General features: G+C 53.4%; 2 protein-coding genes across 2 annotated transcripts; both read left to right on the forward strand.

The window, feature by feature from the left end:
- The first annotated feature begins 10,741 nt into the window (after positions 1–10,741).
- PROK1 (prokineticin 1) lies at positions 10,742–15,450 on the forward strand. Its single transcript, XM_030327312.1, has 3 exons — positions 10,742–11,087; positions 13,611–13,736; positions 15,331–15,450. The coding sequence occupies exons 1-3, from the start codon at positions 11,016–11,018 to the stop codon at positions 15,448–15,450; spliced, it is 318 nt and encodes a 105-aa protein (XP_030183172.1). The 5' UTR covers positions 10,742–11,015.
- A 21,245-nt stretch (positions 15,451–36,695) lies between these two features.
- LOC115521841 (chymosin-like) lies at positions 36,696–47,403 on the forward strand. Its single transcript, XM_030327311.1, has 9 exons — positions 36,696–36,797; positions 39,955–40,105; positions 40,948–41,065; positions 41,887–42,005; positions 43,171–43,370; positions 44,771–44,884; positions 45,639–45,783; positions 46,290–46,388; positions 47,139–47,403. Exons 1-9 carry the CDS (start codon positions 36,736–36,738, stop codon positions 47,274–47,276), a joined length of 1,146 nt encoding a protein of 381 aa, XP_030183171.1. The 5' UTR covers positions 36,696–36,735; the 3' UTR covers positions 47,277–47,403.
- The last annotated feature ends 21,686 nt before the right edge of the window (positions 47,404–69,089 follow it).

Consider the following 69,089-nt stretch of genomic DNA (forward strand, 5'->3'; position numbering starts at 1 on the left):
GCCCACCATAAGCTTCCCGGTTTCTGGGTCTCTGCCTTTTAGCAATTGCCCTCTTTGCTCTCCAACTCTGAGGCATCTTGTGAGATTACTTCTACACTGAGAGTAATTAGTGTGTGAGGAGGCTGATGTCCAACTGTCCCCAAGCCCTCCCAGTCCTGCCATCGATGAGGCAGCACCAGGCCTGGTTATAGCCGTGGCCACTTCAAAGACATCACTGTGCTCCCAGAGACGAGGCGGCTCTGACATTTATAGGGGGAACCAATGAGCTAATGAGCCAGAGAAGTTTCTGGTGCCTGAGGGATCTTCTTACAGAAAGAAGAAATCCATCCCAGATAGGAAAGTCCAGAAACTTATTGGAAATATCCAGCCAAGGGCATATACTAACGCTGTGCTTCGTTTTGATGTGACTTTGTGAAGACACAGGCAGAGGCTCTGTGTGTGTCCTTGGAGAGGATGTCTGAGTAATGTCACCTCAGACTAGAGGTGCTACCTTAGCAGGCGTGGCTGAAGGATGGGACTTTCTTTCCTGGGACTACCTCCAGGGCTGGGAGGGAATGTTCAAGGCTAGTGGTCTTCTAACATGTCAAAGGACGAGTTCTCTGAAAGAGTGAGTTCACAGGGAACCCCAGTAGACAAGCCAGCAGAAAATGAAGGTGCTCTGTTAGACAGGGTTGGGGGAGGGGAGCTCTTTGCTGGGCCTTACTGGCTGGGGGAGGTCCAGCACAGGGAGTTAATCCCCACCCCACCTTGCCACCAAAGGCAAGGATCACCTCGATGGCCTTACCGCCAGACGGCCAGCCACGAGGCGTCTAGCAACGAGAGACTCTCTGGCAGCCCTTTCCCTTCTCTGCTGGGATAGACTTCCTTGGGCTGGGCTGAAATCTCATTTCCTGTAACTTCCACACTTTAATCTTGCCTTTGTCTCTGAAGCAACCCAGAGCAAGCTTGCCCCATCTTCCTTCCCGCAGCCTTTCTCATGTGTTAGAGGCAGTGTGGCGTGATGGTTAGGAGCAGGTGCTTAAAGTCAGATCTGGGGTCGGATTCTAGCCCTGTGCCTACCATCTGTCTGACCTTGGGTATTTATGGGGCCCCACTTCCTTATCTGTAAGATGGGGTGATGATATCTCCCCGTGACTGTTGTAAGAATGAAGTTGAGTGACGCATAAGGGCCGCTCAGTAATGGATCCTCACGAGTGAAGATTGCATTCACGCCTGCTTCTTCAGGCTGAGCCCCTTCAGCTCTCCCTCACATGCTTGTTTGCCATTTCAACACCTGCCCTAAGGCAGCCCTCCCACTCTCAGGCTGAAATGGGCGTGTGGTGAGGTAGGGGGACGGTGAGGGCTCTGGGATTCTGCCACTGGGGGCTGGAGGGTCTGGAATTTGGTGGGTGATGGTGTGATGGGAGAGAGGACAATTGGGGACTGTCTAGGGAAGAAGGTAATCAGGAGACTAGCAGGCTGGCCTTTGGGGTGGGACCTGAGGGCTGGTGAGTCAAGTGGGCAGGAAATTGTCCTGTCAATCTTCCCAACTAACCCCCAAACTCAACCTCGACTCCACGGGTTGGGAACACAGTCCAAGAGCGAGGCGATTCCGGGCTTTCTCCTCAGTTGGGCCATATTCAAAAATCTCCATGTCTCTGGGCTCGAGGCCCCCGACTGTCCTTTCCCTCCTGTGCCCCAGATTCTCTCTGTGGGGATCCTCACCCAGGGGCAGGGACAGGGGCTGGGCTGGGGAGCAATAACCAGCCTGGCTCTGGGGTGGGGAGGGTGTGGGAGATACCCCAGAGTGGAAGCGGGGAGGGGGTTGGTAGGGGGAAGGATGAGGGGAGGAGACCGTGGATTTTATTAACATCCTCTTGGGCTCCTTCTTCAATCCTTATTGCCTGCTCGGCCAGCCTGGCAGTTCCTGAGTGAGCCCCATCCTGTGCCTGGCCAGACACTGAGGAAGTTCTTGCTTATGATGAGGTCTTGCCTGACTGTGTCTCCCTTCAGCGCTCTGCTTAGACGGCCACGGATTATCTTTAACAAGAGTCCCACCCCCAGGACCTCAGAAGATGATTCTGTTACTTTCCTTTTCACCGTTAGAACAAACGATGAGGGCTCCCACGGGGCTGAGGACCGTGTTCCGCTTCTGTGAAAGACATCCCAGCTCACAAGGTGTGGCAGCACCCCCCCTCCCCTTGGGTCCTCCCAAAAACACGGGAGGGGAGGAGTAAGGGACTCCGGCTGAGTTAGGATTTAAAAATCAGCCTTCTTCATTCTGTGCCCCTCCTCCTCCTCTATTACAGCTGGGTGGAGTTTGGGCCCCGCCACCGTCTAGCTGTGTGACCTCGGACAATTCCATAACGTTTCTGGGCTTAGCAACTTCTCTGAGAAGTGAGCCGGTAGGGAGGGACCAAGCTCTCTGGGGACTAAAACTTGAGGGTGAAGATACCAAGAGGTCTCCCCGCAGTGGGTACCAGAGAGCTGGGGAAAGAAAGCCCCGTCCTGCCTATGGCTGGCTTTCTGCAGAATCCCCTCGGCCAGCCCTGGCCTATCATAACCCTGGACAGTGACACCAATGTCCTTACAATGTCCGGGACTTTAAGTTCCTTATGTAGACCCTTAGGAAACATGATAGAAAAGCTCAGTCAAAATAACCAGTTGCTATAGGGCCCACAGACGTCCACAGTGGGGAAGAGTGTTCAAGCATCACTTTGAAGAAGTTAAGAAACCAACAAAGAGGGCGCCTGGCTGGCTCAGTAGGAAGAACATGCGACTCTTGATCTCGGGGTCATGAGTTCAAGTCCCACGTTGGGTGTAGAGATTACTAAAAATCATAGTAATAATAACCACAAACGTAACAAGCAAGCAAGCAGGCAAACAAGCAAATGCTGTACTTTTCTGGGGAGTTTTCAAGAAGCTAAGATTAATGGGAACTAATCACCTTGCCCTGCCCTTGAGTGGTGAAGCCGGTCCCGTACGTTTACTAGCTTTGCAACTTTGGGCTGTTCCCTTCCTGGCGTGAGGGGTGGTGCAAATGTCTGTGTTCAGATTTTGCTTTTCAGAGAGGCCTTCTCTGCAGTGATTGTAAAGGAGACGGGGTTTCGATGTGCCGCTGGCTGGTTGGGGCCTGGCCTCCCTGGTCCCCAGCCCCGTAGCCTCCCTGGTGGGGCCCCTGCTGGCAGGGGTGAGGACGGAGGGGGAGGAGGAGAGATGGTTTCTGCGTGTCTGTGCTAGTTGCCGTGGCTGTCCGGCAAGCTGTCACAAACTCAGTGACAGAAATGGATCCTTCACAGAAATGGATTCTTTCGCCGTTCTGGAGGCTGGAAGTTGGAAATCAAGGTGACGTCAGGGCCCTGCTCCCTCAAAGGCTCTGGGGAGAATCTACCCTTGCTTCTTTCAGCTTCAGGCAGCTCCTGGCATTCCTGGGCTGGTGGTGGCATCGCCCCACGTCTGTCTCCATCTTCCCCTGGGCTCTTCCTTATCAGGACATTTGCCAATCCCACTGGTAACCTGGGATGATATCGTGTCAAGATCCTTCCCTTAGTTACATCTGCAAAGGTAACATCCACAGGTTGGAATGAAGGGGATAAGGGTGCATCTTTGTGGGGGGGGGGCACCTTTGAACTCACTGCAATGTCTAAACACTGTGCAGAGTTTCCTTGTGTACTTTTTACATGCACCTGCGAGGAGGATATCATTTTCATTTTTCAGAAGAGAAAACCAAGGCCGCAGAGGTGTGGTAACTTGTCCAAATTCGCACCATCAGGAAGTGGCTGGACTTGGATGGAAAGGTAGGGCTTCATCACCCAGGCCGGAGGGAAGGGGATGGCATGTGGAAGGTGTGGGGGACGACGCAGACTGGCCCGGGGAGGGGCTGTGAGCAGTTCTGCATCGCTGGAGAGGTGAGTGTGTGCAGTCGGATGCTGGGAGGGGAAGGAGAGCAGGGCGGGTCATTCCACCGTTGGACCTTGGACAACAGCCTGAGGGTTTGAGTTTGATCTGGAGGTCAGAGGCCGGTGAGGAGTCCTCGAGGAACTTTTGATCTCCAAGCGGATGATCACAAGCACAGCAGATGTCTGGGTTGTGTGGAAGCTGGTTGGAGAGGGGTAAGCCCGGAGGGGGCAGGTCGGGAAGATGGTAATGGACAGTGGTGGTGAAGACGGAAGGTGCGGGGTGGGGGAAAGGTGCGCGTGAGTTGGGGGCGGGCACAGGTGACAGGATACCAGGACTCATGAAAACAGAGAATTTCAGGGAACCAGGAAACTCCCTGGATGGGCTGCTGAGTGTCTTGTGGTGCCATTAACTGAGTGGGGGACACAGGAGGAAGAACGGGGCAGCAGGACACTGTGGAGAGCTCTGAACACTGTGTCTTCAGTTATGAGTCAGGCCCTTCCCCATACGTGTCCTTGCGGGGGGTGCAGGGTGCAGGGAAGACCGGGCTCTGCAGTCAGAAGGCCCATGTGCGCCTTCCTCGGGAACCAGGCGGTGTGAAGAAGGATGTTCCAGGTGCGGCCTGGAGGGCCCCACACATCTGGCTTTGGCAGGCACCCTCCCCCATTAGGCAGTTCTGCGGTGTGGCTCTGGGACTTGTTCTTGGGAGCTCAGCCCCAACCTGTTTCTCAACACACCCAGCAATTAATAAATTCCCTTTCTGCTGAAGCTGGCCATGCGGGATTCTGTTCCTTGTAAGTGAGAACCTTGGGCAGTACCAGTGGGCTTAGGGGCGAGGGTGAACAAGAGGAGCTGGGGGCCTGTGGACAGGGGCCTGTGACATGGGGTTCCAGTGGGTCTCACGGTATCAAAGGCTTTGGGGCCATTGGCCGTAGGGATGAGACTGGGGCCCCGGGGGTGGGGACACAGGTCGGGATCATAAGCACATCGGTGGTCGGCAGGTGCATTCCGGGTGGGTGTGGAGGCCTAGGAGGTTATTAAATGTGACCCCAGGGAACAGTTTAAGGGATGGAAGGAGCAGAGGAACCTCTGAAGGAAGAGGGTAGGGAAGATAGAGAAAAAAATGTCGGGAAAATAAGAAAGAAGAATCTAAAGAGGGAGTAGTTACTGCATCAAAGGCTGCAAAAATTCACTTGAGACAGGGTTGAAAATGACATCTTGGGGGCTCAGTCGGTTAAGCCTCCGACTCTTGATTTCGGCTCAACGCATAATCTCACGGTTCATGAGTTGGAGCCCCAAGTTGGGCTCTGTGCTGACAGTGTGGAGCCTGCTTGGGATTCTCTCTCTTTGCCCCTCCCCCACTCATGCTTGCTCTCTCTCCCCCCCCCCGTCTCTGCTCCTCCCTCTCCCCCACCTCAAAATAAAGAAATAAAAACCTTTAAAAAAAGTAAATGATGTCTTGTGCTTGGCATTTAGAAGGACAGGGTCACTGGTCGGTGAGACCAGAAGCAAGGCTGGAGAGGGTTGCGGAGGTGGTAGGGGAAAAGGAAGGTAGCCTATCCTTCTAGAGACTGACAGTGGAGGGAAGAGAAGGAATAGGTACAGCTGAAGGAGAGAGCGGGGCCGCGTTCCAGGCTGGGTGCAAGCAGCTGCAGTGAGTGGAGACTGCATGTGGACGGTGTCAGGATGACCTCGGGTTAACGCACCCAGGTCGTTAGGGCGCATATTCTTAGGTACTTAAGGGTCTCTGGCACTATCGCAATGGTGTCTTCCCTTTAAATCACATCTTCAGCTTGTAGAACAAAGAGGCCTTGCCAGCATTGGAAACCCAGTTGGACAGTTGGGATTAAAGTAACTTGAGTGTGGACTGAGGTTTTAAAGCCTGATGGGAACCTGGGTCCTTGTTTTCGTTTTTTCTGTTTTTGTTTTTTTGAAAAAATTTTTTTTTGTTTTTTGAGAGAGAGAGAGAGAGAGAGAGAGAGAGAGCGTGAGCAGGGGAGGCGCAGAGAAAGAGGGAGGCACAGAATCCGAAGCAGGCTCCAGGCTCCGAGCTGTCAGCACAGAGCCCGATGCGGGGCTGGAACCCACAAATCGTGAGATCATGACCCGAGCCGAAGTCGGATGCTCAACCGACTGAGCCACCCGGGTGCCCCTGTTTCTGTTTTTCAATCCAAAGTGTTCTGAAGATGAGGTAGACAGGGGCCTAAGTTGTATATGGGTTGGGGAGGCACAGGGAGCAGGGATTGAGTTCACCTGGATCCAGATTAGAAGCCATTCTCCCTGTGATCCCTCAGTGTGGACATAGCCCTACTGTCTTAGACCTGTTGCTCTGTCTGACCCCAGTGACGGCACCGTGGGGCCTATTCTAGCTGCTGCTTCCGGTCCTTCCCCTCCCCGCACTCCTCCTCCTCCTTCTTGACATTCTTTTCCTCAAATGTGTCCAGTTTACGGTTCTCTCTTTGGACTATGACCTTACACCTCACTCACCTGGGTCTTCTCTTTTTTCTCTGTGTCTTCACTCTGCCTCAGGGATTCTTAGCTATTTTTCTACCATGGGTTCCACTGGGGTCCGTGATCCCTGCTCAGGAGAATGTTTTCATTATTTAAGTTTATTCATTTTGAGAGAGACAGAGACAGTGCGAGTGGGGGAGGGGTAGAGAGAGAGAGAATCCCAAGCAGGCTCCGCACTGTCAGGACAGAGCCCGACTCGGGGCTCGAACTCACGAAACCGTGAGATCGCAACCAAAGCTGAAATCGAGAGTTGGACGCTTAAGCGACTGAGCCACCCGGGCACCCTGTGTTTTTAAATCTATAAAATAAAGTATGTAAGATTATAAAGGAAATCAATTGCATTAAAATATAGCTATCGAGCCTTATGTTAAAAACAAAGCTGTGACATGTGACGTGTGTTTCTTTCTTAAGGCCTCAAGTGACACAGCCTCGCAGTGGGCCCAATAACTCCCATGACTTCAACACGGTGATGCGTAGAAATCTTTCGAGCTGTTCGCCACGAAGCTGATAGGATATGAAAACATCTGCAACTTCTTTTGGTGACGAGGACCCAGGTTTTACTGATACCTGTGTGCTTATGGCTTGCAGTGAGCACCGAAGAAAACGAAGAAAATGAAGAAAACGCTAATGTTCAGTTAGAGGTCCTCTGAATTCTGTTCAGGAACTCCTTGGGAGGCTGTGACCCAAGGTTCAGAAGCCCTGGCCCTAGGGCTCGGGTTTCCATTGTTTGTTGATTTCTTCCTTCCTATTGTTCTTAAATGACCCAGAGCCATTTCTCATTTAGTCCGTAGGCAATGAAACTGATAATAGTGATCACTTTCCAGGCGGGGGCAGCGAGGCCCTGGGACACGCACAGCTTTGTAGTTTGTGGGACAAGGACCTCACGGTGGAGCTGGAAGGGAACACTGGCGCCCTTGGAGTCAGATCAATCTAAAGATGGAGTCAGATCGATCTAAAGATAGAGCACCTCAGGGGAGGGTGCCAGCTCAGCACTGACCTCGGTCCAGAGAGCGGCCCGTATTCACCACGTGCACACACACCCACACACGCACAGCTGTACACACGGTATGGAAAATGGTGACACTGGCATCCGCTGGAGCGAGAAGCAGGGCCAGGCCCCAGTCACGAGGCACCTGGCATGGGACCCTCTCCTACGCGGGCTGCCCCCGTCCACCTGCCTCACCCTCTCTGGCCCCGCTGCACAGCTTGCCAGCTTTCTTCTCCCTGGGGGAGGCAAGTTCATTGTTAGCACTTGTCACCCCGTTTTTCTCGCGTCGCCTTTGTCTCCTGGGGTGCCTGCCTGCCTAGTTCAGGGCCTCCCCGCTTCCTGCTCTTTCTTCTGTGCTCCCTCTGTCAGCCAAAGTAACCCTTATCTGGCTAAAACGTGTCATGAACACCGCTGAAATCCACCTGTACACAGGAATAGGAGGAGCTCTAAGGCCCAGAGAAATCAGAGCCAGCAACCAGGAATTCCTGGGCCTGACATGTGGGAGGCGCTCAGCGAGTGTTTGCTTAATCGAGTTACCGGGTAAAGAGCCCCGAAAGCTCCCCAAAGCCTCTTCCGGCATTTCCAGCAAGGTCACCATGTATCCCTCACCTTCTCTAATTAAGCTGGCTTTTCCTCAAGTGCCGGCTGTCCAAGGTGAACAAAATGTTTTCAACCAGTGTTGCTGGTTTTGTTTGCAACAGTATTTCTCAGTATCATGCTTCACCCGCTGTGTGGGGTAATTAGTTTTGTGCCGAAGGAAGGGAGTGAGCATGGGAGGCGGGGGCGGGACGGGGGTGGTCAGCCCCCATCCACCGTCGTCTCGTGGAAGGCGGCCCGTGTGAGGGGGCATCTGTGCGGGGCACCCGGAGCCCACAGGACTCTTTCAGGAACCCCTCCAGCACCCGGCACGATCCTGCTTTCTTCCTCCGGGTGAGTGTCTTGACGGGCTGGGTGGTCTTTCTGTTCTCTGGTTGTGCACCTGACTCAGTGCCACAGTGTACTGGCGGGCTGTACGGGTTCATCAATTTTTTAAAGTTTATTTATTTATTTTGAGAGAGAGAGAGAGAGAGAGAGAGCTTGCACGCTCGTGGGAGGAGGGCATAGAGAGAAGGAGAGAGAGAAACCCAAGCAGGCCCTGTGCTGTCAGCACACAGCCCAACACGAGGTTCGATCTCACGAACCAAGGGATCATGACCTGAGCCAAAATCAGGAGTCGGACGCTTAACTGACTGAGCCACCCAGGTCCCCCCAGGTTTTTTTTTTTTTTTTTTTTCTTCTTCAGAGAGACAGAGAGAGAGAGAGACAGTGCACATGTGAGCATGGTGGGGGTAGGGGCAGAGGGAGAGAGAATCCCAAGCAGGCTCCACGCTCGGTGTGGGGACTGACTCGGGGTTCGATCCTACGACCCTGATCGTGAACTAGGACGGATCATGAACTGAGCCAAAATCAAGAGTCCTCCCAACTGACTGAGCCACCCGGATGCCCTCCAGGTTCATTGTTTTGATTCTTTTCTCACAGGGGAACTTTGTATTAAGGCAGATAGGCCCATTTTTTTAATGATAGAAATTGCTAATAGTTAGCAAACGCTACTCTGTATCAGGCATAGTGATAAGCCTGTCACACCCGCCATCTCATTTAATCTCCCATATGCAGCCAGAGAGATCCTTTCACAGTGGAAATCGCATCCTGTCCCTCCCCAAGGACCCAGGCACACTTGCCGTCAGGCCCACACCACGTCCTGCAAGGCTCCTGTTCCAGCTGCACCCCTCTCCCCGCTTCCCCTGATCACCACCCTCCTTGCTGCTCCTGAACTGGACAAGAAGGCCCTGCCGCAGGGCCTTTGCACTGGTTCTTCCTCCCGGGCCCTGCCCAGAGCACCTCTTCACTTTATTAGGCCTTCTCTAGCGTCTCTTCAGAGACACACTCGCCCCATCCCAAATATCACTCGTTAAGCTCGGCTGACTTCTGTTCCTTTCTAATAGAACTCAGCACCCCTAGCCATTTTATTATAAATCTATTTGTGTGGTTGTTTATTACCGATCTCCACACTAAAAGCAAAGCTCCATGAGAGCAGGGACCCTGCTTTGTTCACTGAAGAGCCGTACCTTCAATGTGAATAAATATAGAGCCAATGAATAAATAAATGGATGAATATTCACAAAACCCCATAATGTGAGTGGTACTATCACCCCCATGCTAGAGATGAGAAAACTGAGGTTTAGAGAGACTGACCATATTCCCAGGGTCCTAAAACTAATGAGCTGTCTGGGACCAGAGGTCAAAATGTCTTGCTTCTGGGGTCTAACTCTTAGCTTCTGTGCTAGCTCACCTCTCTCTGCACTTATAAGGCCTGCCAGTGTTTTTATGTGAGAACCCTATTTTCCTGAGACATTCCGAGAAAAAAGCCATTCGATGGGTGACTCCGTTTGGAAAATCCTGCAAATTACATTTCCTGCTTGGTGGCCTAAGAAAGGCTCTGAAAAGTCCCGCAGTAAAAATCCTGGTTGAACTTCTGTAATCAGTGTTTCCCAAAGCATTGACTGTAGACATCTTGTATTTATTTAGTGGTGTGTGTAACATCTATTAACATATTGCAAAGCATATCTCGGAAGCAATAGCTTTTGTCCTTGCGGAGAGAAGCAGATTGTCTGGTACAGGATTCCGGGAGGTCTCTCTGGGTTGGCTGGGGTGGGAAGTCTGGGACCAGGGGCTTCCTCTCCTAGCAGGAGGGCCCGTGCCTGAAGTCAGCGTCCCACAAAGCTGGCACCTGAACCCAACATGTTTGCTCACCCACTGTCATGTTCACCCCCAAACCAGGAAGGCAGCAGTGAGGCTCCTGGCCCCTGTTAGCTGCACCCCGGCCCAAGCATGCTTCTCTACAGAGATCTGGGCACCGGCTCATCTTCTGCCCTTTGATTCCTGTACAGGTGACACTTGGTGTTTCTCCTGAGCTTCTTAGAGAACAATTCCTTAGGTGTGCCTCTCAGAGACATCAACCCCACAAACCTGGCCTTGCTCTCTTACTGTCTCATTTCTCCCTATTGGAATTTTCACCTAGAGGAACAGGGACACTCCCTTACCCACTCGTGTCCTCTCGGCCACCAACTCGGTGTTGAACACATGGTCGATGGTAAATGCCTAGATCATTCTTGTTGGCTTGACTGTGATGATCCCGCATGTTGCACGGTTTGGAGCAGAAAAGGATAGATGGTGATGTTGTAAACCCCTTAATTCATTGCCAGAGCCGCCTCACCCCCGCCCTGAGCAAAGGAGAAAGATGCCCCAGAGGCAGAGAAGACTATGGAGGGAAATGTATGTAACTGACTGCATCTCTGTGTTCCTGGCAGGGCTGGAGCCAGTCAGCGTCCCGATGTGTTCATTTTTTATTGGTTTTGATGGTGATTTGATGTCATCAGGAATTCAGGTCTCACGTTCGTCCCTGCGATCATCTGAATAGCACTGGTGACGGGGAAGGGAAGAGCAGAGACAGGCACCCATAGGCAGCCTGGATCGGACCGTATAAATCTGGGAGGAGGGAGGGGGCCGGACAGCCTGGCCTTCCCAGCTGGCACACGAGGCTGAGTGGAAGCCAGCGACAGGCAGTGGAGCGGGAGGCGTTGTGCCTTCACCCCAAGTGACCATGAAAGGGGCCATGCGAGTCTCAATCATGTTCCTTCTGGTGACTGTGTCGGACTGTGCCGTGATCACAGGGGTAAGTCGTCCAACTTCCTCTACGCCCTGGGTTTGGGGGGGGATGTCAGGGTCTGCACGGGATGGGAGCCAGCGACCATGCAGGGGGCAAGCCAAAAAAAACTGGGGCGTCAGCCGGCATTTTAGAGAGGTGTTCCACATGATTTTCGGATTAGTTAGACCTCACTCCACTAGACGGGATCCACTTTTGAGCAGCTGTGTGTAAACCAAATCTAATTTCCAACTGCATTGGGAGAACATCAAACATTTTGACGTTTCGACCTCTGGTAACATGAAGATTCCTATTGTGTAATAAGAAATTCCTCTATAAAGTGGGTTAGCACCCCCTGATTTATCTTTTGTGAAAATTTTGGTTTTCATATACAATGTGGTCCACATGTCAGGTTTAGTTTACACAGCATGATGACTTGATTAAACGCAGTGACCTTATGAGCTTTAATTGGGGGCATTTAACCTCTGCCTTTTCCACTCTTAAGAAAGGTTGCCTTGAAATTCTTTCTTCCCTTTATTTTTTATGTATTTTAGCCGTGCCCAGTTCTGATAAGAACATTTGGCTGGGTGCACCCAAAAACAAGCATCGGTACCAAGCAGAAATCTAGTCTCCCAAGGGACGTTTGCCACACACAGGCGCTGCCTGTCTTAGAATTCAAAACACTCGGATTATGGTTCTCTTGTAGCATTTTGGCTTTAACCGGAACCACCCTTAAATGTGTTACAGTGGTGGGACCATTCTTACTAAAACATAGAGTAATACTTTACTAGAGAGCTTTCCAGATAAAAGCCGCTAGAGGAAAAAAAAAAAAAAAAAGAGGGAAATTTATTATTTTTTTTCTGAAGTCCCTCAACTTTTTACATAGAGAATGAAAACGTAGAAAAATGCCAAACAATTCCTGGAATCGTATTAGTTTTAATGTTCACAGAAAGGAAAACTTCTTTCTTCTCCTTTTTAAAGGAAAAAGACTGAGTTTCAAAGACGAACAAATATTAAAGGCAAGTCAATGCTTTTGAGACCCGGAGCATGAATAATACTGTTAGGGCAAAATTATACCTAATGAATGTCAGCCTCTGAATCTTCCTACTGTGTAGCTTGACCATCGGGGAGGCTGAGAAAGAAGGACAGAAGCCACCGAGAGGGATGGGGGCTGAGGGTTCACGCTGATGCCAGGTTACCTCACTGTGTGAGCTCCAACATCTGGCCGAGTGGTGGTGGGAAAATGTCTTTCTAGCAAACCCTTCAGCTGGACCTTTTGAAAAGCACAGTGAGGGAGAAATCTAGGGTGGAAGGAAATGCATGTCAGACATGTGCAGGAGAGTGTGGGACCCAGTGCTGAGGGGGTCAGGACCTCCCTCCATTCTCCATGCCCAGGGGCTGCCCCGGGGCGACTCCCAAGAAGAGGCTGGTAGGACATCGTCATATGGCCCTGCTCCCTGCATAGTGACCATCCCAAATTCAGGCTTGGATGGTCCTTCCTGCCAGAGTGGGGACAATGATGTCCCAACTCTGTGGGAGAAGAGTCAGGTAGGGCCTGCTTGGCCCCAACCCTGGGCTTTCAGGGGCTGGTCGGTGTGCGAGATGTACCCTCGCCGGGCTGGAGACCTGCATGGCCAGGTGACTGCCCCCTGCACCTCTTCTGGGTGACAAGCAGACCCTGTGCCCCCACTTTCCTTCCTGGGGCTGAGCCAGTGGGCAGCCTCCCGCTCCTGCCAGGTCTCAGGCAGGCAGCCAGAGCCTGCCCCATGGCCTTCTGTTGGAAAAGAGTGAACCAAAACCCAGTTGTGAATCTCAGCTCAGATAAGCCACAAAGCTTTCCTGCAAGCGGAAAGATTGGGTGCTTCTCCATCGTGGCCCCACTTGAGTCTGGAGCAGCTCAGAGGTCGATTTTGTTTCAAGCAGGCTTGTGTGGCCTTCTTCTCAAATGGCAACTTCCAGAAACCAGGCAAGGCCGCCCAGCTCCTGTTTGGAGCCCAACCCAGAGGGGTCCATCCCAATCTGGGGTTCAAAGAGGCCTGCTGAGAAGCACTGGGGGAGACACCGCTTCTCAGGGGGTGCCGGCCCCCGGCTGAGGCGGGGATTCCGGTGAGGGCCGAGGCGCGGGCCAGCACCAACCCCGGGTGTGGGGTCAAGGTTGGAGAGTCTGGTCCCAGGAGACTCAGCACTGACCACCTAGGGGCTTGGGCCATCAATGCCCCTCCCGCCTTTGGGACTTCAAATTAATTTGATGTCACCGGTGTCCCTTGAGCATTTCCCAGTGCTGGAAGGGCCATATCTCCTAACTTCTAAGGTTGTCAGGAGAGTTGCCCCCCTATTGGGCAGCCTCAGTGGAGCTTGGTTCGGGGGGGGCGGTGGTCCTCAGATGCAGTTCTGCTGCCCCGCGGAGGCCTGAGCATCCTGTCGTGAGCGGAGCAGGAGCAAGAATGAGCTGCCCAAGGTGTCAGGCCATCAGGGTTTTCGAATGTACCTCTTCCTTCCGATTTCTCTTGAGTGGCGCTAATGGGCACTAACGACTCCTGTCTCCCCTCTCAGGCCTGTGAGCGGGATGTGCAGTGTGGGACGGGCACCTGCTGCGCCATCAGCCTGTGGCTGCGTGGGCTTCGGATGTGCACCCCGCTGGGGCGGGAAGGAGAGGAGTGTCACCCGGGCAGCCATAAGGTACTGCACAGACTTGCTCAGGGCAGAGAGCCGGCGACACAGCTGGGACTGGACCCCGATTTTCAGACTGACTCTAGGATCATCTTAGGGGTGTTGGGCACTGCCTCCTTGCTTTTTGGAGAAAGCTTGGGGTGGAGTAGGGGGGCACTAAGCACACACCTTGTTAGATCTATGGGCTGGAACCCCAGCTGCTCCTCTGCTGTGTGGTCTTGGGCAGTTAGCAGGACTTGTCTGGGCCTCGGGCGCTGTATACAACCAGGCGAGTAGAATGATTACCCCTGAAGTCTCTTTCAGATCTGAATATGAACTCAGATTCTCAAAGGGTCCCGAATGGCCTCTGCCCCTGGACCCCTCCCTCAAGAACATGCAGTAATACTCATGGAAGGGCCTTCCATCCAAGGCCTTGTTAGGGTGAGGCAAGGCCCGTGCCCAGCGTATACACTTTAAGGAGGCGCTCACTCTTTGGGGTCCCAAGCACCTGACTCCCGCCCTGCTCCCAGCCCAGGGGGCATCGAAGGGCCACGATCTTTGCTTCTGAACGGCCAGGTATGGGAGCCGCCACAGGTGTGTACGGGGACCCGTGTGTCTGTCACCTTCCCCGGCTTCCTGTGGTTCAGGAGTCCTTCGTGCTCTCCTGGGGGATATGCCTACACCGGGAGCCCTGGTTTCTTCTGGGGTCAGAGCATCATCCTGTAGTCACCCCCCCCCCCCGCCATTGCAGCTGCTTGGGGAATGGGGGGGAGATGCAGCTGAGCCGAGAGCCTCGGGACAGCACAGCAGTCCTTGCTGCCTCGGGGTGTGTCAGGTGGTTCGGCTGCAGACCTCCGTTCCCAAAAGGGACACCGGTGGCGATATAACCGCGTGCCACTTTTCAGACCACCTGCTTTTGCAAACATATAGTTTAAACCTCTTCACAACCATTTGTGGTAGGTGCTATTATGAACCCATTTTGAGGATAATAACACCCATTTTTGAGACACCGAGCTTAAAGGACTCGCCGGTTTTCACACCGCTGGGAAGTTGGCAGACCTGGGATTGGAACCGGGGACAGTCTGACGCTGTCTGTGGTCACAACCGTTCCTATTCACCCTCCTTTGAGGAAGCCTCAGTGGTCTAGCCTCTGGGTGAGAGTCACGGGGCAGAGGCAGTGTCTGTCCTGTCCATGGCTGCGTCCCCAGTACCCAACATCAAGCGCACGCCAAGTGAACTGTAAGTGAGATTCAGTCAACGACCGTGTGTGCACGTATTCACGTGGGTGTGCATGCATTCACGTGGGTGTCAGGTCAGCGAGGGGACTTGGCTAGGCAGCTCTGGGACTTTAAGGTTGGAGCGGACAGCGCAGTATTGTGGCCGATTACATCGTCTCGAGGGCCAGATTGCCCGGGTTCAAATCCTGACTCCTCCCCAAATCAGCTGTGTGATCTTGGCATGTCGCTCAGCCACTCTTGCCTCAGTTTCCTCCTCTGCAATAACTGTGATTGTTGTGCTGGGTGGAGGGGTGAGACACTGGGCAGGGCTGGGCTGGCCGGGGCCCCTGCGGGAAGCCCACCTCCCTTATGCTGAAGGTGTCATCCTGTTTCTCCTCTTTCTCCAGGTCCCCTTCTTCAGAAAACGCCAGCACCACACCTGCCCCTGCCTGCCCAACCTGCTGTGCTCCAGGTGCCCGGACGGCAGGTACCGCTGCTCCACGGACTTGAAAAACATCAACTTTTAGGAGCCTGGCTGTTGTCGGCACACACGCTGGGCCTCTGCATGAGAACAGCCTGGGGCGGGGGGGGGGGGGCTCTTATGGATTTTGATTTCTGCCACTTGGCCCAGCTCCCCCACCGCCCCGTCCCCAGGCCCCAAGCTGCTTCCCCCCATCCCTGCTTCCTAGCCCACATCTGTGCATTCATGCAGACACCCGCACATGGTCCGCCAGGCTGGCCTGAGGTTGTCCCAGCCGAGGGCCGTGGTCCTGGCAGCAGCTGTTCAGGCTGGCTGAGGGGTTGTACATGATCAGAAGGACACTGTTTTCCCTTAGCTCCTGCCTCACTCACCTGTCTGCTCCTTAGAGGTGACTTGTCCTCCTCCCCAGGCCCATCTGTCCCTCCTCCCGCATGCCCTCTCTGCCTGAACCTGCACAGCCCCTTGGGTGCGCTGCTCTGTGTCTCTGGCCTGAGCCTCAGGCCCTTTCTGTGAGGCCTGTGACTGTCAACCCGGGAGTCAGTCATCTTCCTTTGACTGACTAACCCCTCGGTTGTAGGCCACGGGCCCAAGGTCAGCCTTTCCCGGGGCGCAGTAGGCGGTGACCTCATGGCAGGCGCGGGGAGCCACCAGGCCAGTGCTGCATGGCCTCCGAACCCCTCCCAGCACGCCTTACCAGTTAAGCAGGGAAGCCCCCAATTCCTACTACCTCGCTCTAAAATGCAAGCAGCGGCCCTTTGATCTAATCAGCTATTGACGTTTTAGGAGGCAATTAGGGAGTAACCTCAAACAGCTCCTTCCCAAGGATCGGTCCCTGGGAGCATGTCTGTGACCTTGAGGACCAAGGGCTTCTGCCCAGCTGGTGGGGGGTGGGGGTGTCAGGTGGGAGGGGAGGCAGCAGGCAGGGGCACTGACTTTGGATACAGGCGTGCAACCACCACCGCGGGCCCAGGCTGCACAGGCACCACACCCAGAGACAGCGTCTTCTCCAGACAGTGAGGGCTTCCTGAAGTTCAAAGCTGTCTGGGACTTGTGTCACTGGCCTCCATTGTCATCTGAAACACAGTTGCTCTAAGCCCCTCGCATCTGGACCCTGCCCCAGGCCCACCCAGGACAGCGTGGTGATGCCCGAGGCTGCAGAATAAAAGTATGAACAAGGGGCGAGCGGCTGTGGTGTTCCTGCTGTGTCAGGATGGGGACCCAGGGGCAGGGAGGGGGGCGGGACTGGGCCTTTCCCAGGTGGGGAAAGATGCCATTGCTGTCCTCCCATCTAGGGCAATCTTTTTGAGAAAGTAGATTCGGTATTTTTGAATGAAGGGTGACAAGCAGTGTGCACAGCGAAGGTGCCGCTCAGGTCTGTGACTCAGGCGTGTGGCTGGGTTGGAGACAGGCAGGGAGCCGTGAGCCGGTGTCTGGGTAGGGACTCCACTGTGACAGGACAACTCTCGTTTCCGCAATTGAGTCCCCTTTGCTTGGTGTCAGGTTATTGATGCCACCAGACCCCCACGTGTGGGGTGAAAAGTCCATATCAGGATGGCCCTGAGGCTGTGTCTGAACCCAGGGCCCAGGAGCATCCCCTAAGTGCCAGGTTGCTGTCCCCATGGCCCCGCCTCACCTCCAGTCCTTGCCTAGAAAAAAGGCAAAATGTAAGATGAAAGTATGTTGTATCCTGTGTTTCCCAGAAGCCTCCAAACGCATCGTGGTTCCTGAGGTCCTGGGGGCTCCCGCCCTCCCTCGTTTACGCTTGATCTGCGAGAGCCTTGCTCAGGGGTGCTCAGCGCAGCCTTTACTGCAGGGCTCACTCAGGCCAGGCCTGGGCCCCACTTAGGGGTCGTAGGTTTTGTTTTCAGCTCCTTTGACGGACCTTGTTGCCTGCTCTTGCTGACTTTTGCCCCTTCCTGCAGCTGTGAATCTCTTGCCCAGGCTCTGGACAAGGCTCGGCTGCTGGACATAGAGCTCCTGTCCACGTCCGGGGTTCCAATCTGCCCATCCTTTTTCTGTGGGTCTCCAGATACCGCCCATGGCTGCAGGTGTCCCGGGCCTTTCCCAACCCTGCTGTGCCCCCTGCAGGCAGGGCCAGCCTGGGGGAGGTGCCGGCCACCGTGTCTCAGCACAGTGGAGAAGGGGACGCCAACCTGTAGCCCCATCCCTCCCCCACCAGGGAGCTGGCCGGTCTGCAGACCCTGGTGAATCAAACAGGAACAATTCTCATTTTTTATACCGGAAGGCTGAGGAATGTATAATTGGCCTCTGCTCCAATTCCCTGCTGCATTTTCCCCCTAAAGACTGAAGAGCAGAAAGGGGAAGGTGGGAGGGGGTAAGAAAAGTGGATTTGTGAGAATTCTTTACCTTCGGGAATAGGTTCTTCATAATTATAAAAAGAATCTACTTATGAGAATAATATATCCATAACGAGGATGTGTTCCAGAAGAATCAAATTAGGCCAGGTTTAGGTGAAATGGAGACCCCTTCAGGATTCTGGCCCCTTCAGTGACAGCCTTACCTCCCCTTAATCTCGGGACCCTTCCTTCCCGACAGATGGAGTCTGGTGCCATCTAGTGACCAATCTGGGGATGGCATGGAAGGGTCAAGATGCACCCTTCTCAAAACAGATTCCCCAGATGTCCCCAAGTGTTAGATTCAACCAGAGGCTTAGAGGGACAATTCTTCCACCTGTGGAAAGAAATCTGTCACCCTAAGGAGCACAGGAGAAATACTTAGTTGTTTCTATGGGTCCCGTTCCACCTAGATACCTCTTTCCTAGAAGCTGCTGTCGTCTTCCGATGAGACATCTCTCCCAGCTTCTCCAGGAGTGGGACCACGGAGGTGGGCGGGGCCAGAGGATGATGGGATGCTCCTGCCCCCCACCTGTGCTCCCGGACACAGCCCTGGAGGCGCTGCCTCACCCCCCCCCCCAATGAATCTCCACGTTCTCAGCTTCCACCACCCCCAGGATCAAATTCAGAAGCTCAAGAGCAATGTAGACTTTTTGTCTCTTCTCCTGTCCTTTCTCCCTGCAGCCATGGCCAAGTCTAAGCAATCAGCCTGCCCAGCATGGCCTATGGCAACTGCTGCCAACCTATTCTCTCTGCCTCCAGTTTTCCCCGTAAAATCCACGCTGGCATCTCTACCAGTCATCTCTCCAGGCGGCACATTTACCTGGTCTGTGCTCCCCGACAGCACTTCTCGGCCCCAAAAGGGAAAGCCCAAACCTTGGCAGGGAACGAAAAGCACCTGCCCACTCTTTCGCTGCTTCTTCCATGCTCCCCACCAGGCTTCCCGGCCTCAGGACTTGCCCACAGTGTGTGGAAGATGCCACGTGTGTCTTTGCCCAGGTTCTTCCTCTATGGGGAATGTTCCGCTTCTCCTCTGGTGTCTGGTGACTTCAACATCTCCTTCAAGAGCCTCTCAAGTGTACCCCCGCTCCCATTGCATCCAAAGCTGACCCGTGCCTAGGTCAGCTTCTACCCAAGAGAGAAGGAAGGGCAGCGTCTGAGTCCTGCTTGTGTCCCAGGGTTGAGTAGTGGGAACCGGGCCGGAGCACCTACAGGACAGATGATGGTGGCCTCTCCGGAGGGGCAGGCCCACCCCCAGCCTGTCTCTCCGTGGCCTCACTTCCCAGGACCTAAGCTCCACTCCTGTGCTCAACATGCAGCGGATTGCATCCATGGGGCATGAGGCCAGGGACTGAGAAGGACCCAGGCCTGCCGGTGGAGGTGAGGTGGAAGGAGGGCAGGAGCGGGGCTCTGGACCCAGCTCACGGCCAGGTGCTTGCACCTGCCTCACAGCCTGTCGACCACAGACCCCTGCGCTCACCGGGGCCAGAGACTGCTCTCTCACGGGGCTGGCTTCAGGGTATAGGGGCCAGGGTTCTTCTCATCACAGACCAAGCCCAGTACCAGGGTACCAAGCCCAAGTACCAGGGGATACTGAGTACGTGACAAAGGATGTTGGTGGGCTACCTGCCTCCCGTGGCAGCCCCTTTCCAGACCCAAATTACACAAGGCCGTGCCCTCCTGCCCTCCACACTGTGGCCTGTCACTGATGGCAGAAGGGAGTTGGAGGAGGAAGTGGGGGGGAGGGCCTGCATGGCCCAGACCCCTCCCTACATCTTCAGGGTGGAGACACTGGATGTGGCAGCCTGGCTGGCTTTCAAGACCCAAGCCTGGATCCATGCTGTGGATGGGGAGGATGCTGGGACACCTCGGCAGATCGGAAGGGAGGGCCCCCAGGGGATTGAGAAGTTTCTGGTCATCTGAAGTAGAGCCCCGGTCAATTAACTAATTCATTCATTACCAGTTTATCAGCTAAGGGGTCGCTGTGTTGTATGGTAAACAAAGGACCATGAGCTGCTGGAGGACAGAGACCGTGGTTGTTTCCTGTGTCTTGTGCCCGGCCTAGAGCTGTGCTCAACAGACATTTCCTGAATGAATGAATGAATGAATGAAAAGCAGCGACGGCGCTTCCTGGGAGGAGGCGGGCTGGTGAGGGTCTCAGGGGTCTCTGGGACGTGGGGTTCTATAGCTGCCACCTCCCACAGACCCTCTCCTCCCAGAGTCCCCACACCCCAGTGCTCACCCAACCGTCTCCTTGCAGGTTCTTCCTCACCGGGGGAAGGGCCTTGGGGGCCCTGGAGATGGGGAGAGCCATACACAAAGTCAATGGCAGCCCTGAGGGTCCAGGAGGGGCCCCCCAGGGCAGAGCAGCAGTGGGAAAGTGCAGAACTGCCCTTGTTTGTGAGTGCAGAAATCTCGAATTACACAAGTTACATCTACTTCTGCTGGATGGACTTTGTCGTGGCGGAAGAAAAACAAAAAAGGATCCTCCCATCTAAGAGAATGGTAGTTGAAGGTAGGGCAGAGGAAGGGGACCCGGCAGGGGAGATGTCACCAGTCTGAGGCTGTCGCTGAGCTGAGCAAGAGGAGGGCCTGAGGGAAGCCAGGCGGGCCAGCATGGGGAGCCCTCCACATGGGGGACGAAGGGCCAGACACAGACTGAGCCGAGGGCAGAGGGCAGAGCCTCCGAGGGCAGGCAAGGGCCTGAAATGCTAGAGGCTTGATTCCCTGGAAATCTGCTGCTAAGCCCTACTCCATCTGAATGTTGAACGATGACCTCGAGATAGTAGATTGGATAGGATTCCAGCTGCGGGACACAGAATAAGCACACGAGGGCGTATGGATCCCTATCTCTCCTATGCACTTCTCCCATCTCGGAGACTCTGGCCACCAGGCTCTGAGGGGGGGGGGGGGCACCGAGCAGAGGCGAGACCCGAGGAGGAAGCAGGAAGCTCTCCTCAGCCAGAGAAAGGTCGCTCAGCAGAGGTTCAGGGCTGGGGAGCCGCCTCAGAGTGGAGTTTGCACAGCAAACACACTGTTGCACTTCGATTGTGCATTACCCAGGATGGCTTTGGTTGGGGGCGGTGTGAGGGGGGCCAAGGCCTTGGCATTCTTGCTCTCCCAGAGCTTTGACACTGATAAACCCTGGGAGCGAGAAATTGCTACTTGAAAATTTGCCCTGTGTCTGACCTTGGACCAGCCCAAGAGTCAACCTGGAAGCATTCACCTGGAATGTGCCAAAAACTCGGATCCCACCAGATGAGGACGGGAGCACGGGTGGTCCGGGGCCCGCTTTCTGTAGGGATCTCTTCCACCCTTTCCCGTGGGGAATTAGAAGGAAAAGTGAAGAACCACCTTCCCACAAGCAACCTTCCTCCATCATCTGGAAATAAAAGATGCTGTACCCATCCAATGGAGTATTATCCAGCCGTAAATAGGAACCAAGTAGTGCTACATGTCACAACACGGACAGGCCTTGACAATACCGTGCTAGGGAGCCTGGGTGGCCCAGTCGGTTAAGCGTCTGACTCTTCACTTTGGCTCAGGTCATGATCTCAAGGTTTTGGAGTTTGAGCCCTGCGTCGGGCTCTGTGCTGACAGTGTGGAGCCTGCTTGGGATTCTCTCTCTCCCTCTCTCTACCCTTCCCCTGCGTATGCTATCTCTCTCTCTCTCAAAAATAAATAAATAAACTTAAAAAATATATTATTAAAAAATGGTTTAATGTTTGAGAGGGAGAGACAGACGGACAGACGGAGCATGAGATGGAGAGGGGCAGAGAGAGGGGGAGACACAGAATCTGAAGCAGGCTCCAGGCTCCAAGCTGTCAGCACAGAGCCTGAGGTGAGACTTGAATTCGAGAACTTTGAGATCATGACCTGAGCTGAAGTCGGATGCCCACCCTACTGGTTCACCCAGGCGCCCCCGATTCCATTTTGAAGGAGCTTCCTTTTATTCATTTTCATGTTGGGGAAAGATTAGGCTTCCCCCTCAGCTCTCTTGAGGCCCCTTTCGCCAGCCACTGAGGACTTCTCAAAGTTTACAAAGAAAGGGACTGGTGGAGACTGCAACCAGCTACAAGCCTGAGGGCGCAGGGCTTGGGCCTCAAGAAGACCATTTGGTTCAGCCCACAGGAGGGACACGGTTTATGGCCCTCTGTCCAGAAGATTCTTTCTTATCTTTGCCTCTAACTACTTGGAAGTCCTTGTTGCCCCATGGACCACAAGGACATTTGTTTCATTTAAATATTAGTGCACTGTGGGTGCCACTTGGGTGGCTCAGTCGGTTAAGCATCGACTGCTGCTCAGGTCACGATCTGGCGGTTGGTGAGTTCGAGCCCCGCGTCGGGCTCTGTGCTGATAGGATGGAGCCTGGAGCCTGCTTCGGATTCTGTGTCTCCCTCTCTCTCTCTGCACTTTTCCCACTCACGCTCTGTCTCTCTCAAAAGTAAAAAAAAAAAAACAAAAAAACATAAAAAAAGAAAATATGAGTGCACCTTGGAGGAAAAGCCTTAGTGTTGCCCTCAGAAGGGATCAGAGTGACCACAGCACCTCCTCTTGTATGAGGCAAGAGAAAACTCCTGGACAAAGTAAGGGAACCTTTACTTTGGGGCTGAAGACTTGTGAGGAGGACTAAGTGGGTCTAAACAGAGAGAAACACTGATGAGTAAGAAGCCGTGGGCACAGTTCTGACAGAGACAAGGCGTGGAGGAGCCTGTGAAATTCTGTCACAAAACTAAGCCCTGAAGACTAAGTAAACAAACATGTTGAATGGCGGCTTGACATTTTCTTGTCATTTTGCATTTTGCTCTGTTGGCATTTCTCATGGAATTAGCAGCAAAGTTACCTTGCCTATGTTCTCTGACAAGTAGCACAGCACAGTGGTTCATAGCGCAGACTGTGCGAGTTTGAACGCTGGTCAGGCTACTTACTAGCTAGGGACTTTGGGCAAGCTACCAAACTTCAGTAACGACCTGTGTCCCCATCTGTAAAATGGCAATGATAATAATAGTACCTGCCTTTTAGGGCTGGTGTTTATTTATGTTTATTTATGTATTTTTGAGGGGGTGAGGGGCAGAGAGAGAGGGAGAGAGAGAATCCCAAGCAGGTTCCACACTGTTAGCACAGAGCCTGACACGGGGCTCAAACCCATGAACCATGAGATCATGACCTGAGCCAAAACCAAGTCGGACGCTTAACCGACTGAGTCACCCAGGCACCCCACTCTTTTGTTCCTTTATAAAAACATCTCGGACAGTCAGCACCGGGATCCCCTGCCCAGTGCCTGCCCCTCTTGTAACCGGCTCACTAGGCCAACGTTCCCTGGAGGCATCTCCTGGATGTTCCCCAGAATTGGAACGTGGTAGGAAGAAATTGCAGTTTGTCCAGATCGTGTTCTGTTAATATTACAAAGTTCAGAGGCACAGGTGTATGGAGGCAGAGCTCAGTAACAGCTCCGTTTGGGAACATAGATACGCAAATCTTATCTAAGTGCCTCTTAATACCTTGCTTAAACACATGAGTCACTGTTTTAAAGCCAAATGAATGTTTGCTCAATATGGGCTATGATCTTAATACTGTGCTACTCAATCTCTTTTTTTCCTAGAGCATAAGGAGGGTGGGCTCTGAATTCCATCCTGGCTCTTCTCAAATTGGGTTCAGATTAAACCTGCCAAAGCATGTGTGTGCCTGGTACTGGGCAGATATCACCATAGCTGGTGGCTGCCCCCCAGGGGCGGGCAGTACTGGGAAATGTCATTTGCCCATAAACTTGCAGTTCCCAAGCTTCCCAAAGGAAGATGTCAAAATGCTGAGTCCTGGAGACTAACCCCAACCTTTGGAGGAAATCAATTAGTCGTATAATGAAGTTGTGATTGTCCTTCCAGGGGATAGAGAGGCTAGTTTCCATTAGGAAAAGCTGCAGTCAAGCTAGGGTATGATCTTAAGGTTAAAACAACGACGAAGAGGGGCGCCTGGGTGGCTCGGTTAGTTGGGCATCCGACTTCAGCTCAGGTCATGATCTCACAGCTCGTGAGTTCGAGTCCCGCGTCGGGCTCTGTGCTGACACTGGGGGCCTGGAGCCTGCTTCGGATTCTGTGTCTCCCTCTCTCTCTGCTCCTCCCCCGCTTGTGCTCTGTCTCTCTCTCTCAAAAATAAATAAACATTTAAAAAAATTTTAAAAACAAATAACAAAGACTAGCAAGATAGGAGGGGGCTGGAAACGGGTTGTGTGTGGCTGTGCCTGCTCCTGCATCTGTCCAGAATTAGGTTTCTTTTTTTAAAATTTTTTTTTTCAACGTTTATTTATTTTTGGGACAGAGAGAGACAGAGCATGAACGGGGGAGGGGCAGAGAGAGAGGGAGACACAGAATCGGAAACAGGCTCCAGGCTCTGAGCCATCAGCCCAGAACCCGACGCGGGGCTCGAACTCACGGACCGCGAGATCGTGACCTGGCTGAAGTCGGACGCTTAACCGACTGCGCCACCCAGGCGCCCCCAGAATTAGGTTTCAAAGGGGGCACTATTGCCCCCGTGGAAACCTCCATCATCAGCGTGGCAAAACAGGAAGAGGAACACGAAGATGGGGTGACAGTGGAACAGAGAGAGGAGACCCCTCTAAGGGGCTGTAATTTCTGCTCACTTCCACGCCAACAGCTGGACCCACATCTGGATGCTAGAAAGCCCTGCAGGTGAGCAGACGTGCTCGGTGCCCCGAGGCCCGAGCCAGAAGGCAAACACATGTCCTGCCTGTGCTCCCCAGTCCCCCAGCTGGGGCCCAGCTGGGAAAGGGAGGGACAGGGATCTGACCCACCAAATGGGATGCTCCGTGTCTGGAGGGAGTGTTAGGGAGTCAGGCAACAGAAAAATGGGGTCCGGCCCTCGGCTAGGGGTCCCCTACTCCGGAACGTGCTGGGGGCAGGTATTTTAGTGAGTAGCGCCTTGGGCAGGCAGCCCACACTTGCTCCCGGGTGCACCCCTCAAACATTTGAGAGCCCACTGTGCCAGATGGATCATGTTAGTGTCCAAGAAGGGACACTGAGGAGAGACCCAGGTGCAGGCGCAGTGAGGCAGGGTCAGAGGGAAGACCTCGGGAGTGTTCTTAGGGGGAACTAAGCCCTGAGGAGGACACGGTCCCTGCCAGGCAGTCAGGCCCTGCTGGAAGCCGAGCTATCCAACCAGCCTGATGGCAGGGCCCAGGCGGTGGACGGATCGGGACGGCAGGGCGGCCCACAGACAGCGAAGCTTCTTGTACTCCCGCTTTTATGTAATTTGGCCTTAATAAAGTACCTGGGGAATTGCCCTCGACAGGCCCCCTGGGAAAAGAACTATTGGGGAAAGAAATAAGGTTCCGCAAGGAAATTGTGCGGCCCTACATTTAGCCCTTGCCACCCCCTGTAAAGACTCTTCTACCTAAAGGAAGGAGAGCTTCATATATTTCTCAGCCAAGGAAGGAACAAATGGATCTGAAAGCCCCACTCCGGCAACAAAGGAGTGCACCTATGGGCACAAGTTACTCCAACCCCTGGGCCCCCTTGGCCCCCAGGAGGCATTCCAGATGATGATTGAACCTACTCGGTTAAAGTACAGAATGGTTCATTAGTTCCTAGGTGCATCGTCTCTCTGAGAATGTATGAGGCGTGGGTTCCTAAGGCCCTCTTGGCCCCCTCCTGGCACCTCGGACCGAGGCGAACACTTTTGCTCCTCAAGCCACAAGTGGTTCAGGGAAACAACTAAGAGGTCATGTCCCTGCAGCTGTTCCACTTGAGGTGTTGGGAGATAGATGACCTTCATGAAAACGGCAAAGCAAATGCTTTCTAGATTATAGATAAACGTAGATACATAATGAAAACAATGTAAGAAATGAATCAATAAGCAAAGGGCAGGAGGAGACGTTGTGAGAAAATAACCATGTTATTCCTTAAAGGGTGATTACACATAGGAACATTTTTAGAATTAGGTAATGCTAGAAAACATAGACGATGCATGCTATAAGGAAATTGCTAGCAAATATAATGCCACGTTTGCCACAATAAAGCAGCCAGTTCAACACACTGCTGTTGCCTGTGTCCATTTTTATTTTTGTTTTATTTATTTATTTTTCACTTTTTCGCCGACACCGTCCATCCTTCGGGAACCCCTGGACCTCTGGAGCTGGACTACGGCAAGGCCCCAGCTGGAGAAGGTTCTGGCTCCCTGCTGCAGTCCTGTGTGGACAAGATGGGCCCCCCGGCCCCTAACTGGCAAGGGGCTGCTGTGAAATTACTCAGTGGTGCCCTATCAGTGGTTTGCTCTCAGGATATTCATTTTCTCCCTCTCTGTAGGGCCCTTGGGTGCCTCTGTGCATTGGAAAGCCTGCCTATGGTCACCATGCCCCTGGACGGCCTCCGCCCTCCTAGGAGACCCGGGCTGGCAGGGACATGCGGAGACAGCCTGATGGCAAAGTGGGTAGGCCAGCAGGGGCTTTGCTGGCTTTCCCTGGAGATGCCCTGAGCCCTTGGGCAGCTGAGGACAATCAGAGTGGGGTCCCCAGCCTCTCCTGCCCTCCTTCCCAGCCACTTCCCTCCCCTTCTCCCACCTGCTTTCTTGCCTCTACGAGGTGCTCTGTCCTCTCCCTGCCCTTCCAGCTGGTGGTCTGATCCCTCCTGGTGGCACTAGGGCCAGGCTGCAGATTCTCAGTTCAGCTACCTGAGGGGTCAGGCAGCTCCCAGGGTCTGTTTCCATACGTGATGTGGGGGGACAATAATTCTCGCTGCCTCACAGGGTTGTCACGAAGAGTACCTTCCATGGTGGTGGCCAGCATCTGGTGGGTACCGAGTGTCCTGTGCCCCATCCCAGAGCCTCTGGATGGGAATTGCCAGAGAGGGGGCCTGGAAAGCCGGGGTTTTTGCAGCATCGAGAATGCTTGGAAAGGGATTAAGCAAGGAGACCCCAGCGACTCACTCTTCTTGGACTCTGCCCACTGCTTGCTAGCTGAATGACCTCAGGGAACCAGCTTCTCTACCCTCAGTTTCCTCCTGGGTAAAACAGCGTCCCCGCTAGAACTTACTTTGCAGGGTTGCTGTGGGGACCTAGCACATAGTGGATGCACGGTCAGTATGAACTGTGATTACGGCATGGGCTTGTGGACAGAAAGTGCTCCGTCGGCTGGGATGCATTTCTCTTCTGTTTATGTAACGTGGGTTCTTCCCCCTTCAGGAGAGATGGTGTCTGCCCCGATCAGTCCCCAAAGGGCAAGTATGGAAACTGGACCGAGAACTTGGGGTGGAATGAAACAGCTGTGCCCACTCCTGCCTCTGACAGATCATGAAATGGGCCAGGTGGGAGTGAGGCCGACACATCCCCCCAAACCGGCAGGAAGCAGGCCAGACCCCCCCCCCACCCCCCTTTACTCATGCCCCTCCATCACCCTGCCTCCCAATCCACAATTACGGTCTTACAAAAAAAAAAAAAAAAATCTAAACACCACCCCAACTACACCCACCCAGGACTTCACTGCACACTGCAGACCTCTTCGTTCTGCAAACCACCCCATGGAGCCAGTCTGTTCAGTTCAAGGTGAAGATTTTGACTCAGGCTATTTATAATTCCCGAGATGGAGCGGGTGTCAGTTTCAAAGCCGTCAGGCCAGATGCCGGGCTTGGAAGTTGAGAGGGAGACAAGCGTTATTATAAATTAATGTTGCCAGTGATGAATATTTGATATTTTTAACACACATTCACCTCAGAGGGAAAAATTCCTCTTTAATTAACGTGGCTGGATGTTGGGCGGTCCTCCCGTGGTCGAGGAGGGCTTGCAGAAAAATCTTTGGGCGTAGCTTCGGGCAAAGATCTGGCAGAAGAGAAAGTCATCCTGAAAAAAAAGTGACACCTACAAAGACTTCCTTGTAGACCTGCCCCTTTAGGCTGAGACTGTCAGGGTCGGCAGCCGGCACTTCCTTCCCTCTGCCCACCCTTTCCTCTGTGCCTCCGGCTCCAGTTCTGGGCTGGTCCAGGCTGGAGAAAACACTGGCTCATACTAGAGACCAACACAGAGGGGCTCGCTTGCGGACCTGTCTTCCTTTGTCTGCATGGTGTTGAAACAGGCCTTACCCTTATTTGATAATCGATATATTTCCCCCCAAAGCAGCATATTCCATGTCTCTTGGAAAATGGAAAGTTCTGGAACCTCTGGATTGGGTTCCCAGTTGACAGTAGTTTAGGCATACCCGAGCCCACCACTCGTCGGGGCCTCCACCTGCCTCTGGGGCTTGCATCAGGCCTGCAAATACTTTGTTTGGCCTGCACAGCGTTAGCATGCATCATGCTTAACAAAGTTTTTGGAAAGGAATGAAATTCCTTGTGTGTTTTGATATTTACTTTAAAAATTAGACTCTGAAACAATCTTCAGTGCCACACAAGCTCCTGTTATGTTACACGCCTAACCCGCAGGGTGGTAAAAACGGAGAATATTGGGGCGCCTGGGTGGCTCAGTCGGTTGAGCATCCGACTTCGGCTCAGGTCATGATCTCGCGATCTGTGAGTTCGAGCCCCGCGTCGGGCTCTGGGCTGACAGCTTAGAGCCTGGAGCCTGCTTCTGATTCTGTGTCTCCCTCTCTCTCTGCCCCTAACCCACTCGCATTCTGTCTCTGTCTCTCTCAAAAATAAATAAACATTAAAAAAAATAAATAAAAAAAAACAACCGGAGCTTATTTGGTAGAATCTCCAGCAGATGAGTTTTTTGCACCGTCTCCCATACTCTTCTGAGTTACCCGCCTGGCCCATCGGTGTCTGAGACCGACCCCTTGCTGGTGTCGCTGAACCTCAGGTTTCTCGTCTGTTAAATGAGGCCCAAGCAGGGTGGAGTAGAAGGCTCTTGGGTTTTGGAATCAAAGCGGTTCTGGATTAAAATCCTGGCAACACCACTCTGACGCAGGAGCTGGGTGAGCGACTTAATCCCTTTAAGCTCCATTTCTCTTCTTTGTGAAATATGGGTAACACTACCGACTCTGAATACTTTTGGTGGTGTTAGAGGAGAAGAGAATAATACTAAGAGCTGGCATTTCCTGAGTGCCTGCTGTCTACCAGGCACTTCTCGGGGCCTCAGTGGTCATCACAAAAACCCTACGAGGTGGGAGATGTTTACCGATGAGGACCGTGAGGTTGGTGATCACAAAACAAAGGTGAAGCAGGGGCGCCTGGCATACGGTGGGCAGAAAGGACTGAGGGCCACGTTCTCCAGTTCTGAAAACCCTGTGGCTCAGGCCTCACATTCTTCCCTTTCTACAAGGATGCAGGGCCTTGTGGAACCATGCCAGGAAGGGGCTGGTTTTCCAGATGCTCAAAGAGAGGACGTGACAGGTAAAGTTGTCCATCTCACATACGATGAGTTTTAATGTTTATTCATTTTGAAGGAGAGAGAGAGAGAGAGCAGAGCGCCAGCGGGGGGGGGGGGGTGGGGCAGAGAGAGAGAGAGGGAGACACAGAATCTGAAGGGGCTCCAGGCTCTGAGCTGTCAGCACAGAGTCCGATGCAGGGCTTGAACTCACAAACTGACAGATCATGACCTGAGCTGAAGTCAGTCACTTAACTGACTGAGCCACCCAGGCGCTCCTCATCCGGTGAGTTTTAAAGAGATGTATATAGGGGCGCCTGGGTGGCGCAGTCGGTTAAGCGTCCGACTTCAGCCAGGTCACGATCTCGCGGTCTGTGAGTTCGAGCCCCGCGTCAGGCTCTGGGCTGATGGCTCGGAGCCTGGAGCCTGTTTCCGATTCTGTGTCTCCCTCTCTCTCTGCCCCTCCCCCGTTCATGCTCTGTCTCTCGCTGTCCCAAAAATAAATAAACGTTGAAAAAAAAAATTAAAAAAAAAAAAAAAAAAAAAAAAAAAGATGTATATATCACATTTTATGTTTGGTTCACAAGAGTGTATTTCTTTTTACTTATAAGTAAATTTTGTTTTAATTTATTTTTTACAATGTTTATTTATTTTGGGAGAGAGCTAGCATGCAAGTGGGGAAGGGGGAGAGAGAGAGAGGAAGAAAGAGAGAGAGAGAGAGAGAGAGAGAGAGAGAGAATCCCAAGCAGGCTCCATGCTCGGCACGGAGCCTGGCACAGGGCCTGAGCTCGTGACCTTGAGATCATGACCTGAGCCTATATCAAGAGTCAGACGCTTAACTGACTGAGCCACCCAGGTGCCCTGTGAATTTTATGTGTAAGCTGATCCCTCATTCGCGGTTTGATCTGCATTTTCCTAACGATCCGTGATGTTGAACATGTTTTCATATGCTTGTTGGCTAATGTACATCTTCTTAAAATTTGTTAAATATTCATTTATTTTGAGAGAGGGAAAGGGAGCAGGGGAGGGGCATAGGGAGAGGGAGAGAGAGAATCCCAACCAGGCTCTGTATGTCAGCACAGAGCCCAACGTGGCGTGGAAACTCACAAGCCATGAGATCACGACCTGAGCCAAAATCAAGAGTTGGATGTTCAACCAGCTGAGACACCCAGACGCCCCTAGTACATCTTCTTTGAGGAAATGTCTGTGTGAGTCCTTTGCCCTTTTTGTAATTGGGTTACTTGTTTTGTGTGTGTGTTGTTGCATTGTAGGAATTCTTTGTTATATATTCTGGTTATGAACCCCTTATCAGATATTTGATTTGCAAGTATTTTTCCCCATCCCAGAAGTTGCATTTACCACTCTGCTTGTAGTGTCCTTGGATGGGCAAAAGTGTTCAGTTTTGATGTAGTCTAATGTATCTATTTCCCTTCTTTTGTTGCCTATGCTTTTGGTGTCGTCTACAAGCAATCATTGCCAAATCCAAGGTCATGAAGTTTTTGAAGTTGAAATTTTGGACCAAGTCCTCCTTCCCAACTATTTAGAGATTCCTTAAAACTGTATTTATGAAGCAAAACATTCTCAAGATTCATGACACTGTGATTCTGTTTCATTGTCCTGCAGTGGCCTCGTGTCCCCATGTCCATCTTCAATGTCCCGTTTGAGCACCACCTTGCCCGGTCATGATACGTAGGCCCCATGTGGAAGGCAGGCAGAGTTGGAAGAGGCCTGATTTCTACCAGAGGATCTTTTTGTTTTTTTGAGGTTATTTATTTATTTTGAGAAGGAGAGAGAGAGAGAGAGAGAGAGAGAGAGAGAGAGAGAGAGACGATGCTCATGAGGGAGGGGCCCAGAGAGAGGGAAAGAGAGAATCCCAAACAGGCCCCTTGCTGCCAGCACGGAGCTCGACTTGGGGCTCGAACCCATGAGCTACCATGAGATCATGACCTGAGCCATACCAGAGAATCTTCCTATCCCATCCTTCCTCTTTCCTGTTCTACTTTCTTCCTTTTTTCACCTTCCCGGAAGGGGATTTAGGGCCAGCTGGCCCCCACTTGTCTGTAGCCTCAGCTGAATGGCTTCCCCTGGCACATGGCCCCGGGCTGCCCGAGTCTCGGGCTCTGTTGCTGTTCGGTTTCCATCCTCTTCCTCAGGACACACTGGACGGCATGTATCAAATCCATAAATACGGAATTTCTTTGAAGAAGTACTTGTGTTACCTCGATCTTTAAAATCCCTTCATTCGGAAATAATTTCAAACACCCAGAAACTGTGCAAGGAAGTCCTGCACACCTTTACCCAGACACCACATACGTTGACAGCTCGCCACCTTTGCTTTCTTCTCTTCTCCCTCTCTGCATGTTTTCTGGTCTCTTAGAAACCCTGTTAGAACTTGGGAGGCACACTACTCCTTTACTTCAGTGTGTCCAACAATCAAGGGCATTTTCTTATCATTGCTAAAATACGAATCAGTACGAATATCAAAGCTGTGAACTTGGTGAAACTGACATCACTACAATACTATCGCTTGAAATTTTGACCCCGTCCTCCTCCCTAACTGTCTAGTGATGCCTTAAATCTGTTTGTGTAAAGCAAAACGTGATCTCAAGATGCGTGACACAGTGATCTAGAGACCGGATTTGGCCAAGTGCCCAGAGTCCTTCATCAGTGCTGTGGACATTTGCCTCGACTCCTCCCTCCTTCTCCTCGTCCCCTTCCGGAGCTGGATGGGCTTCCCCAGGGCAGTTTGCCGTGACTAGTAATGTGCTCTGCTGTCGGCAGGGCAGGACCCCCACCCTGCCCTTCTCCCAAGAGGACCTGGCAATTCCATGATGCGCTGGACAGATGGTTCCAGGCCTTAAGGTGCTTACTGCACAACAAATAGAGGTGCACCTTTTGGAGGCTGGGAGCGGTTCTCCCCACAAAGTTCTGCTGACAGACTGGTGGACAGGCCAGTATATCACTCACAGAGGTCACCTGGGGCAAGAAGGGAGAGGCGTAGGGAGTTTTACAAATGTTCAGGGTAGGCTTCTGATGCTTTTTCTTGTTTTTTAATGTCTATTTATTTATTTAGAGCTTGAGCAGGAGAGGGGCAGAGAGAGAGAGAGAGAGAGAGAGAGAGAGAGAGAAGCCCAAGCAGGCTCCAAGCTGTCTGCACAGAGCCCAAGCTGGGACTCAATCCCATGATCCCATGAGAGATCATGACCTGAGCTGAAATCAGGAGTCGGCTGCTTAACCGACTGAGCCACCCATGTGTCACCCCCACCTTTTTTTTTTTTTCTGATGCATTTTCCAGGTCTCTGCCCTCTCAAGGTCTTTCCTGGGTGAGCCTTTGCTGTTCCTCTGTCCTGTGTGAAGGACCCCAGGACTTCTTCATCTTCAGCCTGAGGCTTGTCAAGTGTGGGCACAAAGTGGCCGTCTTTGCCGATGTTTGGAATTTTGGTGCTGTGAGAGCCATGTGGTCAGGCTGAGAGGATGTGTGGTCAAGAGTCAAACAGACCCAAGTTTGGATCCCAGATCCCTTGTTAATAGCTGAGTGACTTTGGAAGATCGGTCGAGCTTTCTAAGCTCCTGTTTATTCATCTGTGAAATGGGTGGATGTATTTTAAATTAAAAACTTTTTTTGATGTTTATTTATTTTTGAGAGAGAGACAGAGCACGAGCCAGGGAGGAGCAGAGAGAGGGAGACACAGAATCCGAAGCAGCTGAAGGCTCTGAGCTGTCAGCACAGAGCTCGACAGGGGCTCAAGCCCACGAATGGTGAGATCAATGACCTGAGCCCAAGTCAGATGCCTCATTGACTGAGCCACCCAGGCGCCCCTGACTTACGCTTTTAAAAAACTCTCTCGGGGCGCCTGGGTGGCGCAGTCGGTTAAGCATCTGACTTCGGCCAGGTCACGATCTCGCGGTCCGGGAGTTCGAGCCCCGCGTCGGGCTCTGGGCTGATGGCTCAGAGCCTGGAGCTTGTTTCCGATTCTGTGTCTCCCTCTCTCTCTGCCCTTCCCCCGTTCATGCTCTGTCTCTCTCTGTCCCAAAAATAAATAAACGTTGAAAAAAAATTTTTTTTTAATTCTCTCATTTTCTCCTTTCTCTTTTCCTCAGGAAAAGAAGCGACGTCACTACCTTTTTTTTTTTTTTGCCTCAAGGAAGATGTGGGCAGGGCAGAGAGCCAAGGCAACGTGTAGGATTTCCAGGTCAGGATGCTGTTGCCTGAAGCCTAAGCCCGTAAGAGAACTCAGGGTTCCTCAGAGGTTGTAGAAGGTAGAGGCAAGGGAGACAGGTGGGTCGTCAGTGGCAGGGACCTGGGGCCTGCTTTCTAGTGGTGGCCAGGGGGCGTGGCAAGACCAGAGAGGAGTCAATGTGTGGCCTCTCTCGGGGAGTATGACCCAGGTAGCTTCCAGAAGAGTGGTTTGGCCCAGGTGAGGCATGGAGGCAACAGGGCCCCAGGCAGGGGCAAGGAAACATCACCCGGCTTACCCCAAAGCTTGGTCTGCTGGAGAGTCATGTGTGCTGAAGCATATCTGTGGGGCACTATGCAAAAATGACCAAGATTAACTTGCCCCCAGCCTGGAGGGTCAATGCCGAAATTCAATTGATTTCTTGAACAGGAGGTGAACAGATGCTTTGTACAGACCTGAGGTTCAGACCAGCAACATGAGCTTGTAAATCCCACATATCACCAAGGCTGGGGAATGACGTGGAACATTCAAGGTCACGCAATTGCAGTCATTTACGACTCGTATTTATAGAGGTCCTAACACATGGTAGCACTGGACTGTCCTTTGATCCTCACATGAGCATCTCAGTGTCAGAAGAGGAAACTGAGGCATCAAGAAATGAAGGAACTTGCTCAAGGCCACAGGACCATGTGACAGACCCAGGACTGAAGCCCAGGATGGTCACACATGCACTTTCCAGAAGCCATGCTCCCGTGTCAACTGGCACCTTGCAGTGGGAGATGTGTGTCCCTTTGGATTTCCTCCTACACCGCTTATCACAGAAGGGATCAGATCCGTCCCCACCCGACTGCGGGCTCCCCAGGCGTGGAGATGACACCAGCTCCATATCTCAGTGGCCATGGTTCACACATAGAACTTCTCAAGTTATGAGTTGAACTGACTTTGTTGCTGCTGATGTCTGAGTAGAGATCACATGGTGGGCACCCAGGACAGGTTGTCCCAAGTCCCTGATTTTGTTTAGCCACTTTTGTTGGTTAGTTGCCAGGCACAAAGAATGTAGACCAAGGTGGAGGGTGCCTGGGTGGCTCAGTCAGTGAAGCAACCGACTCTTGATTTTGGCTCATGTCATGATCTCATGGTTTGTGAGTTCAAGCCCCATGTCAGGTCTGTACGGATGCACAGTGTGGACCCTACTTGGGATTCTCTCTCTCTGTCCCTCCCCTATGTGTGCTCTCTCTCTCTCAAAATTAATAAGAAACTTAGAAAAAAATCTAGATGAAGGGGAGTTGTCCCCACCTGGTACTGGGTAGCCAGTGATGAAATCTTATCATGGTTTTTCTAAAAGCTTTTTGCAATTCTTGGCCTGCACCCATGGATAAGCAGTTCTAACGCTCTGTGCCATCTGGGGCAACGTTCCTGATAGAGTGCACTTGAATGCTGTTAGAATGATCTCAATCTCGTGAGTAAACACGAAGCAGCCGGTGCTAAGGGGTCTTTAGTTTTTGGCTTTGAGGGTCACCTTCCGATGGGAGGGATGTTCCCAGGCTCATTGTCCAGGACTGTTTGCCTCTGGGTCGGGCTGGGCCCCTGGTGACGTGGAGCAGAGTTGCTACAATGCTCCCACTTGGTGGTGTTGACCCTGGAGGGTCCCAGCCACGGAGGATGGGCACAGGCATGGCCGTCCCAAGGGGTATCCGGCGGTCAGCAGGAGTGAGCTAGGAGCAGAGCCGGTCCAGACAGGATATTGCAAATTCATGAAATTGCCATAGAATGCCGGGCCCTGTGGGACATTATGTAGGGTGTCAGACCAGGGATCTGTGGCAGTTCAAGCAAGTCCCTCAACCTCTCTGAGTCTCTGTCTCCTCATCTGTAGCTCATAATAAAGATGTGACCTGTGGTGCCTCCAGAAGGGTAGGAAGACCATTCATTAACTCATTTGCTTAACCAAACGTTTAGTGAGCCTCTTCTCTGCCTCATGCTCCGTGCTGGGGTGAGGGAGGAAAGACCACTCGGAGGCAGGGCCACTGGGGCAGGACATACGGCCCCGGCCTGGCAGGGCAAATGTCTTCAGGGAAGAAACAGGAAACATGGGGTACTGTTGAGCGGTGTTTTTTTTTCTCTCTGCTTCCCTGGCTTTTGGAATGGGAGGGTGGGAGGGTGCCACGAAGATGTGCTCCTGGCCGTGTCCTGGGGCACCGGGGGCAGCAGTGTCCTGGCCTTCTGAGCAGGATGGCTGGGTGTGGCATCTCATGGGAGGGATCACATCTGGCTGTCTTCCTAAGTCCTTCCATAAAGCACTCAGGTCCCCCGTCGATGGGCCTCCTGAGGCCCTCACGTCAAATGCAGGAAACTTCCAGGCCTGTCTCTCTCAGCGTGCCCCTGTGTCCAGGGCCCACGACATGCCCGCCTCTTTGGATACCCAGCCTGCCCTCTCTAGTCCACCCCCACCAGTCCTGCCTTGCTACCCTGATGTCTGTCCTGAAGGCTGTCGGTGGCCGGCCCCATGCTCTCCTGCCAACCGTGGCCCCAAAGCCCCTGCCTTATTCTGACTTGATCCTGACTTTCCAGTTTATAGCCTCCCCTCGTCCCAAGGTGTGGTCTTCTCTACTGCTTCTGTGGCTGAGTCTTTGTTTTCCTTTTGGCCCTCATTCTCTCTCAGGGGCCCTCCACTCATCACACAGCCCCACATGTGTGTTTCGGGGAAGCTCTTCCTAGACCTTTGCGTGGACAAAGGTGCCGGCTCTCGGCCTAACCTGTTGCCTAAACCTGACCATCACGCCACATTTTCTGCCCTCCGTGTGTGCACGGCACACGCCTGCCTCCCCTGCTCACCCTCGCCAGCCCTCCGTTGCTCAGGGGATCCGGCACCTATCCCGCCCTTCCCAACACCCTTCCAGCATGGAACCGGGAGCCACGGCCCTGACGGTGCAGGAGTGTTGGGCCTGCCGTCTCTCTTAGACCAGGGTGGCCAACTGAAGGAGCATCCCTGCCTGGGCAGTGCGCTGAATGCTCCCTGGAACGCGGGGCTGGGAGGCCTGAGCCGGAGGATCCCGGGCAGAGCAGGCTGCTGGCTGTCTGTGAAGTCAGGCCCAGGCAGGAGAGGCAGCTCGGACAGGGGGAGGGGGGCTGCTGCGAAGAGACCTCTTTACAGCCCGCAAGGTGGAAGGCGACACAGGTTTCCGGGGGTGGCCCTGCCTGGGTTCGCTCGAGAAGTCCCTTGTGGAAGGGGAAATCAGGTCAGGGAGGCCTCTGGGACATTCCCCAGCACATGTACACTTCCACTTTGAAGTCCCTGCGGTGGTGGAATTCGTGGCCCTTATCGGAGTGGGTGTTAGGCACTCTGGGTCCTGTCTTAATGTGTTTGGGGAACAGCCCGAAGTCAGGGGGTTATCTCCGCAGCCTGGGCCTCCAGCCGGAGGGGACGGGGCTCTCTCTCTATAAAGGCTGTGGGAACGGGCACCGGCTCGAGCAGTGCCCAACCCACCATCCAGGATGAAGTGTCTCGTGGTGCTACTTGCAGTCCTGGCTCTCTCCCAGGGCAGTGAGATCACCAGGTGGGTGTCAGGCCCCAGGGGGACGTGGGGGGAAGGGCGTCAGGTGTATCTGCTCCGGGTGGGTCTCTCCTGGGCTTCCCCTCCTTGCCCTGGGGAATCTTCTGAGGAAATGCTGCAGGTTCCCAGGAGAAGCGCTACACTGGTCTTGCCTTTGCATCTGGGATCCTTTCCTCTGAGTGAGCCCCGCCACTGCAGGGTGCGGTGGCCAAGGACCGGGGCTCAGAGGGGACAGCCTGCGGGATTAAGGGGATGGTTTCTGGAGTCAAATTGCCTGTGAGTTGATCCCCAGCTCCGTCAGTAACCTGACTCTCTGCGTCCCATTTCCTCTCCTGCTATAAAACGAGGGTAACAGAAAGCATCTATCTCACAGGGTTGGCACGCGGACTATATGAGCTGGTGTTTGTAAAATGCTTTGAACGGTGTCTGGCGCGTGATGAGAGCTATGTATGCATTTCTTTTTTTTTTTTTAATTTTTTTTAACGTTTATTTATTTTTGAGACAGAGAGAGACAGAGCATGAATGGGGGAGGGTCAGAGAGAGGCAGACATAGAATCCGAAGCAGGCTCCAGGCTCCGAGCCATCAGCCCAGAGCCCGACGCGGGGCTCGAGCTCACGGATCGCGAGATCATGACCTGAGCCGAAGTCGGACGCTTAACCGACTGAGTCACCCAGGCACCCCTATGTATGCATTTCTTAAACGAAATAAAGTTCTCTCTGTGGAGGAAGTTCCCAAATTCTCCTCCAAAAATTATAACTGATATTTCTTTTTTTTCAGACTTTTTTTGAAACGATTTTTTATTTTTTTTATATTTTTTAAAAATATATATATTTTTTTTTTTTAAATTTTTTTTTTTCAACGTTTATTTATTTTTGGGACAGAGAGAGACAGAGCATGAACGGGGGAGGAGCAGAGAGAGAGGGAGACACAGAATCGGAAACAGGCTCCAGGGTCTGAGCCATCAGCCCAGAGCCTGACGCGGGGCTCGAACTCACGGACCGCGAGATCGTGACCTGGCTGAAGTCGGACGCTTAACCGACTGCGCCACCCAGGCGCCCCAAAAATATATATATTTTTAAACGTTTATTTATTTTTGAGACAGAGAGAGACAGAGCATGAACGGGGGAGGGGCAGAGAGAGAGGGAGACACAGAATCGGAAGCAGGCTCCAGGCTCCGAGCCATCAGCCCAGAGCCCGACACGGGGCTCGAACTCACAGATCGCGAGATCGTGACCTGAGCCGAAGTCGGACGCTTAACCGACTGAGCCACTCAAGCGCCCCTGAAACGATTTTTTAAAAGTAATCTCGACACCCAATGGGGGGCTCAAACTCACGACCCTGAGACCAAGAGTCACACGCTCTCCTGACTGAGCCTGCCAGGTGCCCCATAACTGATATTTCTTGAGCTGCTTGCTACCAGGTGCCAGAAACTTGGTTGGATATTTACCTCTGCTACCTCGAATCCTCCTGGATTAGGTAGATAGTATTATTTGCATTTTACAGATGAGGAAGCTGTTGTTCAGGGAGGACCCCTGAGCTACTCAAGACTGTGAGGCTCATAAGGGAGGAGCTAGGACTTGGTCCCAAGCAGACTTGCACTCTTACCACAAAATCATGCTATCTCTGGTTTGAGCCTTATCCCAGGTTTGAGCCCTGTCGAGCCCTGGGACTGCGGGAACCTGGACCCATCCCTGGGAAGCTGGATCCCTAAAAAGGGGTCAGGGTGGCTTTGACCAGTGGAGCTCCTCATGGTCCTTGAAAGTGAGGCTCTTTAGAGTGCCAGACATTTGTGGGGGGCGGGGGCTCTCAGTGCAAAAACTAGGGGCAGCGCTGGGGGAGTGGGGGTTTCCACGGTGAGCTTCCTGGTCTCTGTGTGGGGCAGTGGGCTGCAGGCGTCCCTCAGAGGGAGGCTCTCTGGGACCTCGTGCTGGACACAAGAGCTCAGTGGAGACATCGGGACACAGGAAAGGGCAGCTGTGGGCTTGGTCTTGGGAGCTCAGACTAGCTTCCTTCCTTTTGGGCTTACGTCCTTTTCTATCATCAGAGACAAAGGCTGAGAAACAATCTCGAGGACCTTTTATTTCTGTTGGGTGGAATTCACACCTGAGGGCTGGGGAAGAGAGGCACCAGAGGAGAGACCATAATTCACACACAGGCCTGTTCCATATGGGATCCGCCTGGGATGTGAACAACACGAGAGAACCCATTTTTTGTTTTATTTGACTGCTGCCATTTTATTACCCTCAAAGCACTTTCATGGCTGTGGTCGCCACTCGTCCTTCAGAGGATGAGGCTCACAGAGGAGGACCGCATGGCCCTTAGAACTGAGGGACCCCGGGATCATCTGGCTCCATTCCTTCACACTACTGGAGGGGGGACCTGGGAGCCAGAGAGGTGAAGCTATGGTTGGCCAAAGGCAGGGCTGGAGAGTGGCTGGAGAGAGGAAGGAGGTCACCCCTTATGCTGAGACCGAGCTGAGACTCAGAGGGTTTTGGGGAGCGACCCAAAGTACCACAGCCTGTAAAGCTGGGTCTAGAACCCTCCTTCATGTTTCCCCTCCAGACTCTCTTCTGTTGGTTTGCTTCCATCATCCAACCCCTAAAACTCTAGAAGCTCCCTTGAGGTCCACGCTCTGTACTGAGACCCTTCAAAGACTTTCCACACACTTCAGGCCACCCAGAGAGCCAGTCACAGGGGTCACAAGGGCGGAGCACTCTCACGGAATTTAGCAGAGTGTGGGGGACATCATTTCCTCTCTAGACAGCATGTCCCGGCGGGGGGCAGAGACTACCCCTGTGCCCCATACAGTGTCTGACACATGGTAGGTAGTAAGACTTTGGAGACTGAATGGATGATATTGGGTCTCTCAAATCTTGGAGTTACAGTATTCACTAGCAAGCTATGAAATACATTCACTAAGTCTCTGGCAGCATTAAAAAAGAGAAAGGAACAGGGAATATCAGAGTGCGTTGTATTTAGTAAGGGTAGGCGCTGATTTGTGAACTGATGTAGAATACAATTTTTACTTTGAATTATGATATAAAAAAAGAAAGTGGGGGAGTAGCTTACGGAACCCAGAGCCTCTGGGCACCCTCTGGGAGGTCAGGCAGCCCTGGGAAGATGCCCCCCGGCATCATGAATTCTCCCCCGTCTCCTCAGGGTTCCTCTGCGCAAGGGCAAATCGCTGAGGAAGGCCTTGAAAGAGCACGGGCTGCTGGAAGACTTTCTGAAGGAACACCCATATGGCATCAGAAAGAAGTACTCCAACTTAGACAAGGTGTCCAACGAGCCCTTGGCCAACTTCTTGGACGTAAGTGGCTCTGCCCACCTTCCGGTAATGCTTCTCACAGAGTGTGATGGACGCCCCCTCCCGGACCCGGCCTGTTTCCCACTTCAAGGAATCATGGAGCCCTGTGGGCTATGGAGGCCATGTCCTTGCCCCTCAGTCAGCTCTGCGGTGGGCCAGCGGACCCGGCAAAGGCAGGGCTCTGAATGTCACCCCCGGAAGGGTCTGAGTTCAGGCAACCTGCAGAAAACATCCCTTGGGGGACCATAATCTGCTCCCAGGTGCACCCCCATGCTTTAGGAAACCCATGACTTCATCCGGGCTGGGCAGGGATGGGGTACTGGTACCCATGTGCCACCGCCTAGGACGTGACAGGTACGCCCCTTGTGCCCTCTTCCTTTCTGGAGCCTGTCTCTTCCTCATCTGTCATCTGTCACTGCAGTAAACAGCCTTTTGTTTCCAGTGCTCTCATTTCCTTATCTAGGTCATGCTGGCACCCCCCCCCCCCCCCCGTGCACCGGCCCTAGTTCTGACTCATGGGGAGGCTGGCAAGGTGGCATGGCAGGGGTAGCTTGGGCTGGGACTTGGGGGTCCGTACCTCGCTGGTGCCCCATCTTTATGTCCCTGCCCCTGGCAGGAGGGCCCAGTCTTCCTGCCAAGAAGGGCCCACATTTTGATCTAATGTCTGGGGCTTGTGGCAGGGGCCAGGCTATCGCGGCTCGGGTAGGAGCCAGCGTGGCGGCTGGAGGTGAAGAACCCTCCCCAAGGACCCTCATTCCCCCTTCCCCCCTTTTCTCGATGCCAAACATCGACGCTCACCCCTATGCTGTGCTCCCCACCCCTGACCCCGTGCTGTCTGTCCCCAGTGTCAGTACTTTGGGAAGATCTACATTGGGACCCCGCCCCAGGAATTCACCGTGGTGTTTGACACCGGCTCCTCGGACCTCTGGGTGCCCTCTGTCGACTGCAAGAGTTACGCCTGCAGTGAGTGACCTCCCTTTCTAGCCCGCCTCTCCAGGCTCGGACCCCAGGGCCCCTCTGCCAGCCATGGTCAAGGTGCTGGGCAGGGGGAACGTGGGTGCAGGAGAGCTTGCTCTGACGTTCCCAGCCTCCCGGTTGCGCCCCATCTCCTGGTTCAGCCCTTCCAACCGGGCCATGGATTGGGAAGGTGTGCAAATCACGGGTCTAATGTGTAAAGCACCAGCTGGAAATTAGGGAGGCTTAGGCTATTTATTTACTTATTTATTTAGTCTCCATCAGGAGCCAAGGCAAGCTGCTGACCCTTCTGGGTCCTCGGTTTTCCTTTCTATAAAATGGGGCTATTATATGCCGGTGGGTGCCTGGAGAATGAAGTGAGAGGGTCTTACTGTTGATGATGAGTAAACAGCTAATACATGCTATTAATTTATTCCTCCAACAATCCTGGGAGATTGGTGCCCTCTCTACCTCCATTTACCAGAGGAGGAAACCAAATTTCAGAGAAGAAAAGAGTCTTGCCTAAGATGGCAAAGCTGGAAAAAGTCAAATGTCCATGGAAACCGCAGGGATGGCTTTTTGCTTTCCTGTTTCGTTTGGAAGCTACACAGGTAGCACTGGGGGTCAGAGAGGTGGGTCGAGCACCAAAGAATAATTTTCTTTACTAAACTGTGTGGGATCCAGAGAGAATGGGTGCTTGTTTTCAGCAGAGAGAATGGTTAGTATTTAGACCATATTCTTACAGGGCCTGGTGAGGGTCTCAGCCCTGGCTGACACCGTCCACTGGTGAGAAGATTCTGTGGGCCTCGCTAACCCTGGGTCTGTTTCAGAAATCCATCATCGCTTTGACCCATCCAAGTCCTCCACCTTCCAGAACCTGAACGAGCCCCTGTCCATCCAGTACGGCACCGGCAGCATGCAGGGCTTTCTGGGTCTCGACACCGTCACTGTGAGTGGGGCTTTGGGTCAGCAGGCACTCACCTTTCCTCCCCAACCAGCCGCTTCACCACCTAGACGCCCAGGCTCTGGTGAGCTGTCCCTCCAGCTGCGGCTGAGAGGCCCTTTGGATCCTGTCCTCCCCCCCACCAACCGGCGGCCTGGTGGGGATTTAAAATCTGAGAGGGATTTTAGCCAGCAGCTGCTGTGGCTCGACCTTCCCTCCTCCCTCCTCTCCTTCCCATGCCAACCCCCAGAGTCCTCTTGAGAGGCTTCTCCATGCCTACTTTCCATCTTCCCAATCTTCTTCATCTATGCTTGCCATAATTGGTCCAGGATCCCCAGCCTGTGCCAGCACTGAGCTCTCTTCAGTGTCGCCTGTGTGATCTCACTGGAAATGTCGTTCTTAGGAAGGTGCTATTATCCCCTTGTTCAGAGGAGGAAGCGGAAGCTCAGAGGAGTCAGTAACTTGCCCGAAGTCACACAGCTGGGAGCTGAGTGTCAGAACCCCGCCTCCCAATCTTTGAGCGGTGCCCTTGGCTTGGCCTCCCTCAGTCGCCCTGGAGGACGAATCCCCTGCCCAGGTGTCATGGAACAGCATACTCTTTCACGTCAGAGAGCACCTGTGCCCTGTGGACAAGGGTTCCCCTGTCTGTTGCCACTTTTTGGCTTGTAAAGTACTCGACACAGGGGTGGGCACACAGTAAGGGCACAATACACATTAACTTCCTTGTCTCTTTCCTCACCCACTATCCAAGATTAAGCAGCATCCCTCCATGATTTTCACCTCAATCTTCCTTGAGTCCTTTCTGGGTCTGGCTGAAGGCTCTTTTGCTTTGAGCCAAAAGGGAGACACGGCTCTTCTCCATTGACAGTCCTGTCCTCAGCCTCTCTCATAGGCAGGACAGGTGCCCACGCAGCTCAGGCCTCCCCAAGAGTCAGCAGCACCAGGCGGCAGGGGCCCAGAGCCTCTTCCTCGGTCCCCGGCTTCATTGGACCAATTCCCTCAAAACCACAGCGCAGAGCTGGGAAAGGAGGGCTTTTCTTTGCTCGAGTAACTACATTACCTGGAGGAGGGAGGGCGAGCCCCAAGGCTGATCCTGATACCCACTTGCCCTGGGATCTTCCTGCCTCTGGCTGAGGGGCCCTTGGTGGAGGTCACTCTGCCTCTCTTACAGGTCTCCTCCATCGTGGACCCCCAGCAGACTGTGGGCCTGAGCACCCAGGAACCTGGCAACGTCTTTACCTACTCTGAGTTCGATGGGATCCTGGGGCTGGCCTACCCCTCTCTGGCCTCTGAGTACTCAGTGCCCGTGTTTGACAATATGATGCAGAAGCACCTGGTGGCCAAAGACCTGTTCTCTGTTTACTTGGACAGGTAGGAGCTGTCCCCAGGCAGGGTCAGACGTCCACAGCCCAGCAAGGTCTCTTGGCTGAGGAATGTCCACCCCTCTGGGACACGGCAACTCAAGGGTGGTGTCCAGAATCCAAGAAAACCTCTCCTTGTTTCCAGGCAGACCCAACTTCTTGTCCCAAAGTCCCCCACATAGCCATTGATACAGACAGAGTCCATTGGACCAACATTTGACTTTGATTTCTGGCATTTAAAAAATGAAGCCTGACCCCATCTCTGCATGGGGGCATTTTTTCTTTTTAACATTTATTTATTTTTGAGACAGAGAGAGACAGAGCATGAGTTGGGGAGGGGAAGAGAGAGAGAGGGACACACAGAATCTGAAGCAGGCTCTAGGCTCTGAGCTGTCAGCACAGAGCCTGACACAGGGCTCGAGCTCACAAAGTGTGAGATCATGACCTGAGCCGAAGTTGGACGTTTAACTGACTGAGCCACCCAGGCACCCCTGCATGGGGGCATTTAACATCTTTTTTCCAAAGTAACCAGGACTCCATAATCATTGTGGGTGTCACTGAGATTCATAGACTTCTATTTATTTTTATTTTATTAAAAATTGTTTTTAATGTTTATTTTATTTTTGAGAGAGAGACAGATAGAGCACAAGTGGAAGAGGGGCAGAGAGAGAGGGAGACACAGGATCCAAAGCAGGCTGCGGGCTCTAAGCTGTCAGCACAGAGCCTGACGTCGGGCTTGAACCCATGAACGATGAGATCGTGACCTGAGTTGAAGTTGGATGCTCAACCAACTGAGCCACCCAGGCGTCCCCACAGACTTTTAGAGTAGGCTCCAAAGGAGTCCAGTCTTCTCCTTTCACTATGAAGGAAACTGAGGCCTGGGAGGGACGATCACCCCAGGAACTGGTGGCTAAGTCATACCTGTGTCTCCGTTTCTGTCAAAAATAAATAAACATTAAAAAAAAAAGTAGCAGAGGGGGAATTCAGTGACACTGCAGTGTGCCCATGTTTCCTGGCTGAGAGAAGAGCCCCGGAGTATGTGGGACCTTGTTGAAGACTCTCTCTTCTACTTGTAGCCAAAGGTCTGGGGGCAGGGGGTGGGCACAGGGGGACCCCTGAGGGTGACCTGAGCAGAGCCCAGTGGTCATGTGACCTGTGTGGTGGTCATTTCCTGACCTCCCCTCGGGAGGCAGGTGCTGCCTCAGCCCGGGGGGCTACAGAGCTCAGAGAGAGGATGCTGCAGCTGTTATCAGGGAAAAGCCCCGAAGAGCGGGGAGGCCGGGAGAAAGCATCTGAAGCCTTCGGGGTGGAGGTGGGAGTCGAGGGCAGGGTGGACAGGAGGGCCAGGTCTCAGTGGCATGTGCCCCTGGGAGGATTGCGGCGGCCCGTCACCAATTTCCTTGGTTTCAGGAATGGCCCGGGGAGCATGCTCACGCTGGGAGCCATTGACCCCTCCTACTACACAGGCTCCCTGCACTGGGTGCCCGTGACCGTGCAGGAGTACTGGCAGTTCACCGTGGACAGGTGAGTGAACGGCAGCCCTGGGCCCCAGCCACGGGGTGGTTCCGGGTGTGGGGACGGGAGGGCCTGGGGATCAGCCCGGGAGGTTCTGAGAAGGCCTGCACACCGTAGCTTGTAAGATCATCGCAACAGATTCTGAATTAGACGCTGCCAAGGCCAATGACCTTTGCCGATGAGCACGCTGGACATTCACCGATGCTTCATTCTTAAAAGTGCTGCACTAACTGAGCACTTACTACCTGCTAGGCATTGGGATGAGTGATAATAGGACCGTCTCGTTTATTCCTGGCGAAAACCCTATGAGGTGGTGCCATTAGTAATCCTCATTTTATAATTTACTGACCTCAAGTCTGAACCTCGTGACCATCCCTTGAGGAAGTCAAGGAAGGAGGGGTTGTGACTCCACTCTGTGGATGAGAAGCCGGAGTTCAGGAAGGCTGGGTGACTTGTACAAGATTTGCAGCAGGTGGATGGTGGGGAGAAAATTTGAAACCAGATCTTTAGGTGACTTGTGCAGTACTCATTCCACCCCGACTCCAAAGTCTTGCCATGTGATTTTACAATTTTTTGACGTTTCTGTCCCACAGAAGGTGGGGAAGCCTTGATTTAGCTAATGACTTGGGAGAAAATGGTTTCAGGTCTTTTCTATGAGCTCTGGAAGTGGTGCTTGGGCTTGCCCCCTGCCCGAGGATCCTGGCAGGGGAGGGAGGGTTGGATGCTGGACGTGCTGTGAGGCTGTCCTGTTTCCGCTCTGCAGGGTTACGGTCAATGGCGTGGTGGTGGCCTGCGATGGTGGCTGCCAGGCCATCCTGGACACAGGCACCTCCATGCTGGTTGGGCCTAGCAGCGACATCCTCAACATCCAGACGGCCATTGGAGCCACCCAGGATGAGTTTGGCCAGGTGAGGCCAGGCCCATTTCCCCCGAGGGGCTGGGATTTCTCCGAACACCTTCACAATGGCCTTCCAGCTCCGCCCACCACTGCCGTTGAGGCTCTCACGTCTCATGCAGCTGCAGCGGCCCAGGTCTGGCCTCTGGTCTCCAGGAGGGCCGTGCATCCCCGAGCTCTGCTGCACCTCCTTGTTCCTTCACCACCCCACGGGTCTCCCTGCTTCCTCCCTGACAGCTAAGAGCTCCCAGTGTCCTGGTTGAGACTGGAGGGGAAACACTGAGGCCAGTCCCTCTGTCTCAAGCTGGGGTCTGTCCCTGCACTGACTGACAGCAGGTCCTTGTCATTGTGACTCTTGAGGCCTGAGAAAGAATCTCCCTAGAGTCCTCTGGGTGGGCAAGCCTCTCCCCACCGCTTGGCTCCAGTGCAGAAGAAGGGGCTGTGCCTGGGCCCTCCTCTGCCTCTTTCAGCCAGATCACATCCCTTGCCCATCTAAGAGGACCTCCTTCTGGTCTTTAGTTTGACATCAACTGCGGGCAACTGAACAGCATGCCTATGGTGGTCTTTGAGATCAACGGCAGGAAGTACCCACTGCCCCCCTCTGCCTACACCAGCCAGGTATGAGTCTCAGGAGAGGAAGCCTGGGTTCACCTGGCACCCCTTCTCTCTCCTGGCAAGTCAGCGAACTTCTTTGGTGGCGTGGCCCAGATGGGGAGTGTGGGAGGTACATGTAGATCAACCGGCCTTTCTGAGTGGGGCCCTGTTGTCCTTGGGCCTCACGTGTGGTTGTTATGGCCTCATCCTGGGAGACATGGGGTGGAGAGAGCCCAGCGGCTTGAGGGAGGGTGGGGTAGGCAGGACCACAGCTCCCCGTGGGAACCTCCATCCACTGTTCTAGCTTCTAAGCCCAGGGCTCTGGAGCTTTGTCCAGGATTTTTGTGGATGGCCTGGGCTTTGTGGGGACCCAGCCCTTATCCCCCCCCTGACCCACTGTCCTCAGCTTTGGCCTGGCCTTGAGTATATACAACTGGTAAGGCCATGGGGCCCCCCGGCCTGGTCTGGCTGGTCCTCAAGGCAGTAGGTGCTAAGAGGAGGGCTGGAGGCTAGAGAGGACAAGTGAGGAGGAGCAGGGTCAGGGGACCATCCCAAGTGATCTTGCATTACATCACTTGATTTTCTGAGTATCGGTTTTTTCACCTTGTTGAGCGAGATGAGTCTGATACTTGTCTGCTTACCTCGGAGGGTGATTTCAAGGATGACAGGAAATAATAACTGAGAGAGTAATTGTGGGGTGTGGTGGGGGAGGCTTGCCATCGGATGTGGTGACTGTGGTTGGGACCAGCTTCATCTTGGCCTTGCCTTTCCCAGGATCTGGGCTTCTGCGCCAGCGGTTTCCAGGGTGAGGGCGACGACCCGCTGTGGATCCTGGGAGATGTCTTCATCCGGGAGTATTACAGTGTCTTTGACAGGATCAACAACCGCGTGGGGCTGGCCAAGGCCATCTGATTGCACCGCCGACCGTGGAACACGCATGCACTCCCTAAGCGCACATGCATGTGCACACACACACACGCACACATATGGACCAGGTTTTCTGGCAGATGGTTCTCAATAAACACCATATCGCTGCAAAGTGTGGCTTCTGTGGGGCCAAAGCCCTGCGCCCTTGTGGGGGTGGGGAGTGACCGTCATGTGGTACGTCTGGCAGCATTGGGGCTTCGTGACGGGGGGAGGGTTCAGGACCTTGTTGGTGGGTGGAGACTTTCACAAGGGAATTGGCCACTTCAAGCTTAGGCCAGGTAAAACCAAGGCACGTCTTGCCTCTCTGTTCTCTCACTCTAGATCTTTCTGGGGAAAGGGTACAGTAGGGGAGACCTTTGCAGGATGAGGCTGGTCCCTGAGGAGCAAGGGGTGTGGGGCTGAGGAGAGAAAAGCTCTAAGTCCATTAAAAAAAGGGCCTTGGGGTATTTTGAAGAAGACAGTGGGGTAGACAGAAGGCACGTGGGAAGCTCTGAAGGTCCTGAGGTTGCCATTAACCTTGGGGAAGAACCACAGCTGAGAGTCCCATCCTCAGTCTTAGAGGCTCTGAACCTGACCCACCAGCACGTGGAGAGTGGCTCCATCCCTGGGACAGACCCACATTCAAGGGCTCTCAGAGGCTGCCAGTCAAAGCTCACGCCAGTGCTCAGTGCTGACCGCTAGAGCTGAGTGAAGACCCCCTAGTGCTCAGCCAAGACCTCAGCAGTCGGTGGCCAGACCACTCCTGCTCCCAGGTTCCTGAAGCTTCTTTCTGGAAACAGAGAGGCCGCATGGAAAATAGAGATACCAGAGGGTTAGAACAAAGGGATCCAGGTGGATTTAAGTGGTTTTCTCACTTATGCTACCTTGAGACCATATGGGGGTCAGGCAGACAAGCTTCCTGGGGGGATTTCAGTGCTCAGAGCCCCTTGACGGGCCCCCTGCAACAGTGCTCTGCTGATCTGCACACGTTTGCTCCCTCGACCCTCCTTCCTTTTTCTTTGGGCCCCTTGTCTTGGCAGCCTCCCAACAGGAGGCAGTATAATTGATCAGGCTTCTGTTTTCTAAACCACAGCCAGTCTGGCCCCCCATTTTGGGACTGGGCTTCAAGTCACACCTGTAAGTAGCTGAACTCTCAGAAGGCGTGGAAAGGGAGCTGGGGCCGGGTTAGCATCTAGGTCCCACCCCCGCCCCTCCTAATCCTGACCACACTTGCCCTGCAGACAGCTGAGGAGCAAGTGAGTCGCACAGCAGTCTCGGAGAGCTTGATGCCTCGGATTTGGCCAGGACGCTTCACAAAGGACAAAGGAGACTGTGCTTTAGGAAGAGGAGTGGGGAGAGGGGCTTGGCAGACCAGATCCTGTTAACAGGCTCCCCCGGGGCCATCTCTTGGGGTCTTTCTCAGCTGTATGCAAAGCCAAAGAAGATGAGGAACCCAGGGCAGTGGAAATGCTGTCCCCAGTGCCTTTGTGGGTCTGTGGAGGAGCAGCCAGCACGGGGCCCCGGAAGCACCCAGTGGTTTCTGGCAGGAAAGGAGCGGAATTGGACTGTGGGGGCCTACGTGGAGGAGGAAGGGCTCAGGCGGCAGCCCCAGCTGAGCCGAGGAGCCTGGGGTGGGTTGGGGCAGAGGCTACCGGAACACATTCCAGGACTTCAAGAACAGAGGATGGGCCTTGGGGTTTGGTTCCTACAAGGTCAGGGAGGACAATATGGCGTCAAGGAGTGAGTTCTGGCTTTGGGCGACTTTGCCAAGCCTCGCTTTTCTCATCCAAGACCAATACTGTCTGTTTGCCAAGCATGAGACAGAACTGGGCCACATTCATTATTTTTAGGCTTCTTGTAGATTAAAAAAAAAGTCCCGAACAAGCTCACGAAAATTGTGTCATATTTTAATGGCTTACACTTAGCAAATTGCATTTTAAACATCCAGACTTCCATGAGAGATCATGTAGAAAGTCTCCACATGATGATTTTCATAAATGGGAGGCTTAGACCGAATGGCCCCCCACTGCTGGCCCTAGCCCACTGGACCCCGGTGGCGGTCCCTGTCCTAGGTGGCTAGTGGCCAGTCCCTCCCTAGGGTTTCTCCCCGCTGCAGAGAATACCCTGCTGGAAAGGTTCTCCGCCCTCCGACCCCTTTGTTCAGTTTTCACTTGTCCTTCAAACCTCAGCTGAGTGCAAATCTTTCCAGGATGCTCTTGACCAGGCTGGGTTGGTTCCCTCCTGTGCGCCCCCTGTGCCCCGTGCTCTCCTTATCACAGTGCTTAACGTTCTAACACTTATTTCCCGTCTGTCCCCCTCACCGACTGGGGGCTCCCTGAGAACAGACACTGCGTCTCTCATTTTGGTATCTTGGGTACCTAAACCATAGAATGCCTTCATCAAGTGTTGTTGATATGAATAATATCATCAATGAATGAACGAATGAATGATTCAATCAGTAAGGTCCTCAAGAGTTGCACTGCTCGCTGCTGGTCTCCCCCTTTTCTCTCGGATCCTTGCAACCACCCACCCACCCACCACACTCGGGCCCTCTCTGCATCTTCTCCCTCTCGTTGCTGAGCCCGCAATGCTCCCCCCTTCTTTGCTGTCCCTGGGGAATGGCTCACCTTCAGTGGGACACTGAAGGGGCAGAAGGCAGCCGCTGCTGCCTCCAGGGCTTTAAGGTTCTGCCGGAGGGGCCCACACTGGGCTCTGCACCAGGCCCCGCTCTCTGGTGGTGGTGGGGGGTGTCTGCCAGGTGATGAAGGGGCCTTGGAAGGGCTGTCAGCACATCTGCTACTTGCTTGTGAAGAGGGGCCACCTGGAGGCCAGTGGGGAACTGCGATGCTGGGCGGAGGTTCCCACGGGGCCAGCTGCTCACTTCCCGCTCCCCCACCGGCACTGGCTGCTGATGAAAAAGCCAAGGCAGGGAGACTGCACCTGGGGAAGCCTCAGCGTTTGCTCCCGTCCCCGCCACAGTCTGCCGCCTTAGCCACACCTAACCCCCTGCAGAGCTGGCCTCAGGGCCTTTGTGCCTGACGTCCCTTTGCCAGTTTTTCACCTTTCCGTTCTCTCTGACCTATGACTTGCTCCTCATCCTTCCAGATCACCTTAAGTGTCCCTGGAGGTGACACCCCTCTCCGCCAGACTTTCTCTTCTAGCTTCCTGATTGCTCAGTGGGGATCTTTACAACAGATTTGTCCTGTCGTATTTATTCGCTTACACATCGGTCTCTGCCTGAGCGTCTGGTGGACAGCATGGGCATCCTTCCTCTCTGAGTCCTCCGTGCCTGGGGTGGGGGGCGGGGCAGGGGCGCCGGGCACACCTTGGAGGTTGAGCAAGCGCCCAAGGGTGGTTTATGCTGTGTGACGTGAGCGGGCGAATCTATGGCCTGGTAGCATGAACCACGAGTGCGGGGAAACACAGGTTCACGAGGATGCGAGCATGCACACGCGCACACACACGCACGCACAGATGCACACAGTCAGGCACACGTGCTGGCCCAGCGCCCCTCCCTGTCCCCCCCCCCCATACACAGGGGCAAAGGCCTCAGCTCGCAGCCCCATCCCCCCGCCCTCTGTCCTTCTCCCTCCCCTGTCACTCAGTTCCAAGCCAGTTCCTCTCATGCTAATGAGAGGAAGCTTTGGCCAGAGAGAAGCTTGGAAAGGAAGTCTTTGAAATGGAAATGTTATGACAAAATGATGGATTGTTTTCTGAGCTGTGCAGTTGGTTTCTTGCTGGCAGCAGCAGAAGGGAGGCTATAACTGAAGGCGGGGGGGGGGGTAGAAGTTTGCCCCATGTCAGGAAGCCCTAGGCAGCAAGAGAGGCAAGGGAGACACACTATAAGAGCAGGAGGTGGGCAATGGGAAGAGGGGGTGAGGGATAGCCTGGGGCAGGCAAAGGGACTTGGCCTGGCCACCGCCCAAGAGCCCTGGTTGTGGCCACTCCCCCACACCCGCCCCCTACAGGCCAGGGCCTGCAGCAGCTCCCTGCTGAGAACAGGAGGGGCTGACCTTCCCCCAAGGCCATACCTAGCACCCTGCAGGGCTGGCCTCTGGGCCTTTGCTCATGCTGCTTCCTTTGCCGGGAGCCCCACCCACTTTCTCCAACCTGTGAACTGCTCTTCATCCTTCAAGACCAGATTAAATGTCACTTCCTCTGAGAAGAGCCCCTACTGCACATGATGCCCACCTCACCCAAACCCTCCAAACCCCAGCAATGCTTGCTCACTGACCCCTGGCTGCTCGGTTTACCCAGGGCTATTTAGAATTGTCACCTTATTTACTAAAAAATACGTTTCGATGGAGCACCGGGTGGCTCTGTCGGTTGAGCGTCCGACTTCGGCTCAGGTCATGATCTCACGGTTTGTGAGTTCTGCACGCCACTTGGGATCCTGTGTCCCCCTCTCTCTCCGCCCCTCCCCCACTTGCACGTACGCTCTCTCAAAATAAATAGACATTAAAAAAAGTGTTTTGAGTCTGTACTGCGTGTGAAGCACTGTTCCACGCACTGAGTCCCTCGGTAAACACGCCGTACAGAAGCCTCCACTTCCACGGAGTTCTGTGGGGACGCGGATATGTGCAGGCTGCGTAGGATGTGGGCTGGTTTTAGGTGCCATGGGAGGAAGTGGAGAAGGACAACGAATGCCATGAGAACACATACGCTTTAAAATGAGGTGGGCAACACAGGCCTCACGAGAAGGGGCCATATGGACAAAGACATGCAAAAGGGGGTGACACACGGGTATGAAAGAGGAACAAGCATTATAGGTAGAAGGAATAGTGTGTGAAAAGTAGCCAGTAACAGACAGAAGTTGCCCATAGGTAAATATGGATACATTACCATCTGCTTCCCCCTCGTACCTTTCTGAGATGACCCTTTGAGGGCAGGGGTCATATCTCAATCCTTTTGTATCCTTCATAGCACTTCGCGTTTGACACAGCCGAATGTTCAGCGGAGGTGTGTTGAATGAATAAACGAACTCCAAATTGTCCTTGGGCGGCCCCGACTCAGCTCTTGTCCTGGAGCGCCCTCTAGTGATCCAATTTCAAATGCCAGCTTTGCGTACCTTTTTGTATCCTGCAACCTTCTTTCTCTCCACCCCAGCAGGCCACCTTGGCAGGGGTTGGGGGCAATAGTCAAGCACATCATAGAATTTACTAAGTGCCTACTATGTCCAGGGCACAGTGCCTGCTTCTGCAGGAGGCACAGACACAGGGGACACGGTCTCTGTCCTCAAACCCCTCACTCACTGGACCCCTCGAGGGCTAGCCTTTCCCTTCTCTGTTTTCTGATCTCCTCCTCCTTTGATCTTTCTGGATCGTCTGTAATCCCAGGATAACATTTTGAGCTAGAGCTGGCCAGGGCAAGATATGCCTGCTGTGTGTGCTGAGGGGCTTGGGGACAGCATTAGCCCATCCAGGCGGGCAGGGTAAGCCTTCACCCCAAGGAGTTAAGCTCCAGCGGGCCTGTAGGCAGCCAGGACCGCTGGAGCCCCGGGGCTGGGGCTAGAGACATGCAGAGCCTGCTCTGCTGGTGGAATCACACCTCCTTTAGGAGGACTGCTCATGGCTCTGGCCACCTCCTCTGGGCTGGTGACCTTGGTCTCCTCCGCATGACACCGAAGTTCCATCTATAGGTAGTGAGCTCCCCCACCTTTTTGTCCTTGCCCTGTCCTCTGGCCCCAGCCATGAAACTTGAGAGCCCCTTTCTTTCCCAGGGCTCTGTTTAGCACGGACACCAGAATAACTGTGTCTTTAGAGCTTTATTTTTAGGACCTCTGGGAGGGAACAAGGAGCTTCTGGAGAGGCTGCTCGTGTGTTGGGGAGTGTCCTGGGCTGGGCCCAGCCATACCTTCCGCAGCAGCTTTGAACCGTTGCCTGGGAAGCTCTGTAAGCCAGGCCTTCCCCCGGGAGTGCCAAATCGGAGGCTCGGTCCTCACATCAGCTCCCTGAGGGGCGTTTCTCATCTGAGGGCATCTCCAGTGCCCCGGCCTATGTCCCCATTGGGCTTGGATAATGTGCAAAGAGTAGAGAATCCGCGACCACTTTCCTGGGTCTGCACGTCTCCAGGGAGTCCCAGCCACAGGCTGGTCAGGAAGAGAATGAGTGGGGACCCGAGAAACCTCAGAAACCATGGCCTTTGGCCTGACAGTCAGATGGACCAATGGACAGGCTGGTGCAGGTGCCATGTGGACATTCTAGTCACTTTGTGGCAGCTGGGTTATGGATTTGGACTGCATCCTAAGGACTTAATTAGATTCACGAGGGAGAGGAAGGGGTTTCTTCTGCCCACGGGGTGCTCCCTGGCCAAGGTCACTGGGCACTTGGGACAGTGCCTCCCTCACCCCTTCCTCTCTCTGACCACCTCCTCCCCTGGTGTGGTGTCTCAGGCCGCTCAGGCTGCCATAACAAATCACCACAGACCAGCAGCTGAAACAATACACATTTGTTTCTCGTGGTTCTGGAGGCTGGAAGCCCAAGGTCAAGGTGTTGGTGGGGCTGGTTTCTCTGGCTCCGGGGCTTCCAGAGGGCTGCCTTCTGTGCACACGCACCTCCCCCCCCCCCCCCCCCCCCAGTCTCTTCCTCTTCTTCTAAGGACACCAGCCACATTGGATAAAGGCCCCACCCTTATGGCCTCATTTAACCTTAATTGCCTCTTTAGAGGACCATCTCCAAATGCACTCACTGAGGGGATTTGGGCTCCCGCATTGATTCTGGAGGGACACAGTTGAGTCCATTACGAGTGGGATCCTGAGTGACCTCCCCTCCCCACTGTGCCTGTGACCTCTACACCTCTTTGCTGTGCCTGTGACCTCTACACCTCCTTGCTGCTCATCGGTCCTTCTCCATCCGGCCCCCAAAGTAACCCCTCCCCCTAGGCTGAAATTGCCCTGGCGGCTCAGAAACCCCCAGCTCATTCTGGGGCTAGTCGGCCCCTGGGGGTACAGGTTCCAGGTGGGAGCAGCATGTCTCCCCAAGCAGAGGAACACTGAAAAGTCACTTCTCCCACTGGAAGTACCTGAACTTGAGGGTGACATGGGGCTTCCCGTCTTCCCCGTGTAGCCAGGGGGCCTGGCCCGACGTCTGGGGCTAACAACGTGCTGGACCTTGCCAGAGTGCACTCTCTCCTTCTCTCCCACCACAGATTTACAAAATGCCTAGCGCAGAGATGCTGGAGTCACAGTGGTGAGCGAACCATGGTCTTTGTCCTCGTAGTGTGTTGCAGGGACGAGAGCAATCGGGAGCTTTATCATGGTGAGATTTATTGAGAGGGACCATATTTTACATTTTAAATACTCTGTCTTATTGTTCTCTCAATTGATTGCAGAGTCCTAAAAAAAGCTGGTAATTCTGAAATCAAACTCCATCTGCCAGATTGTTTCTTGTGCCAGCGAGTGTCCCAGTTTTTAGTCTAGAAGGTATAGCCCCCATTCAGCCTGTGCTTCTGAGCCCCTGATGTGGCGTAGGGAGCTGAATGGAGGAAAGGGGAGAGGGTCTGGCATCGGGAAACCGTCCCCATTCAGGGGCCCCCAGGCAGGTGCCATGCTGGCTCATGGAAGCCTGTCCTTGTCTCTGGCGGTTCTAGGACCGGCCCCCCTGCTCGGCTGCTCCAGATGGGCCACCTGGACTTTGACAGCTTCTGGACAACCTACAAAGGGCCCCCAGGCGGGATGTGACCTTTATAATCCCAACAGGGTTTGCTAGAGGGTGTGAGAGTGGGAGCCAGAGGGCAGCCGAGAGCTATGACCTATGGGGACAGCTAGGAAGGAGACTTTCAGCGGGCTGCTGGCGAGGGAGGCTCAGCAGTGCTCCAGGACCAAAGCTGGGCCTGGTGAGCGGAGAGAGGGAGCATTTCTAGGACTTGCCCTTGAGGCTTTGGGCAGCTTTGACTATCTTCCTCCGTCTGTTGGTGGGAAGCCCCAGTGTATCGGGACCTGGAGCTGAGGACCCTCACAGCAGGCTTCCTGGCCCTACAGAGGATGTTGGGGAGGGGGGTGGGGAACTAAAAGCCATGACTTCTTTCCTTGATGAAATGGGACCTGATTCTCCAGGGTGGGTGTTGTCCAGAGACTCTGTCATTGGACGGCAGAACCTGGACCTCTCAGGCAAGTCACTTCCCCCTTGGGGGTCTCTGGTCCTCACCTCTGCCATCATCACCACCTGACACCCTGAAGGTGCTGATCCCAGCTCTCCAGCCCCAGTGTGGGCACGCAGCTGTGGTCCATGGGCTCTGGATGGCTCAAAGGGGAGTAAACTAGAGCGACGTGTCCCCAGACAGTTGGGTTTAAGAGCTATGGTGTCGACCCACTCTACCTCCTGGTCAATTTCTTTATGATGGGTATGAGCTGTGTTAGTTTTCTATTGCCAGGGCACCACGTTGGCACAGACCTGGTGGTTCCAAACAACGCAAATATATTATCTCATAGTTCTGGAGGTTGGAGGTCAGCAGGATGGCCCTCTTTGGGGGAGTTCTGGGGGGGGGGGAATTTGTGTGGTTGCTTTTTCCAGTTTCCGCTGGCTGCCTGCGTGCCTTGGCTGGTGGCCTCATCACTCCGACCTGCCCACGACTATCCTCCTTAGATGACGATCAAGAGTCCTCTGCCTTCAGAGCACACCTTGCCCTTGTCCTCTGGGGGTGACCTTTGTTTACGGCTGTTGCGGGACAAACTCATTAGAATACCATCCAGCTCCCTCAACATCAGCGCCCGTCCCCCAAACCACAGCAAGATGATCTCCTTAACAAAAACTCAGTGAGCTGAGGGCTAAGACATCACCTCCAGACACTTGTCCCCTTAGATCCCATGCCCAATCTACCAAGCCTCGCTTTTCTTTGAATGTTTATTTATTTATTTTGAGAGAGAGAGAGAGAGAGAGAGAGAGAGGCAGACAGAGAGAGATCAAACACACGTGAGTGGGGGAGGGGCAGAGAGTGAGGGAGAGAGACTCCCAAGCAGCATCTGAGCTGATGCGGGGCTTGAACTCATGAACCGTGAGATCATGACCTGAGCTGAAATCAAGAGTCGGATGCTTAACTGACCGAACCACCCAGGTGCCCCTCACTGTCTTCTTTACTAAGCATTGTTTCTATGAAGGGAGGGAGAATATTTGGCTTATCAGTGTCTAAGCTTAGGGAGAGGGCACCACTGTAGGGGAAGGGAAGCAAGGAGCCACTGCTAAAACCTGCAATTGATGACGCTGGGCGAGGGGTGGTCCCTCTGAGGTCCTAGGGCTGGCGCTTGGGCCCTTCTGGGTGTCGGACTTGGTGTCAGGGAGCATGTGGTCACCGAAGCCACGAGCGTGAGGAAGATGGCCCTGCCTTGATGCTAAGTTTTGGAGAAATAAATACAACTGTCTTGTTCTCGCCGTCGGTTTACAGAACCTCCTCTACTTAGAGGTGTGACTGGCTTGGAAAAGAAGCCAACTTTTAACCGTTTAGGTAAATTTGAGGCTGTCAGACTGGGTTCAATTCCGACCCTGCCATTCATTAGGCCCTGTGATCTTGACCTTCCCGGGCCTCAGTGTCCTTAGCTGTAGAATGGGAATACAAGAACTACCCACAGAAGGGCAGGAATAAGGAAAAGTGAGGAAATGAAGGTACAAAGGGGTATGCCACGCAGGAATGCTATTGTTATAAAGGGAATGTCAGCAGGCTGGGAAGCATTCAGCAGTGGGAGTCCAGGGACCAGGATGACAATGGCACCTTGGGACAGCCCCTATGGGGAAACGGGAGGTTGGAGTGGTCTAGGAGTTGAGTTGATGTGGGAGACCTTATGTTTTCATGTGGTGAAAACACTCATAGCCCTCTCCCCATGTGCTCCTCTCTTATTTTTTTTAAGTTTATTTATTCTGAAAGAGAGAGAAACATGTGAACAGGGAGGAGCAGAGAGAGAAGGAGAGAGAGAGAAGCCCAAGCAGGCTCCTCGCTGCCAGCGCAGAGCCTGACGTGGGGCTCGAACTCACGAACCGTGACCCGAACTCAAGAGTTGGACGCTTAACCGACTGAGCTACCCGGGTGCCCCTGCTCCTCTCGGTCTGACCATCCCACCTCAGGCCTAACTCCACTTTGGCAAATAACGTATGAACTGCTTTACCCTGTGTGGTTGGTGGCCTGTCAAATGGCTTCCAATAATCCCCACCTCCGCGGATTCATGTCCTGGTGTAATCCACCCCCTCGAGTGTGGCCTGGGTTTACTGAATTGCAAACAGAATGCTCAAAGCGATGGAGTGTCACTTCCAAGGTCGTTTTGCAAAGACAAACAACTCTCTTGCTTGCTCACTCTGAGGAAGCAAGCTGTCCTGTTGTGAGCTGCCGTATGAAGAGGTTCAGATGGCAAGGATCCGACTGTCAATCTGCAGCCAACAGCCAGAGGGGAGCTGTCCCCCTCAGTTCAACAGCGCTGAAGAAAACGAATCCCGTGGTCGGTCACGTGAAGGAGCTGGAGACGTATCCACCTCCTTTTGAGTCTTCGGGTCACTGCAGCACCGGCCGACACCTTGGGCATGACAGGCCCTGAGCCAGAGGACCCAACCCAGCTGAGCCTGGATTCCCGACCCACAGAAACCATGAGGCAATAAATGCAAGTTTGCAGCTGCTGAATTTTGGGATAATTTGTTACACAGCAAGAGATAGCTAATGCACGCTATAAAGTGTCATTCAACACTAAGGAATCTCAGTATCATTGAACTTTTAACTTGGTGAGAGCAATACAGAACACCTACTCTGTGCCAGGTGCATGGTGTCAGGGTTCTAAGGCTATGGAGATGAGCTGGACAAGACTCCATCCTCTAGGAGCTCCCAGTGGACGGGGACAGGTAGACATGGAATGGGTAAGATGAGATCAAAGCAAGCTTCATGGAGAGAAGAGCGTTTAGAGTGTCTTGAGGGATGGGGAGGATTTCAAAAGGCAGAAATAAAGTAAAGGGTATGTCACGGCGGAAGGAACAGAGGTGGTTTAAAGTGTTTTTTTTTTTAATTTTTTTTAATGTTTATTTATTTTTGAGACAGAGAGAGACAGAGCATGAGTGGGGGAGGGTCAGAGAGAGAGGGAGACACAGAATCTGAAGCAGGCTCCAGGCTCTGAGCTGTCAGCACAGAGCCCGACACGGGGCTCGAACTCACAGACCATGAGATCATGACCTGAGCCAAAGTCGGAAGCTCAACTGACTGAGCCACCCAGGCACCCCTGGTTTAAAGTGTTTTTAAGCATGGGACACTGAGCCGACCACAGAGGAGAAAAAGCTGGGCAGATTTGGCTCCTCTCATTTGGATGGGGTTGACACTAGGTGAGATGGGGGGAGGATGCACCTTCCGGCAGCTTCCCAGCAATGGCGACGGTGCAGAATGGTCAGGCGAGTATGGGAGCTGTAGTGTATGGGAGGTGGGGTGGAGGAGGAGGAAGGGACTTGAGGGCTCTACCTAGAGTCTGGGCTCAGTCATCCTGGCTCTCCTGAGACAGCCCTGTGAGAAAAGCAGAGAAGGGCGATGGGGAAGCATTGATACCTACCGCCGAGCCCCTGGCTTCCAGTCCTGCTTGGCCACTTGCTCCCTGGAGCATCTCGGGCAAGTTATGTGATTGCCCTGTGACTGCACCGCCTCATGTATAAGGTCAGGCTCATGACGCGTCCTACCTCATAGCGCATCATGAACCTCAAGTGGCTCGTTTACATTAAGCATCTTAGAATAGCACATGGGTGGGGGCGGGGCCTGGGTGGCTCAGTCGGTTAAGTGTCTGACTTCTGCTCAGGTCATGATCTCAGGAATCGTGATTTCAGAGCCCCATGTCGGGCTCCGTGCTGACAGCTCAGAGCCTGGAGCCTGCTTCGGATTCTGTGTCTCCTTCTCTCTCTGCCCCTCCCCCATTTGCATTCTGTCTTTCTCTGTGTCTCAAAAATAAATAAACATTAAAAAAAAAAAAAAAGAATAGTGCGCCGAATGCAATAAAGGTGGGTTACTGATATTTTTCAAGGGACATGATCTGCTCTTTGCAACATCTCTCTTTCTTTCTCTTAGACTTTTCCTTCTTTCATTTCTGGAGCATCTGTCATGCACCAGACGCCGTGTGGGGAATGGTAACATGAAAAGGTCACAGCCGTGGCTCCAGAAGGGTTTGCAACTTACTGGTGAGTTTCCAATCTAGATTTTATGCACCTTTCATACAACGTCAGCTGCGCACGGACCTGTCACCGTCCACCTCCCCTCTACTTTGCATAGCACCTTTTACTGTTTGCTAAGCAATTTCATGTATTATCTATTGAATTTCTTACCATAACTTGTCTGGTGGATGACTGCCCTGCTGGGCCCTGAGGCCAGCACAGAGCACGGGGCTCCCCGCTCTCCTGGGCAAATGGAACACAACCCAGACAAAGGAGTAAAGTGATGCCTAAAAGGAAAAGCATCTGCTTTTGCAGAGTGTGCTTGGGGAGTTTTCTTCGCCGGCTGAGTGGGGCAGAAATAGAGGGTGTGGCCAGTGGGACTTGGGGCCCCTGTTCTCACAGCCAGGCAGAGCAGACCTTGTGAATGTCATCTTGCTAGAAAACGCCTTTTATGCTGGGCTGCCTGTTTTGCCTCCCTGCTCTGCTCCAGGCCCGTGTCACACCCCCACAGTGATCTTGCCTCCCTCCTCCCTCCTTGCCCCCAGTCCCAAATACTCCTCAGTCCCTGGGAAAGGACTTCAGGGACGTTGTGGGTGAGTGAGGCCAGTGGTGTGCGTGCATGTGTATTGTACGGGGTTAATTCTTGGCTTCAGGGGTCCTTTACTGGGACCCAAGGCAGGAAAACCAAGCCATTAGGAAACTCCACAACGTGACTCAAGCATCCGAGTAAAAACAAGTTCATTTCACGAGTCATGAGTGGGAGCTGTTTCCAGAACCTGCTCGGGCACTCTGCTCAGATGGCTGTGGACCAAGCAGGCTTGGGGAGCTGGGGACAGGGGGACTTACTTGCCTGGCAGCCCCGGCACCCCTCAGGCTTGCTGTGCCTCCTCCTCTCCCTCCCACCCACTCCTTGCCTGTCACATCTTTAGGTCTCCTGCTCACCCCCTCCACCCCCATCGCCCAGGAGGCAGCAGCGTGGGGGAGGGGAAAGGTCAATGCTGCTGTCAGGCAACCTTCTCCCCTTCCCCACTCCAATCCTTGACACAGTCAAGAGGGGCCACTCTGCAGCCCAGTGCCCTTGTGCCCAAGGTGGGCTCCATGAGCCAGGGACATGGTGTTGTCAGTGACCACGCAGGCTCTGGTATCACTTTGGGTGTGTGATTTAACCTCTCCGAACTGGTTTCCTCATTTGTAAAGGGGACTTGATAATTTTTATGGATTGAATTCTGTCCCCCCTCCCACCCCCAGCTATATGGTGGCATCTTCTCAGTATCTCAGAATGCGACCTTATTTGGAGATAGGGTCCTTCCAGAGGTAATCCAGTTAAAATGAAGTCGTTAGGGTGAGTCCCAATTCAATGTGACTGGTGTCCTTATAAAAAGGGGGAAATCTGGACACAGAAACAGACCCAGAGGGAAGATGATGTGAAGAAGTTAGAGAGAAGAAAGCCATCTGTGCACCAAGGAACCAACCTGTGACCTTGGACTTCTAGCCTCTAGAACTATGAGATGATGCATTTCAGTTGTTTGAGCCACACATTCTGTTATTCACCAGAAGACGCAGAGGAAGCATCTGACCCGATTCCCCATGGCGTAGAAGGGAGAGACCCCCATTTCCTCTCAGAGCAAATGCTCAGTTACTGTGAGCTCCCCCCCCCCGCCCCCGCTCGTGTGGAGGTGACTGTGGCGTCAGGGAGGGGCTGCGGGCTCGGGGTGCTGCTCCACCAATGCCTAGATGGTGAGACCCGGGCAAGTCACCGAGGTTGTCAGAATTTTAGTTTTACCAACTCCACCCAAACCCTCCTGAATACCTCAGAGGGTTACTGTGAAGTTCAAATGGGATAAACACACGCGTGAAACCATTTTCCAAACTCTATGGCATTGATTGATTACTGCTGTAGTCATTCCTGGGATAGGAGGGGATTCTGAGAACACAGGGAACTGTCCAGGGAAGCTTGGAGGTAGACATTCCTTCTTCGTGGAAAATGTGAGACTGTCTTAGTCTCACATGTGAGTAAGTACCTGAGCCCACAGTGGCCCCTGGTGCTTACTGTCCCCATCTGAACTCAGGTATGCTGCAACCAAGTGGCAACAAGGGCCCTACTTACATTTTGAACAATTTTTTGAGATCCCACATGAATGGAGAAATCTACTATTTATTTAGTGCCTATGCTATGCAAGGGGGCTTATCGTTGACATCTCATTTGATTCTCTTGACATGTCTAATGGAAAGGCACAGTGGGTCCCAATGTACAGTTGAAAGAACTGGGTCTCAGAGAGTTTGAGTAAATTGGTCACGGTCACGCAGCAAAACTGGGATCTGAACCTGGACCCATCATGTTAGTCTTGTAAAACCAGGATTCTCCAGATTCAATATGGCGATTTCTGCTTGTGCTTCCCAAGCAAGGAAAGTGATCTGCCCCTCGTTTCCATAAAAAAACCACCCACCTATTGTGAGAACAGTTGACCTTGAACATTTCACTTCTAGATGATGCTTCACAGAAAATTGTAACAAGCCTCGGGACAGCTGAAGACTTCTTTCCTCTCCAAGCAACTATTTTTAATCTTAGTTTTTTCCCTCTTTCTTCCCCTTTATCCAGCTTCAAAGGGAAGGCCGGAGCTGAGTGCTCTTTCCACTCACTTACTGAAGCTTTTTAAAAAGCCCCTTCTGCGCCTGGGTGGCGCAGTCGGTTAAGCGTCCGACTTCAGCCAGGTCACGATCTCGCGGTCCGTGAGTTCGAGCCCCGTGTCGGGCTCTGGGCTGATGGCTCAGAGCCTGGAGCCTGCTTCCGATTCTGTGTCTCCCTCTCTCTCTGCCCCTCCCCCGTTCATGCTCTGTCTCTCTCTGTCCCAAAAATAAATAAACGTTGAAAAAAAAATAAAATAAAAAGCCCCTTCTATTTCCAATGTGCTGGACTTCAGCTACCCGCCCCCCCCACCGCCCGCCCCCAGTCTCTTAGCTCCCAGGCCACAACCCTTCTCTTTCTGTCTGTGCCCCTCTGTTGTCCTCAAGAAGAGACAGACAGCCACAGGCCCAGTCTCTCTCTACGCCCTGCAGCGAGGTCCCCACTCCCTCCAAGATGAGGCAGATGACTCTGTCTTGGGAAATGCAAACCTTGTTTTGCCTTTCCCCACCCAAAGGGAAGCATCGTGATCCTTTATTCTTCAGCACTAGAAAGGAACATTTTTTTCTTTCAGCTCTTTCCAGCAAGAGCTCCCTCCTGGACCAAAATCTGTGTCCAGCACTGGTAGGCACCCCACCCCCCCGCCCCCCAGGGCTTCAGATTCTTTCCCAGTTGAATGTGGTGACTGGCCTCCCAGTGGGGTTGAAAGCGGTGGGGAAACCCAGCTTTCATTACTCCCTCGCTTCTGTGGGTTCTGTCCCAGGACCAGGTAGACGGTAAGCCACATGGGGCCACTTTCCCTCCAGTGTGAGTGAGCCAGGGAGCGGGGAGTGAGCCAGGCTTTCTCCTCCTTCATTGGGAGAGCTCACTTCATAGAGAGGCCACTTCTACTCCCCAAGGGCAGACACCCCTCGTGGTCGGCTCTGTAACCCCAGAGCCAGTCTCGGCATCTGGCCCACAGCTGGAACGTGGAGAATGTTTGGGGAAAGAAGGAGCGTGCTGTCTATACCCCCAAGAAAGTGAATCAGGTACACGGCGACTACTGGTTATCTTCTGCTGCTTGGAATCTTAGACAAAACTGAGAATTCAGACCTGCGTGGAAAATTCTGTGCTGGGAGGTTACTTCAGCCCAAAGTCTCCAGGTAGCCATGTCACAAGTATCATCATTTTGGGGAGCATGGGGGAAGTCGGGGGCCTCTGCCTCGGCCCACCTGTGGCCTTGGCTCTGCCTCCTTTGTTTCTCTTCCTCCTGCCCTCCCTTCATTTGTTGAGCATCTATTATGGATCAGACACTGTGCTGAGCTTATAACACTAAAAAGGCACAGCCGTGGTCCCTGAAGGGTTTACAAGCTGCGGGGGAGTTTTTATCGTAGGCTCCCTCTACCCCCATCCTACCTTTAGCGTGTTTTACCTTTGTGAAGGAATTTAAAGTACTATCTGATTCTCACAATAACCTCGGGAGCTTGGAATTATTTATTATCTCTGTTATATTAATATTGATTGTATCTGTGAACCGTGGAACAATAGGGTGGGTGGTGGTGGGAAGGAGGGGGCTCAGACATGGCCCCTCAGGCTCAGAAGGACAGAAGAGCCATCCAGAATCCCTCCTGAGGACCACTGCCTTTCTCTCCCGGTGCATCTGACTGCCGCCTCGGCAGCGGGAGTGAAACAGCATTCGTCATCCGGTGACATTTCACAGGCAGCTTTTCACCTCCGCTTCCCCTGAGATGCTATAACAAAAGTTGTCTGATCTCCCCTTTACCCATCACCCCAGGCCCTTGCCACCCCCAGTTCCTTTTCATCCGCGTTTGAGGGCAAACGCTCTCCTGTCTCTAGGACGCGGCTGGGCAGACACTAGGTCTCTGGGGAGACCAGGGTGACTTTCTTCCTCTCACTTCAAAGGGCCTTTGGAGGCTCCATTCCACAGGGTGAATGCCTTTCAGTTTTTAGGAGACTGCAATCAGCTGTGGAGTGGCACAGGGGCAGCCTTCCTGCCTCCTCAGCAGCTGGTGTGAGGGGATCTGAGCTGGACTTCCAGGGGAGGGGCCTGCTGAGGTCAGGGCAGCCGGTTGGGGCGCAGGGGAGCGTGAAGGGAGCAGTTCAAACCGACCCAGGAGGCCGGACTGCTAGGATGCTTGAGGAGGGTGGCTTTCTGAAGGCTCAGGGTTCCACTGGAAAGCTGTCAAGGGCCCTGTGAGTGACCTTCAGAGAGGTCCCCTTGGCCTCCTCTCATCCTGTCCACCAGGCAGAGCAGCCCAGGGAGAGGGAGGCAGGGAGTTTTCTCACCATTGGCTGGGAGCGTGCTCTAGGCTAGGCCTTCGCTACACTCCTCCCCAGCTGCACCCCAATTCCTAGAGCCAACCCCCCCCCCCCCAATGCTTCAAGGGTCATTGGCAGTCATGCCTCATTAAGGAGTGTCTGCCCTTAGCCTGTAGGTCTAGGCTTTGGGGAGAGAAGAGGTGAAAAAGGACATAATCTTACCAGGCCTATAGAGTGGATTAGGTTGGTCTTTTTAGGGTAATCAGGAGAGAGTTTGGGGGGAACATTCATTAATTCAACAGATATTTGTTGAACACCTGCCACGTGCTGTGATAGGCCCCTGGGAATGTGGTTGTGCACATTATCGATAATCATTGGATACAAAGGTAATTATACGTATGTATATTTATTTATTTTTTGCTAGATAATGATAAGGCTGTGACCTGGGGCCTGCCAAGCTCCCTGCCCCACAGAGAACGTCCCCCTCCGGGGCCATGAAGGCCGCCCGGCAGAGGGAAGCAGAGAAGGGCGATGGGTGGAGAGGACTTGAGCTCTGAAGGTGGTAGTGTTTGAGTCCCCAGACTCAGCTACAATCTGCTCTTGTCCTGAATTTCTCAATCTCGTGAGCTGATAGAGTCCTGAGTTGAATTTCTGCCACCTGCTACAGAAAGTGGCCTGCCGAACGTGTTCCTGTACCAGTGTGCACACCCCCAGGGAGTCCTGAGTGAGTGGTGGGGCCAGGGTTGCATGCAGAGCAGAGTGAGGGCTGGGCAGGGCCATCGGAGCTGAGAGAGCAGGCAGGGAGCCTCGCGTGTGAGCCTCGGGTGGCCTCCTCTCCCGGCCACACTGCAGGGCAGGTCTGGGCCCGGGAGGCTGTCTCAGAGCTCCCGAAGAGCCTTCCTTTTTCCAAGAGTGGCCGAGCACCTCTGAGTGGGCTCCTTTGCATGGGCGGTGTGGACTGGACGAGGCTGGTGCAGTGAGTGGTTTCAGTCTCTCTAAAGTCCCCAGAACTGCAGGGAATGTTGCCCGCCCAGGGGATGGAATTACCACCTTTTGTTTGCATGTGGGTGACGTGAATTGCGGGTGACCCACAGAGGGGTTGGATCTCTGGGCAAGAAGGTAAGGGGTAGGACAGTTGGAGCACCATCTATGTCTGATCGCCCTGATTTTGTGCTCCCTGCATTTGGGATGCCTAACATGACTCCCCCTTGTCTACCATTGGGAGAGGTTACTTAGCTTCCTGAAGCTTCCATTTTCCTATCTGTAAAATGAAATGATATCTGACTCATAGTGGCTGCTTCAGATGAAATGAAATGACAGGTGTGTAGAGCAGCCTGAACAGGTAGTTGGTTATTGAACATGATGTTATCTGGTTCCTACTTTTCCTTTCCCGCATCAGTTTGTTCTATTTTTATGCTGTCTTTGAAATCAGTGGTCCTCTGCTTAGGGTCAGGATCTGACGTGGATGGCAAAGGCATGTTCTGTCTGTATTTGGGCAGTGCTAATTGGTCCAAAGTGACAGCTTTTTTTTTTTTTTAATGTTTTATTTATTTTTGAGACAGAGAGAGAGAGAGCGCTAGCAGGAAAGGGGGAGGGACAGAGAGAGAGAGGGAGACACAGAATCTGAAGCAGCCTCCGCGTTGACAGCGGCAAGCCCTGTGCGGGGCTCAAACTTATGAACCGTGAGGTCATGACCGGAGCTGATGTCAGATGCTTGACCGACTGAACCACCCAGGAACCCCTGAAATGACAGCTCTTAAAGAGCAATCGTTCCTTTCATTCGTGTGGTGCTTTCCAGCCTAATCACATTTAGGAGCACCCTGTCACTGATTCCTCCCAACTGCCTGGGGAGGTGGCTGTAATTCTGCCCATTTCTCAGATGTGGAAGTAAGCTCACAGAGGGTGAGTACGAGTATAATAAGCAGAGAAGGAGGGGATCACAAGGGACTGTCTCTAACAGAGGGCGGGTCCCAAGCAGCCACTTTGGCAGCCTATGGACGTCCTGAAGAGCCCCATTGACCAGTTTGGGCAAGGGAGGGCAGCCGGGGCCTGCTCTTTGTGGTGGGCAGGGAGAATCCTGCCACGTTTGCTGTGAGGTCAGAATTTTTTAATCTGTGTTTTCTACATAAGGAAACTGAGGCCCACTGAGGCTCCGGCCCTACAGTTAGTACAAATTCAACCAGGTCCTTTGATTCCAAGTCTAGAGAGCTTTCTGCTCAAACACACTTAAGTTTTTGAGACTTAAAAGCACTTGTTTAAAATTTTTTTTTTATGTTTATTTTTTAGAGAGAGGGAGAGAGAGCATGAGCTGGGAAGGGCAGAGAGAGAGGGAGACAGGATCAGAAGTGGGTTCTGTACTGATAGCAGAGAGCCCAATGCAGGACTTGAACTCATGAACTATGAGATCATGACCTGAGCTGAAGTCAGATGCTTAACCAGATGAGCCACCCAGGCGCTCCTTTCTGGGTTATTTAAAAAAAAAAAAAAAAAAAAAAAAAAAAAAAAAAAAAAGGTTACTTATTCATTTTTTTTTTTCAACGTTTTTTTTTTTATTTATTTTTGGGACAGAGAGAGACAGAGCATGAACGGGGGAGGGGCAGAGAGAGAGGGAGACACAGAATCGGAAACAGGCTCCAGGCTCCGAGCTATCAGCCCAGAGCCTGACGCGGGGCTCGAACTCCCGGACCGCGAGATCGTGACCTGGCTGAAGTCGGACGCTTAACCGACTGCGCCACCCAGGCGCCCCACTTATTCATTTTTGAGAGAGAGGGTGCGTGTGCTTGTGTGCGAGCAAGTAGGGGAGAGGCAGAGGGAGAGAGGGAGAGAGAGAATCCGAAGCAGGCTGCACCCTCAGTGCAGAGCCCCGATGAGGGCTCCATTTCACGACTGAGAGATCATGACCTGATCTTACACAGCTCTTTGCAAAGACAGCCGGCAGGATGTGGTGGAAAATGCGGTCCTGTCTGCCCCGACTCCCTGGGGTGCAGATCTCCTTGCAAACTGGAGGCTGGGCAGATGGACGCTGAGAGCGCCCCCAGCCTGTCTCCCTCGGTGGTTGGGGAAGAAATAGACGACTCAGTGCCAGCACGCGGGGACTGGCACACCAGCCCCGTTGGCAGCAGTGGCACGGGGAACGGAGGGCTTGCCTCTGTCGCCCTATTTCCTGGCACCAGCCCAGAGGTCCGGACCTGCTTCCTAGGCGTCAGAAGCTTATGAGCAAGCCTCCTGACCCTGTAGGGGTAACTGCACTGCCTAAAGGAACAGACTGTAGACCAAATCACCTTTCTGGCACCTTGTGTGATCTTGTAAAAGAAATGCCACAGGAGCCAGTGGGAAAAATCTGCTCATCAGGCCACCGTCCTGGAACTGGAGCCTAGCACAGGCCTTCAACTCGATCCCACGTGTTTGAATCCAGGAGTGCCTCGGGACATCTGGTCAACCCCACATGCTTGGGAGTGAGGGGTGGCTAGGGAATTGGAGAGTGCCCTGAAGGACAGCAATTACAGAGGAATTTAGAAAATTGTGAGAAAGGCACCCCAAAGCCCAGGACCCTGAGCTCAGGCCTGGGAGAGCAGGCCTGCTTGCCCAGGTCTCAGGGTAGTAATGTCTTGTCTAAAGCCCAGGCTTCACATAACTCAGTGTTAAGTCATAGCTCGGGGCTGATGGAGACTGGGGTTTTTGGAGCAGGAAGGGACCTTAACGATGACTAAGTCCACCTTCTTAGGGCATAGACTAAGGACAATGAGAAAGAGGAGAAGCAGCTTTCTCTCACACCGGTGCCTTTTTGTCAGGCTGTCAAAGAGCGGAAGCTGGATGGTGGTATCTGTGGCTACAGCATTGTGTCTTGCAGGGTTGCGTGAGCCGGGTGTGTTCCAGGATTGTGTGTTGTGGGTCGTGTGGTTTGGGTTGGGTGACGTGGGGCTGGGCGGTGACCTGCGGCCCAGAGGCCCGGAGTTCCGATGCTCACTCAGCTTTGAGGTCTGGCCAGACTCGGGTTTTGGGCCCAAAGAAGGCCCAGGCCTCCTGACTGGAGAGGATGAATTGGGGGAGGCAGGGTAAAAACTCCCTTCTCCGCCTTTTGGGGGAAACCGGCTCCGCTCTCTGCTCTCTCGTCCTGGGAACTTGGTGGGCGGAGCAAGGATCCCCTCCTGAGAGGGCAGTTCCTCAGGTGAGCCTGCCGCCACCACTGCCCTCCTTGGGGAGGCCTGGGATCTGGGCACATGTCTTAGGGCCCTGCTGCTCCCACCCCGGCTGTCCCCCAGTCTTCTGGCCAGTTCCTCATGACTTAGTGGCAGCTGAACCCCGAGGCAGGTGGACAGGTTCATTTTCCCGGAGCAGCACTCTGAGGCCCTGGTGCACACCCTTCCCATGCTCAGGATCGCCAGCCTGTGTGCAGATTCACGGAGATGGGAGTGTTTCTGCTTGCTTCCCGCCCAGGGAAGGCACTGGGGAGCAGGAGCTCAGGCAGACGCCGCCTTCCCAGGCTGCAGGGAGATGCTGGAGTCTCTGGGAAAGAGTGTTCCTGCCCCGAGGTCTGCTGGGTCCTCTCAAAGACAGAGCCCTCACATCCCTCTCCCTTCTCTCTCCCCGGTTCCATTGCCTCCACAAGCAGAACGAGCACTGGACGAGAAGGTAGGTGTGGGTTCCAGCACCGGCCGTGTCACCGTTTCTGGGTAGGTCGCCGTCCCTGGGTTTGTTCACCTGCAACATGGGAATGATGATCCAATCTGCTCTCCCGGTTATTTTGAGATGCAGTGAGACAGTGTTGGTGAAAGAGCTTTGGAAAATTTAGGCAACGTGACACAAGTGTAAGATATTATTATTAAACAACCCGAGCGCGTA

This window comes from Lynx canadensis, chromosome C1, assembly GCF_007474595.2.
Source record: "Lynx canadensis isolate LIC74 chromosome C1, mLynCan4.pri.v2, whole genome shotgun sequence".
Classification (NCBI taxonomy): Eukaryota; Metazoa; Chordata; class Mammalia; order Carnivora; family Felidae; genus Lynx; species Lynx canadensis.

What these genes read in the sequence shown, in the direction of transcription:
- LOC115521841 (XM_030327311.1), top strand. Translation starts at nt 36,736, where the DNA reads ATGAAGTGTCTCGTGGTGCTACTTGCAGTCCTGGCTCTCTCCCAGGGC. An exon ending in CAGGGCAGTGAGATCACCAG is followed by an intron (nt 36,798 to 39,954) that starts GTGGGTGTCAGG and finishes CCGTCTCCTCAG; the next exon opens with GGTTCCTCTGCGCAAGGGCA. An exon ending in TGGGTCTCGACACCGTCACT is followed by an intron (nt 42,006 to 43,170) that starts GTGAGTGGGGCT and finishes CCTCTCTTACAG; the next exon opens with GTCTCCTCCATCGTGGACCC.
- PROK1 (XM_030327312.1), top strand. Translation starts at nt 11,016, where the DNA reads ATGAAAGGGGCCATGCGAGTCTCAATCATGTTCCTTCTGGTGACTGTG. An exon ending in ACTGTGCCGTGATCACAGGG is followed by an intron (nt 11,088 to 13,610) that starts GTAAGTCGTCCA and finishes CTCCCCTCTCAG; the next exon opens with GCCTGTGAGCGGGATGTGCA. An exon ending in GTCACCCGGGCAGCCATAAG is followed by an intron (nt 13,737 to 15,330) that starts GTACTGCACAGA and finishes CTCTTTCTCCAG; the next exon opens with GTCCCCTTCTTCAGAAAACG.